Source organism: Triticum aestivum, chromosome 5A (genome assembly GCF_018294505.1).
Source record: "Triticum aestivum cultivar Chinese Spring chromosome 5A, IWGSC CS RefSeq v2.1, whole genome shotgun sequence".
Lineage (NCBI taxonomy): Eukaryota > Viridiplantae > Streptophyta > Magnoliopsida > Poales > Poaceae > Triticum > Triticum aestivum.
In genome coordinates this window covers 355,511,850-355,583,938 of record NC_057806.1, presented here as the reverse complement: position 1 = coordinate 355,583,938, position 72,089 = coordinate 355,511,850, and the positions used below count along the sequence as shown (strand labels likewise).

The window sequence follows — 72,089 nt, the reverse complement described above, 5'->3', positions numbered from 1 at the left end:
TCTTATCAACTCTTTGCCCTAGAACAGCACCTACAGCATAATCACTAGCATCACACATAATTTCAAAGGGTAAACTCCAATCAGGTGGCTGAACAATAGGTGCAGAGATCAATGCTTTCTTAAGTATTTCAAATGCCTCTACATAATCATCATCAAAGACAAATTGTATATCTTTTTGTAATAAATTAGTCAGAGGCCGAGAAATTTTTGAGATGTCCTTAATGAACCTCCTATAAAATCCTACGTGACCAAGTAAACTTCTTGTACCTTTGATGTCCTTGGGGCATGGCATCTTTTCAATAGCATCAACCTTGGCTTTATCAACTTCAATACCTCTTTCAGGAACTTTATGCCCCAAGACAATACCTTCATTAACCATAAAATGGCACTTTTCCCAATTTAAGACAAGATTAGTTTCTTCACATCTCTGCAAAACTCGATCAAGGTTGCTCAAGCAATCATGAAAAGAAGATCCATAGACGGAGAAATTGACCATGAAAACCTCACAAATCTTTTCACAAAAGTCAGAGAATATAGCCATCATGCATCTTTGAAAGGTAGCAGGTGCATTACATAGACCAAAAGGCATACGTCTATAAGCAAAAGTACCAAAAGGGCAAGTAAAAGTAGTCTTTGATTGATCCTTGGCTGACACAGGTATTTGAGAGAAACCAGAATAACCATCTAGAAAGCAAAAATGTGTATGTTTGGATAATCTTTCTAGCATTTGATCGATAAAAGGTAAGGGGTAATGATCCTTTTTAGTGGCCTTATTTAATTTGCAGAAATCAATTACCATCCTATAACCTGTAATAATTCTTTGAGGAATCAATTCATCTTTATCATTAGGAACGACAATAATACCTCCCTTCTTAGGGACACAATGGACAGGACTTACCCATTGACTATCAGCAACGGGATAGATTATACCTGCCTCAAGGAGCTTTAGTATTTCCTTTCTTACCACTTCTTTCATTTTAGGATTCAGCCGTCGTTGATGATCACGAACTGGTTTAGAATCTTCTTCCAAATTTATTTTATGTTGACATAGAGTGGGACTAATGCCCTTAAGATCATCAAGAGTATACCCAATAGCAGCACGGTGCTTCTTCAGAGTTTTCAATAATCTCTCTTCCTCATGCTCTGAAAGGTTAGCACTAATAATAACAGGATATATCTTTTTCTCAACAAGATAAGCATATTTAAGAGTATTAGGCAACGGTTTAAGCTCAAACACGGGATCACCCTTGGGTGGAGGAGGATCCCCTAGGATTTCAACATGCAAATTGTGTTTCAGAATAGGTTCCTGTTTAAAGAATACTTCATCTATTTCCCTTCTTTCATTCATAAACATATCATTTTCATGGTCTAGCAAATATTGTTCTAAAGGATCACTAGGAGGTACGGCAATAGAAGCAAGACCAATAATTTCATCCTTACTAGGTAATTCTTCTTCACGGTGTTGTCTACTAAATTTATAGAAATTAAATTCATGAGACATATCATCTAAACCGATAGTAACAACATCTTTTTTGCAATCTATCAAATATAATGGGACAAAAGCTATCTTGTGGGGAACCAAGAACAAGAAAATCAGCAGGATATTTAGTTTTCCCACACAAGACTTCAACATCTCTAACAATTCCCATTGGTGAAATAGTATCTCTATTGGCAAGTTTAATTGTGACATCAATATCTTCTATCTCAGCAGGTGCAATAGCATGCATAATTTCTTTGTATAAGTCGTAAGGTATTGCACTAGCACTAGCACCCATATCACATAAGCCATGATAACAATGACCTCCTATTTTAACAGAAATAACAGGCATGCCTACCATAGGTCTGTTTTTATCTTTAACACAAGGTTTAGCAATTCTAGCAGTCTCATCAAGGAAATGAATAACATGCCCATCAATATTATCAGACAAGAGATCTTTAACAATAGCAATATCAGGTTCAACTTTAATTTGCTCAGGAGGTGTATAAGTTTTAATATTTCTTTTACGAACCACAGTTGAAACTTTAGCATGATCCTTTATCCTAACAGGGAAAGGTGGTTTCTCAACATAAGAAGTAGGAACAATAGGATCATCATAAGTGATAGTCTTTTCTTCAACTTTAATAGGTGCAGCTACTTTTACTTCTATGGGAGGATGATATTTAAACCACTTCTCCTTGGGGAGATCAACATAAGTAGCAAAAGATTCACAGAAAGAAGCTACTATCTCAGAGTCAAGTCCATATTCAGTGCTAAATTTACGGAAAACACTGGTATCCATAAAAGATATAACACAATCAAACTTAGGTGTCATACCTGACTCCTTACCTTTGTCTAGGTCCCAATCTTCAGAGTTGCGTTTAATTCTTTCCAATAAATCCCATTTGAATTCAATAGTCTTCGTCATAAAAGAGCTAGCACAAGAAGTATTGAGCATGGTGCGATTGTTATCAGAAAGCCGAGCATATAAATTTTGAATAATCATCTCTCTTGAGAGCTCATGATTGGGGCATGAATATAACATTGACTTAAGCCTCCCCCAAGCTTGAGCGATGCTTTCTCCTTCACGAGGCCAAAAATTATATATATAATTGCGATCACGATGAACAAGATGCATAGGATAAAACTTCTGATGAAATTCCAATTTCAATCGTTTGTAGTTCCATGACCCCGTATCATCACATAGCCTATACCATGTCAATGCATCTTCCTTCAAAGATAAATGGAAGACCTTCTTCTTAATAACATCTCTGGGTACACCTGCAAGCTTAAATAATCCACAAACTTCATCCACATATATTAGGTGCTCATCAGGATGCATTGTTCCATCTCCTGCAAAAGGATTAGCTAGCAGTTTTTCTATCATACCCGAAGGAATTTCAAAGCAGACATTTTCATTTTCATTTTCATTTTCAGTAGGTTCAGTAGGTTGAGGAGCAACCCTTTGCTCTACTGGTCGGGGTGAAGATACCCCAAACAACCCCCTTAGAGGATTACTTTCCATAGTAACAAGTGACAGTAAATTTCAGCACACTATATAAATTTTCCTTACCAAATTCCACCTACCAAAGGCGCTTCACTCCCCGGCAATGGTGCCCGAAAAGAGTCTTGATGACCCACAAGTATAGGGGATCTACCGTAGTCCTTTCGATAAGTAAGAGTGTCGAACCCAACGAGGAGCAGAAGGAAATGATAAGCGGTTTCCAGCAAGGTATTCTCTGCAAGTACTGAAATAAGTGGTAAAAGATAGTTTTGTGATAGGATAATTTGTAACAAGCAACAAGTAACAAAAGTAAATAAAGTGCAGCAAGGTGGCCCAATCCTTTTTGTAGCAAAGGACAAGCTTGGACAAACTCTTATATAGAGAAAATTCTCCCGAGGACACGTGGGAATATCGTCAAGCTAGTTTTCATCACATTCATATGATTCGCGTTCGGTACTTTGATAATTTGGTATGTGGGTGGACCGGTGCTTGGGTACTGTCCTTACTTGTACAAGCATCCCACTTATGATTAACCTCTATTGCAAGCATCCGCAACTACAACAAAAGTAGTAAGGTAAACCTAACCATAGCATGAAACATATGGATCCAAATCAGCCCCTTACGAAGCAACGCATAAACTAGGGTTTAAGCTTCTGTCACTCTAGCAACCCATCATCTACTTATTACTTTCCAATGCCTTCCTATAGGCCCAAATAATGGTGAAGTGTTATGTAGTCGGCGTTCACATAACACCACTAGAGGAGAGACAACATACATCTCATCAAAATATCGAACGAATACAAAATTCACATGACTACTAATAGCAAGACTTCTCCCATGTCCTCAGGAACAAACGTAACTACTCACAAAGCATAATCATGTTCATAATCAGAGGGGTATTAATATGCATATAGGATCTAAACATATGATCTTCCACCAAATAAACGAACTAGCATCAACTACAAGGAGTAATTAACACTACTAGCAACCTACTAGTACCAATCTCGGACTTGGAGACAAGAATTGGATACAAGAGATGAACTAGGGTTTTGAGAGGAGATGGTGCTGGTGAAGATGTTGATGGAGATTGCCCTCTCCCGATGAGAGGAGCGTTGGTGATGACGATGGTGATGATTTCCCCCTCCCGGAGGGAAGTTTCCCCGGCAGAACAGCTCTGCCGGAGCCCTAGATTGGTTCCACCAAGGTTCCGCCTCGTGGCGGCGGAGTTTCGTCCGAGGAGATGGCTTCTGATTTTTTCCTCATCGAAAGACTCCATATATCATAAGATGGCCACCGGAGGGCCACCAGGGGCCCACGAGGTAGGGGCACACCCAGGGGGGTAGGGCGCGCCCCCACCCTCGTGGGCAGGGTGTGGCCCCCTGGTGAACTTCTTGCGCTCAGTATTTTTATATATTCTGAGATTGACTTCCGTGAAGTTTCAGGACTTTTGGCACTGTGCAGAATAGGTCTCTAATATTTGCTCCTTTTCCATCTCAGAATCCCAGCTGTCGGCATTCTCCCTCTTTATGTAAACCTTGTAAAATAAGAGAGAATAGGCATAAGTATTGTGACATAATGTGTAATAACAGCCCATAATGCAATAAATATCGATATAAAAGCATGATGCAAAATGGACGTATCACCGCTCCAAGACACGCTACAGCAAAGACAGCAACACCGGCACAAGAGAAGATAACACTTCAGAAGGCGCCGAAGACAACAAAGACCCCATTGATAAAACTGCCGAACAGGATGAATGGGAGGATGGGCAAATTAGACCTGGTAAACAGGCCAGGCATGAATACTCGGAGGACAGTAATTATCTTCCGCTCTCCGAGGACGAGGCGAGCCTCGGCACTGAGGATTTTATCGTGCCTGAGGAACCTCTTGAGCAGGAGCGCTTCAAGCGCCAGCTAATAGTCACTGCAAGGAGCCTAAAAAAGAAGCAACAGCAGCTTCAAGCTGACCAAGATCTGCTCAATGATAAATGGACCGATGTCCTAGCAGCCGAAGAATACGGCCTTAAGCGCCCAGCCAAAAGCTACCCAAAGCGCAAATTGCTACCTTAGTTCGACGAGGAGGCGCCGAAGCACATACCCCCATCACGCAATGCGGCTGACCGAACACCACGTGGTCGGGATAAAACGGCAACTCAAGCCGAACACCAGCCCACCCCACCTCATTGCAAAGGCAGAGGTACAACATCTCTCGATCATACAAATGACCTTAGGCAGGACCTGAACAATAGAGCAGGACATACCAGATTGATCTACGGATCGCGAGGACGTGCCTCGACACATGATGACGGCCATCTATTTGGACGTGACAGACCTAGTCATGCGCAGGCCGAAAGTCGTAGACGGACTCCATCAGAGCTACATCGTGATGCGGCCTGATATAGAGGCGCCGCACACCCTCTTTGATTCACTGACGAAGTCATGGAACATGAGTTCCCAGAAGGGTTCAAACCCGTAAATATGGAATCATACGATGGAACCACAGACCCTGCGATATGGATCGAAGACTTCATTCCCCATATTCATATGGCCCGCGGCGATGACCTTCACGCCATTAAATACCTCCCCCTAAAACTCAAAGGGCCAGCCCGACACTGCTGAACAGCCTGCCCCAAAATTTCATCGGGAGCTGGGAGGACTTGGAAAAAGCCTTCCTTGACAACTTCCAAGGCACATATGTTCGACCTCCAGACGCGGATGACTTAAGCCATATAGTTCAACAGCCCAGAGAGTCTGCTAGAAAATTCTGGACTAGGTTCTTAACTAAAAAGAACAAGATTGTCGACTATCCGGATGCCGAAGCCCTAGCGGCCTTCAAACACAGCATCCGCGACGAATGGCTCGCTCGCCACCTCGGCCAAGAGAAGCCAAAGTCCATGGCATCCCTCACGGCACTCATGACCCGCTTTTGTGCGGGCGAGGATAGTTGGCTGGCCCGTAGCAAAAACAATACAAACGACGCCGGCACCCCTAAGGCCAAAACTAGCAACGACAAGTCTCGATGCAACAGATACAAGCGTCGAAACAACAATGACAGCACCGATAACACGGCGGTCAATGCCGGATTCAGTGGATCTAAGCTCGGTCAGCGGAAGAAGCCATTCAAAAAGAACAATTTGGGCTCATCTAGCTTGGACCGCATACTCGATCGTCCGTGCCAGATTCATGGCACCCCAGACAAACCACCCAATCATACCAACAGAGATTGTTGGGTTTTTAAATAGGCCGGCAAGTTAAACGCCAAAAGCAAGGAGCAGGGATCGCAAAGCGAAGACGACGACGAAGAGCCCCGACTACCGAACACAGGGGGACAGAAGAAGTTTACCCCTCAGGTCAAAACGGTGAACATGATATATGCTACCCACATCCCCAAGAGGGAGCGCAAGCGCGCTCTCAGGGACGTCTACGCGATAGAGCCAGTCGCCCCAAAATTTAATCCATGGTCGTCATGCCCGATCACTTTCGATCGCCAGGATCATCCGACCAGTATCCGTCACGGCGGTTCAGCTGCAATGTACTTGGACCCAATAATCGACGGGTTCCACCTAATGCGAGTCCTGATGGACGGTGGCAGCAGCCTCAACTTGCTTTATCAGTATACGGTGCGCAAAATGGGCATCAATCCATCACGGATCAAGCCCACAAAAACTACCTTTAAAGGAGTCATACCAGGCATAGAGGCCCGCTGTACGGGCTCAATCACACTGGTGGTTATCTCCGGATCTCCGGGAAATTTCCGAAGTGAGGAGTTAATCTTCGATATCGTCCCCTTTCACAGTGGCTACCATGCACTGCTCGGACGAACCGCATTTGCTCGATTCAATGCGGTGCCACACTACGCTTATCTTAAGCTCAAGATGCCCAGACCACGAGGCGTCATAATAGTTAATGGAAACACGGAACGCTCCCTCCGTACTGAGAAGCACACCACTGCCTTAGCGGCAGAAGTACAGAGCGACCTTTTTAAGCAGAACCTTAATTCGGCGGCCAATTCCCTAGACACTGTCAAGAGAGTCCGGACCATTCTGCAGTAGGACAGCTCGGCTCGTCAAGAGCTCCACTAGCAATTCGGCCTCCGTCCTAGTCCTGACCAAGTGGCGGCAATTGTACCGCATGTACATAACTACGCACTAAAAATACCATGGGCACGAATGGAGGCATAACCAGCTTGTGATCTGCAATACGGCTCGACCGCCTCAGACACACACACTTTCACTGTTTCTTTTTTCCCTTTTTTCAGGTTTCTTTTTCACAGGCCTTTCCCGACGGCTCGACCATCGATTCTTTTCCAAGGATAAAAACACCAAGACGACAAGAAGCATGGACATACTGGGGAATTTTTAGGTTGTTTCTTTAATGATCCCTTTACATGTTTTCAGGACCCACACACAACTCTCCCTTGGTTAAGACATAGTACATAGCCTTCTGCTTTTTGCACTACTTGTATAAATGTGCTTCAACGCACTAATGAAATTATAATGGAAATAGTTTGCGACCAAAATTTTACGGCTCTAGCTTACTACCTTTTCTCCTTTTTTCTTTTTGATAACTTTATCAAATAGCACACGTACACTCTGGTACGTTTCAATTTTCCAGGGGCTTCATAGCACCCCACAACACGGCAACAAAAGTCCGAACACTTCTGCAGTATAGTTCAGCACCCCGAATTTAGCACTATATGCATTGGCTCCAAATCATGTCTTTGGTCAATAGTTGGGTTGCCCGGCTCCTGTGCTTACTACCTTACGTTTCGCTGTATTAGCTAGGGTAGTAAAGGGAGAACTACTGTGATTGTGCCCTGGTTTACCCGGATGAGCACCTCAGTAGAGAAAGCCGAAAACTGACTGTCATGATGCGGCGAGAGCCGGTCAGCTCTTCGGAGGTCTCAAATCCTTAGAGATTTTTTCTGCATCACGAGAGGGATTGGTACTTACCCGATAAGTGTTTACAGCATCCTAGTTTGGATACTAGGGGCTGCGCCTATATTTCTATTGTCAAACTCCTATGGCTAAGTGAGGGTGCTAACGCCGCATAGTCCGATTGCCTAGTTCATCGCGCTAAACACCTCCTTCAAGGACCAAACAATTGGATAAAGAGTGTTTAGATTACATCCCGAACACCCCCGTATTTCCTACGTGGGGGCAGAAGCCGACGACTGGCCAACTCTCAGATTTCACATAACACGGCCGCACAGGGGGATAAATTCTTTAAATAGCAAAACATTATATTACATAACTATTTTGTTTCATAATACAAGGCAAAGACAACATGAATGTATTCATTCGAAAATAACATCTTGCGCACATTGCGTTGCTACAATGCGAGACCCCTCCAGGACATCTGCAAAATACCGCTCGGGCATGCAGTGCTCCTTGCCCTCTGGCGGCCCCTCGGTCGTCAGCTTGACGACGTCCATCTTCGCCCACCACACCTTGACGCGGGCGAAGGCCATGCGCGCACCTTCAATGCAGGCCGATCACTTGATGATGTCTAGCCGAGGACAGGCGTTCACCAGCCGCTTCACGAGCCCGAAGTAGCTGCCGGGCATAGCTTTGATAGGCCACAGCTGGATTATCAAATCCTTCATGGCCAGTTCGGCCACCCTATGCAGCTCGACCAGCTGTTTCAGCTGATCGGTGAAGGGCACTAGATGCTCTGGGGCAAGGTATTGCGACCAGAACAGTTTCTCCATTGAGCTCCCTTCTTCGGCTCAGAAGAACTCCACAGCATTGGACACACTGTGTGGCAGATCTGCAAACGCCCCTGGAGAACTCCGAATCCAGGTTAGGAAGAAATACTTCTTCTTCACATACTTGCTTTGCATACTAAACGCCTTACCCGCCGCGATCTTCTTGGCCTCCCGGATCTCCTGGAGGGCACCCTGGGCCTCAACCCGGGCCGCTTCCGTGCTTTGACGAGCCTTTGCGAGTTCGGCCTCTCGAGCCGAAACATCGCCCTCCAAGGTCTCATACTTCTTCACAGCGTCCTGGAGCTCTTGCTGGACCTCGTTCAGCCGGGCCTTAAGCTTCTTACGAACGGCCTGCTCCTTGACAGCTCTCCCCTCGGCCTCGGCCAGGGCCTTTTTAAGGGCCTCGACCTTGGTCGTCGCTCCTACACATATCATGACACTATGGTCAATATACGTCATTTCTTCTTTTAGAATATATAGCGAGTCATTACATACCTTGTTGGTCTTCCAGTTGCTTCCTCGCTTGGTCGAGCTCCTCCTCGGCCCGCTCCAGTCTCTGCTTCAGTCCGGAGACTTCGGCAGTATCTGAGGTTGCGACCAGCAACGACGCCTGCTTATTCACATCAGACACATTTTAGTTAGTTTCTTGCGAAGTTTAATTGATCCCCTATCCATCTTTTCTTTCCGAACACCGGACAGTATCTCAGGGGCTATTGTCTATATTGGGATTTTCCCTATTACACCGCTTACCTCAAAACCTGTCAGCAGGCCGCTGCAGGCTTCGGTCAGTCCGCTCTTGATGAACTGAACCTTCTCAATCACCGTACCCATAAGGATACGGTGTTCTTCCACAATGGAAGCACCTCGTAGTGCTTCCAATAGATTATCCGGCGCCTTTGGTTGGACAGAGGTCACCGGTGGGATGGGCACGCCTCCTTCTCTTGAAGGAGGCTGCTTGTAGGACTCTGAGGCCGTATGGGTCTCCGGATCCATGCTCGGATGGGGGCCGAATTAAGCATGGCCCCATCGTCAGTCTCCATGGGGGTCTGTTCCCCCATGTGTCCGGCGGCTGAGGTTTTGCCCTCCGGCGCCACCATGACGGCCTCCTGAACCTCTCCCTGGCCTGGGAAGGTCCTTTGGGACAGCACCTCGTCGTCTCCCTTGGCCTTGGGAGAGTAAGCGGCCCGCGGTGTCTTGCTGGCCATTGCCTTTGAATCCAACGAGCCTCTTGACGAGGATTGTTGGGAGCTGTCGTGTGCCGGACTGCAATAACATGATTAACCATATTAATACCATAAAGTGGAGAGGCCGGATAAATAGACAAGTGCGGGATCTTAGTACTCACGATGCGGTCAGGGGCTTGGTCCGGGGGCTTCGCTCTGGGATGCTATCGACGTCCCATGCGGAGTTATCCACAAGGGGGGCTTTCCCCCTCTTGGGCGCCTCTGCCTCCAGATTTGTGGAGGCCGCCCTCTTCTTCCTCCCCCCATCAGGGGGAGAGTCGCTCTCCTCCTCCTCCTCCTGCTCCTCCTCCTCCTCCTCCTCGTCTTTGGTGGCGAAGGAGCGGGTCTTGTCTTCGAACGTCACGTCCGAAGTGCCCTTGCGGCAGGGGCCGCTCCGGACCCCCTTGGCCTTCTTCTTGGCCTTCTTCTCCAACGCCGTATAGGGCGCCGGTACCAGCATATTCGCCAGGCGCGGGATGATTGGTTCCTTGAGTAGCGGAGCCGGACACCGAATCCGCTTCGCCCTCTCCGTCCATTCTTGAAAAAGCAATGATAATAAAAGTTCATATATCCTCCTTGAAATAAGCAAGTAGAGGATGTGTTAAAGGATTACCTCATTGGCGGGGTGGGTAATGTCGTGCCCGCGGTCTGAATCTATGGCTGGCAGCATCTCGTTGCCTTTGAAGAGCAACTTCCAGGCATCTTCGTGGGTGGTTCCGAAGAGCCTTTCCAGAGTTTGGTGCTTCTTCGAATTGAATTCCCATAAAGGGTGGCTTTGGCTTTGGCATGGGAGGATCCCGCGAACTAGCATCACTTGGATTATGTCAACGAGCTTGATGTTTTTATCCACCATGCTTTGAATGCGCATTTGCAGCACTATCAGCTCATATGAAGAAGACCAATTCGGGCTCTTCTCAATCCAGGAGCTGAGCCGCATTGGAGCTCCAGAGTTGAATTCGGCAGCCGCGGCCCAGGTGGCACCGCGGGGTTCTGTGATGTAGAACCACAGTTTCTACCACTCCTTGATAGTCTCCACGAAAGTACCTTTTGGCCAGGAGACGTTGGTCAGCTTGCTCACCATGGCGCCTCTGCACTCCGCGTGCTAGCCATCCACCACCTTCGGCTTCATGTTGAAGACCTTGAGCCACAGCCCGAAGTGGGGTTGGATGCGGAGGAAGACCTCACACATGACATTGAATGCCGAGATGTTGAGGAAAGATTTCGGGGCTAGATCATGGAAGTCTAGCTTGTAATAGAACATCAGCCCGCGGATGAAAGGGTGGAGTGGAAACCCTAGCCCGCGGATGAAATGAGGGATGAATACCACCCTCTCGTTGGGCTTCGGTGTAGGGACGACTTGCCCCTTGGCTGGAAGACGGTGGGCGATTTCCTTCGCCAGATACCCGGCCGCCCGAAGCTCAGTAATATCCTTCTCCTTGACGGAGGAGGCCATCCACTTGCCTTGACCTCCGGATCCGGACATGGTTGAGAGCTTGCTTGAGTGGGGGAAGATGAGAACTTGGGCGCTGGAGCTCACGAATGGAAGGGCATAGGAAGATAGAAGGCGTGGGTGAAGAAAGGGAGTTCTCGAGTGGGGGAAGATGAGAACTTGGGCGCTGGAGCTCACGAATGGAAGGGCATAGGAAGATAGAAGGCGTGGGTGAAGAAAGGGAGTCCTTATCTCCTTATAAAGGCAGTGAATATCGAACGCCTCCCCACTCGCCCTAGAACTCACCTATTCCCAAGGGATGTGCAAACGGCACGGTTGGATTACCCACGCCCATATTGATGAGAATCCCGCGATAAGGGGACACGATCTCTGCTTTGACAAGACATGCCAATGGAAAACGCATCTCGAAACGTGGAATGGCAGACAAAAACGGTTCGATATAATGATCGGACAGACATGATGTCATCTTGCAAAAAGTTGTCAGTAGATGGGACTCGTGAAATATTATATTCTCTACAGCTGTGTGTGTGGTACTTGTGTTGCAGATCCGAACACGTTCGTTTCATCCGAAGACTATCTTGAAGTATTAGGAAAGGGGAACCCGCCTTGCAATGCCAAAGACAATTTGCGCAACGGATACCTCATCATTGAAGTCTGGTTCAGGGGCTACTGAAGGAGTCCTGGACTAAGGGGTCCTCGGACGTCCGATCTATTGGATATGGGACAGACTGATGGGTCGTGAAGATACAAAGGCCGAAGACTCTGCCCGTGTCCGGATGGGACTCTCCTTAGCGTGGAAGGCAAGCTTGGCGATCAAATATGAAGATTCCTTTATCTGTAACTGACCTTATGTAACCCTAGATCCCTCCTGTGTCTATATAAACTGAAGGGCTAGCTCCATAGACATATCCTCATAATCATAGTCAGGCTAGACTTTTAGGGTTTAGCCATTATGATCTCGTGGTACATCAACTCTTGTAACACTCATATTCATCAAGATCAATCAAGCAGGAAGTAGGGTATTACCTCCATAGAGAGGGCCCAAACCTGGGTAAACATTGTATCCCCCGTCTCCTGTTACCATCGGCCTTAGATGCACAGTTTGGGACCCCCTACCCGAGATCCACAGGTTTTGACACCGATAGCGTGTGCAATGCAGGGCATACGGTTCAATTCAATTAACTGTTTGCGACGAGGAGGAACAAAAGAAACGGGCAGCTAGATGGAGGTGTGTGTGATATACAACATACGGTTCACTCGGATGAACTGTTTGTGATTAGGCAACACAAAAGAAACGGTCAGCCAGATCAAGGTGTGTGCGATATACGGCATGCGGTTCACTCGGATGAACTATTTGTGTTGAGACAAGAGAACAGAAATTGTTCAATATAACAAGATGTGTGTGATACGCGGCAAACAGGTCTGTAATCAGAAATGTGTGCGAAGACCGATAAGAACACAGACGGTTGCTGCTAATAAGACGTGTGTGTTGTGCGATGGGATTGCATACAGAACAAAAACACATATATTATATACACACTTATAAGGACATGGTTGCATAACCAAATTAAACATCCACTTACATAGCTGGCTACTACAACCATGGCATTTGCACACACCAAAGTAAACTATTACATGCATAATTACATGGGTAGCTACTACACACATGACATTTCCACACACACCAATTAAGTAAACTATATATTACATGCATGATTAACTAGCATAAATGATCATCTGGTCATCATATACTTCTTGTGACGCTTGCTCTGCTTGTGGCTCGATCCGGGCTCGTCGATTTGGGTAACGAGGCACTTCCTCATGTCAACGATCCGCCTGTGAATCTCATAGCATGTGTACACGCTCTTGGCCGCGAACCTGAGGTGAGCTTCATCCGGTTGCCACATCCAGGCCCTGTGCCAGGATAGGGGACTTGTTCTCTGGGCATCCTGCTTCATCTTCTCGTAGTAGGGGTCGATGATGGCCGAGGCGAGTTCGACCAGGGAGTCCTTCTTCATGGTGCCCCAGACCTTGTAGTGGTCATGGATTTCGACAAGGTTCTTGCAGGCCAAGCCCGTAACACTGAGCGCTTTTACATCATCGGTGGTTTCCACCATGGCGAACTTGTAGTCGGTGCTGTTGACAAACCTGTTGAAATGGTCGCAAGGCTCTGTGGCCAATGCAGTAGTGGTAGATGAGGACATGATGGCGCACGCACAATTGGGCGACGGCAACCTTATGATCTATGTCGGGACTACCGACGGTGTACTGGAGGTCGATGTCGACCACCTTGTACTTGTCTCGAGCAAGCAACTGTTCAACGTTGTTGAAGTAATCGTCCACCACGGCCGGGTCAATGGTGTACACCATTGAGAGATCTATCTCCCTCGCGTGGGTCTCCACTCTATGCTCTCCAAACTCCATTGGAGCGCCGCTAGACACCCCCTCTCTATGTGTCATCATGGGTGTGCTTGTTGTGTTGTGGGGCACGATCGAAAGCTTGAAGAGACTAAGGTTATAATGGCTGCGGTAATTAAAGGGGAAGCCGGACGGCCAGGAATATCGGTAGGCCCTGATGGTAGTTCTAATTTGCAGCGCGTAATTCCATCATGTCGCATGTAACTGCATCGTGTGGCAACGCACGCGGCGCAACCGCATGCATATGGGGGCCCCAACGTGATCGTGCGCACGCCCAACCGCTGGCAGAGTGCGCATAGAGGGACGCGAGCAGAGCGCTCCGCTGTTGCCTCAACGGCGAGCAACCATATATATATGCATATATAAATTGAACACGCAAGGAAAAGTTGTCCACAAGCTGAGCGCGCCGACGGACACGAGCAGAGCGCGCCAACGGACGCAAGCAGAGCACGCCGCGGCACCTAACAGCGAGCACAGTGCTCTGCGGCGCCTAACGGCGAGCAGAGCTTGCCGAGGGACGTGAGCAGAGGCCGGCACAGTGATATGTGGAAAATAAGACGAACTGTGTGAGTGATGTCAGAGACATCAAGCATGAATCAGATTAGAGTTGCATGTGTGATACGTGGCATACAGTTGATCCATCCAAGCTGTTTGTGATGGAATAAGTGAAAGCACAAGTGCTCCCTGGGTGATTTTGGTAATTAATGTCAACATATCTCTTGTTGGACTAATACTTCTACCTAGTATATTTCAGATGAGTTCAATAGTGGAGTGGCATGGACAAGAGGATGTGGAACCCTTTCAAGAAGCTAAGGACAAAGACTGGCAAAAGCTCAAGACTCTTCATTTTCATTTTAGTGATCCAAGATCACATTGAGTCCATAAGAAAAGCCAATACTATTAAAAGGGGGTGAGGTGTTGCTTAATGGCTTGCTTGCTCAAAGTGCTTAGTGATATGCTCCAAAGCCCTCAACCACTTTTTCATTTCCACATATGTTCCAAACCAAAAGTCAAACTCGGTCCCACTGATTTGATCTATTCAGCACCACCGAGTTCACTTGACATAGCCACTGCCAGAAACCCTAATCGGTTCGGTCTCACCGATGGGATCTTAGTCTTACCGAGATGGGCTTTCAAACTCTTTGTTGCTTGTTGCAATTATTTTGGTCTCACCGAGATATGCAATTGGTCCCACTGAGTTTGCTTGACCAACTCTCTGTTTTGCTTATTACCAAAATCGGTCCCACCGAGTTTGTGTAACCGGTCAAACCGAGTTGAGGTTTTACCCTAACCCTAGCACACCGGTCCCACTGAGTTGATCATATCAGTCCCACCGAAAACTCTAACGTTCACATTTTGAACCATACCGGTCTGACCGAGTTTCTCGATTTAGTCCCACCGAGTTTGGTGAATTGTGTGTAACGGCTAGTTTTTGTGTGGAGGCTATATATACCCCTCCACCCATCCTCCATTCGTGGAGAGAGCCATCAGAACGTGCCTACACTTCCACCATTCATTTTATGTGAGAGAACTACCTACTCTTGTGTTGAGACCAAGATATTCCAATCCAACCACAAGAATCTTGATCTCTAGCCTTCCCCAAGTTGCTTTCCACTCAAATCATCTTTTCACCAAATCCAAATCTATGAGAGAGAGTTGAGTGTTGGGGAGACTATCATTTGAAGCACAGGAGCAAGGAGTTCATCATCAACACACCATTTATTACCTTTTGGAGAGTGGTGTCTCCTAGATTGGTTAGGTGTCACTTGGGAGCCTCCGTCAAGATTGTGGAGTTGAACCAAGGAGTTTGTAAGGGCAAGGAGATCGCCTACTTCGTGAAGATCTACCCAAGTGAGGCAAGTCCTTTGTAGGCGATGGCCATGGTGGGATAGACAAGGTTGCTTCTTCATGGACCCTTCGTGGGTGGAGCCCTCCGTGGACTCGTGCAACCGTTACCCTTCGTGGGTTGAAATCTCCATCATTGTGGATGTACGATAGCCCCACCTATCAGAACCACGCCAAAAATTCCTGTGTCTCCAATTGTGTTTGCACACTCCAATCCCATCCCCTTACTTTCTTGCAAGTTGCATGCTTTACTTTCCACTGCTCATATACTCTTGCCATGCTTGATTGAAATGTATCATGAATGTTTAAACTTGTGCTAAAACTCCACCTTAACTTAAAGAAATTAAAAACTGCTACTTTTCTTTGTTGAGGGTCTAATCACCCCCCTCTAGACACCTCTTCTCGATCCTACAATAATCCGTGTGTGTTGCGGGCAAACGCTTGCTGGTATATAACCTTAAATTTAACCAAAAAGTGTTAATGCATGTTACGAAAATTGTATAACTGGAAACTATGTTCAAATATGAATCCAACGATATAATCTTTGGCGACATGCATTCGTATTTTATTAGTTAAATCCTACATATAAACCGGGACGGGGGTATAGTAGGTAATTAAATCGAAAATGTTTTTTGTATTAATTGTATGTGTATGTGTCCTTTCATCCTCCTCTCGCACGTCTTGTTACCCCGCTGCCGCAGATGGCTTACAGCGCAAGCTTGCGCAGCGTGAGGGGGCATTCTTTTGGCCAAACGGTCCAATGAATTGTCGGTGAGCCCGTTCCGCGCAACCTCGCAGGTTCCCGCGCAAGCTTCCCGCCTGACTTGGTGAAATCCCCCAAAATCCCAATGCTTACCGGCCTGCTATATAAACCCTCATGGCCGGTGAGTCCTGCGTCCCATTTCCCCCTCCCTCCATGTAGCTTATCTCGTTTGCTTCTCCCACAATCGCCAATGGCACCGGTCCGTCGTCATCGCTCAACCACTCCACCGTCATCAGAGGATAGCTCCAGCTAGGAGTCTACACTGCGGCGGGGGTTCAGTCCTCGGCGTAGTGTAGTGCGCGTGGCGTCCCTGTTGGGTATGCGCAAAACACCCACCACACGCTCCGCCGCCACTGCCCGTCGGTAGCTGTTGCCGGCCGCCGTTGCCGCCACACCACCGTCGAAAGCCAGGGCCATCGCCCGCTCCACCGCCGCGGACTATAGGCGGGAGGTGGCCGTCGTGGCCGCCACCCCACTGTCGTCCATCACCCGCTCCGCCACCGTGGCCCGAAGGTGGGATGTGGCCGTCGTGGCAGCCAGCCCACCGTCGACCGCCGGGATCATCACCCGCTCCGCCACCACCGCCCAAAGGAGGAAGGTGGAGGTGGAGGCCCGCACGTGCGTTAGCGACCTTGCGTGCTACATCGAGTTCCTGTGGGAAGAGCCTTACTGCAGCCGTGGCCACAACACACACCGACGCGGAGGCGAAGAATCGGGAGATCTACGAGCAGTCCGACCGCTTCGAGAGGGGTCATCTGTAGCGGTAGTGTGCGTTCGAGCTAGCGAGCATCACTGAACATGCAGCAGCGGCAGGCACCGTATTGCATTTGTCCAGCTCGTCGGCCTCCTCCTCCTCTGCCTCTTACTGAGCGCGCTCGGCAGAGGAGATGCTGCCGGAAGTAGCACAAAGCCCCTCCGTAGTAGTAGTATTTAGGGGCTATTTTGTTCAGTTCATCTGACTATAGATGTGTGGTGGAACTGTACAACATACTTAAAATTAGCTAGTATATATAGTTGAATAAGCTATTTCAGTACGTGGTTGGCAATAGTTGGGGAAAAGTTTGGTCGGTTCAGCTGTCGAGTTGAACTGTTTGTATAAATTAAGAACGACTACTTAATCTATGAATGAAATCTATGCTTAATTACTGAATTTTAGTTGCAAAAATTAGATAGTGCTAGTGATTTCTAGCTGCATATGTTGACAAATCGTAGTGTTACAAGGATTGACAAATGGCAATGTTACTAGATCAACAAATGTCAATCTTTCCAGTTTGACAAATGGCAACATACCCAATATGACAGATGCAAATCTTACCAAATTGTTTGTACGTGGTTGGGAAGTTGTCGGTTTGTATACGGGTGTTCTAACTAAAACGTTTGCGATCAAGAGCTGCACAAATCCTGCTAGGCACATTTTCCCTTGGTTTCTTGGGGAAGTTATCGGTTTTGCATACGGGTGTTCTAACTAAAATGTTTGTGGTGAGTGTTTTATATTTAAAAACTGTATTAAACTGCGGCTTGGGCGCCATTAATGTAGAGTATGCGATCAAGGCGGGCGGCCATGGAAGACAAAGGGCTCGCTTCCCGGTGAGCCTGCGCGGCGTACAACTTGCATGCTTCCCAGTGAGCCTCCGTATTGGAGTACAGCTCGCATGCCTCCCGTTTAGTCAAGAACTCAAGCACATGTCCGCACGGCACCTCCTAGCCATTAAAAGAGTGAGGCATGGCGTCATGTGAATGGTTACCAGAAAGCACACAATTCAAATTATACAAAACGTTTGAGATGTTAGAGTGGCAGCTATTTGTTTCAAAATGCCTTTGTTGGCTATTACTCGACTGCGCCTTCTCTCAAAATGGACACCAAAAATACCACAGCATGTCGGGTGCCATTCCATTATAACATTCCAAGTTTCATGAATTTCAGACGAGTTTTGGATTTACTAGAATTTAAAAGCAAAGTAACTCAACGTTTTGCCGGCAATCAACAATGCCGTGGTGTTTGAACTTCATTCCCATTTCTTGCATGGGACCTAAGCATGCACCGAAGGACAAAGATTTGATTTTTCTACAAATTTATATGCACTGGAGCACGTGCATGTAGTTCAAATTTGAATTATGCATATAAAATGCCTAGAAAACCCAATTAATGTATAAAAATGTCCAAACGAACCCCGAAAAATTCCAAAATTGAACACAACACTCCTGTTGTTCTATATTGACACTAGAAAATTTTTGAAAGCAATAAGAGGCAAAAGATATCGTTTCATCCCCAAAGGTGGCATGTTCCTACCGAAACCATCATGCTTGTTGTGAGAAGCTCTGGTTTGTGAGCAACTTATACCCAAACCTGCCCCAAATGGGATAATTTTTTTACCACGGCATGTTGATACTGCTCCATGATAGCATGCAAAGTTTCATGAATTTCAGACGAGTTTTGGATTTACTAGAATTTAAAAAACCAAGTATGTTAATGTTTGCGGCTAAGTGACGGTGGCAGGGTATTTAAAATTCATTCTCATTTCTTGCATGGGACCTAAGCATGCAACCAAGGACACAGATTTGATTTTTCAACCAATTTATATGCACTGGAGCATGTCCATGTAGTTCAAATTTGAATTACGCACATAAAATGCCTACAAAACCAAGTTAATGTATAAAAATGTCCAAACGAACCCCGAAAAATTCCAAAATTAAAGACAACACTCCTGTTGTTCTATGTTGACACTAGAAATTTTTTGAAATCAATAAATGCGCAACGGATATTGTTTCGTCCCCAAAGGTGGCACGTTCCCCACCGAAACCATCACACTTGTTATGAGAAGATCTAGTTTGTGAGAAACTTATACCCAAACCTGCCCCAAATGGGACAAAAATTTTACCACGGCATGTTGATGCTGCTCCATGATAGCATGCCAAGTTTTATGAATTTCACACGAGTTTTGGATTTACTAGAATTTAAAAACCAAGTATCTCAATGTTTGCGGCCGAATGACGATGGCAGGGTGTTTGAAATTCATTCTCATTTCTTGCATGGGACCTAAGCATGCACCGAAGGACACATATTTGATTTTTCAACCAATTTATATGCACTGGAGCATGTGCATGTAGTTCAAATTTGAATTATGCACATAAAATGCCTAGAAAACCCAGTTAATGTATAAAAATGTCCAAACCCCAAGAAATTCCAAAATTAAACACAACACTCCTGTTATTCTATGTTGACACTCGAATTTTTTTGAAAGCAATAAGAGGCAACGGATATCGTTTTGTCCCCAAAGGTGGCATGTTCCCTACCGAAACCATCACGCTTGTTGTGAGAAGCTTATACCCAAACCAGCCCCAAATGGGAATTTTTTTACCATGGCATGTTGATGCCGCTCCATGATAGCATGCCAAGTTTCATGAATTTCACACGAGTTTTGGATTTACTAGAATTTAAAAACCAGGTATCTCAATGTTTGCGGCCGAGTGACGGTGCCAGGATGTTTGAAATTCATTCTCAATTCTTGCATGGGACCTAAGCATGCAACCAAGGACACAGATTTGATTTTTCAACTAGTTTATATGCATTGGAGCATGTGCATGTAGTTCAAATTTGAGTTATGCATATAAAATTCCCGGAAAACCCAGTTAATGTACAAAAATGTCCAAATGAACCCTGTAAAATTCCAAAATTAAAGGCAACACTCTTGTTGTTCTATGTTGACACTCGAAATTTTTTGAAAGCAATAAGAGGCAACAGATATCGTTTCGTCCCCAAAGGTGGCACGTTCCCTACCAAAACTATCACGCTTGTTGTGAGAAGCTCTGGTTTGTGAGAAGCTTATACCCAAACCTGCCCCAAATGGGACAAAAATTTTACCACGGCATGTTGATGCTGCTCCATGATAGCATGCCAAGTTTTATGAATTTCAGACGAGTTTTGGATTTACTAGAATTAAAAACCAAGTATCTCAATGTTTGCGGCCGAATGATGGTGGCAGGGTGTTTGATATTCATTCACATTTCTTGCATGGGACCTAAGCATGCACCGAAGGACACACATTTCATTTTTTTATATGCACTGGAGCATGTGCATGTAGTTCAAATTTGAATTATGCACATAAAATGCCTGGAAAACCCAGTTAATGTATAAAATGTCCAAACAAACCCCGACAAATTCCAAAATTAAACACAACACTCCTGTTATTCTATGTTGACACTCGAAATTTTTTGAAAGCAATAAGAGGCAACAGATATCGTTTTGTCCCCAAAGGTGGCATGTTCCCTACTGAAACCATCACGCTTGTTGTGAGAAGCTTATACCCAAACCTGCCCCAAATGGGAAAAATTACCATGGCATGTTGATGCCGCTCCATGATAGCATGCCAAGTTTCATGAATTTCAGACGAGTTTTGGATTTACTAGAATTTAAAAACCAGGTATCTCAATGTTTGCGGCCGAGTGACGGTGCCAAGGTGTTTGAAATTCATTCTCAATTCTTGCATGGGACCTAAGCATGCAACCAAGGACACAGATTTGATTTTTCAACTAGTTTATATGCATTGGAGAATGTGCATGTAGTTCAAATTTGAATTATGCATATAAAATGCCCGGAAAACCCAGTTAATGTACAAAAATGTCCAAAAGAACCCCGAAAAATTCCAAAAGTAAATGCAACACTCTTGTTGTTCTATGTTGACACTCAAAAAAATTTGAAAGCAATAAGAGGCGACAGATATCGTTTCGTCCCCAAAGGTGGCATGTTCCCTACCGAAACGATCACGCTTGTTGTGAGAAGCTCTAGTTTGTGAGAAGCTTATACCCAAACCTGCCCCAAATGGGGCAAAATTTGTACCACAACACGTTGATGCCGCTCCATGATAGCATGCCAGGTTTCATGAATTTCAGACGAGTTTTGGATTACTAGAATTTAAAAACTAGGTATCTCAATGTTTGCGGTCGAGTGAAGGTGGTAGGGCGCTTGAAATTCATTCCCATTTCTTGCATGGGACCTAAGCATGCAACCAAGGACACATATTTGATTTTTCAACCAGTTTATATGCACTTGCGAATGTGCATGTAGTTCAAATTTGAATTATGCACATAAAATGCCTGGAAAACCCAGTTAATGTATAAAAATGTCCAAATGAACCCCGAGAAATTCCAAAATTAAACACAACACTCATATTGTTCTATGTTGACACTCGAAATTTTTTGAAAGCAATAAGAGGCAACAGATATTGTTTCGTCCCCAAAGGTGGCACATTCCCTACCGAAACCATCACGCTTGTTGTGAGAAGCTCTGGTTTGTGAGAAGCTTATACCCAAACCTGCCCCAAATGGGACAAATTTTTTACCATGACATGTTGATGCCGCTCCATGATAGCATGCCAAGTTTCATGAATTTCAGACGAGTTTTGGATTTACTAGAATTTAAAAACCAAGTACCTCAAAGTTTGCGGTCGAATGACGGTGGCAGGGTGTTTGAAATTCATTCCCATTTCTTGCATGGGACCTAAGCATGCACCGAAGGACACAAATTTGATTTTTCAACCAATTTATATTCACTGGAGCATGTGCATGTTGTTAAAATTTGAATTATGCACATAAAATGCCTGGAAAACCTAGTTAATGTATAAAAATGTCCAAACGAACCCCGAGAAATTCCGAAATTAAACACAACACTCCTGTTGTTCTATCTTGACACTCGAATTTTTTTGAAAGCAATAAGAGGCAACGGATATCGTTTCGTCCCAAAGGTGGCATGGTCCCTACCGAAACCATCACGCTTGTTGTCAGAAGCTCTGGTTTGTGAGAAGCTTATACCCAACCTGCCCCAAATGGGAAAAAATTACCATGGCATGTTGATGCCGCTCCATGATAGCATGCCGAGTTTCATGAATTTCAGACGAGTTTTGGATTTACTAGAATTTAAAAATCAGGTATCTCAATGTTTGCAGCCGAGTGACGGTGGCAGGGTGTTTGAAATTCATTCTCAATTCTTGCATGGGACCTAAGCATGCAACCAAGGACACAGATTTGATTTTTCAACTAGTTTATATGCATTGGAGCATGTGCATGTAGTTCAAATTTTAATTATGTACATAAAATACCTGAAAAACCCAGTTAATGTACAAAAATGTCCAAATGAACCCCAAAAATTCCAAAATTAAAGACAACACTCCTGTTGTTCTATGTTGACACTCGAAAAAAAATAAAGCAATAAGAGGCAACAGATATCGTTTCGTCCCCAAAGGTGGCACGTTCCCTACCGAAACCATCACGCTTGTTGTGAGAACCTCTCGTTTGCGAGAAGCTTATATCCAAACCTGCCCCAAATGGGACAAAAAATTTAACACAACATGTTGATGCCGCTCCATGATAGCATGCCAAGTTTCATGAATTTCAGACGAGTTTTGGATTCACTAGAATTTAAAAACCAGGTATCTCAATGTTTGCGGTCGAGTGATGGTGGTAGAGTGTTTGAAATTCATTTTCATTTCTTGCATGGGACCTAAGCATGCAACCAAGGACACAGATTTGATTTTTCAACCAGTTTATATGCACTCGAGAATGTGCATGTAGTTCAAATTTGAATTATGCACATAAAATGCCTGGAAAACCCAGCTAATGTATAAAAATGTCCAAACGAACCTTGAAAATTTTCAAAATTAAACACAACACTCCTGTTGTTCTATGTTGACACTCGAAATTTTTTGAAAGCAGTAAGAGGCAACGGATATCGTTTTGTCCCCAAAGGTGGCACGTTCCCTACCGAAACCATCACGCTTGTTGTGAGAAGCTCTGGTTTGTGAGAAGCTTATACCCAAACCTGCCCCAAATGGGAAAAAATTACCATGGCATGTTGATGCCGCTCCATGATAGCATGCCAAGTTTCATGAATTTCAGACGAGTTTTGAATTTACTAGAATTTAAAAACCAGGTATCTCAATGATTGCGGTCGAGTGACGGTGGCAGGGTGTTTGAAATTCATTCTCAATTCTTGCATGGGACCTAAGCATGCAACCAAGGACACGGATTTGATTTTTCAACTAGTTTATATGCATTGGAGCATGTGCATGTAGTTAAAATTTGAATTATGTACATAAAATGCCTGGAAAACCCATTTAATGTACAAAAATGTCCAAACGAACCCCGAAAAATTCCAAAATTAAAGACAACACTCCTGTTGTTCTATGTTGACACTAGAAAAAAATTTAAAGCAATAAGAGGCAACAGATATCGTTTCGTCCCCAAAGGTGGCACGTTCCCTACCAAAACCATCACGCTTGTTGTGAGAAGCTCTGGTTTGCGAGAAGCTTCTATCCAAACATGCCCCAAATGGGACACAAATTTTACCACAGCATGCCAAGTTTCATGAATTTCAGACGAGTTTTGAATTCACTAGAATTTAAAAACCAGGTATCTCAATGTTTGCGGTCGAGTGACGATGGTAGCGCGTTTGAAATTCATTTCCAGTTCTTGCATGGGACCTAAGCATGCAACCAAGGACACAGATTTGATTTTTCAACCAGTTTATATGCACTCGAGAATGTGCATGTAGTTCAAATTTGAATTGTGCACATAAAATGCCTGGAAAACCCAGTTAATGTATAAAAATGTCCAAACGAACCTTGAAAATTTTCAAAATTAAACACAACACTACTGTTGTTCTATGTTGACACTCGAAATTTTTTGAAAGCAGTAAGAGGCAACGGATATCGTTTTGTCCCCAAAGGTGGCACGTTCCCTACCGAAACCATCACGCTTGTTGTGAGAAGCTCTGGTTTGTGAGAAGCTTATACCCAAACCTGCCCCAAATGGGAAAAAATTACCATGGCATGTTGATGCCGCTCCATGATAGCATGCCAAGTTTCATGAATTTCAGACGAGTTTTGAATTTACTAGAATTTAAAAACCATGTATCTCAATGTTTGCGGCCGAGTGACGGTGGCAGGGTGTTTGAAATTCATTCTCAATTCTTGCATGGGACCTAAGCATGCAACCAAGGACACGGATTTGATTTTTCAACTAGTTTATATGCATTGGAGCATGTGCATGTAGTTCAAATTTGAATTATGTACATAAAATGCCTGGAAAACCCATTTAATGTACAAAAATGTCCAAACGAACCCCGAAAAATTCCAAAATTAAAGACAACACTCCTGTTGTTCTATGTTGACACTAGAAAAAAAATTAAAGCAATAAGAGGCAACAGATATCGTTTCATCCCCAAAGGTGGCACGTTCCCTACCGAAACCATCACGCTTGTTGTGAGAAGCTCTGGTTTGCGAGAAGTTTATATCCAAACATGCCCCAAATGGGACACAAATTTTACCACAGCATGCCAAGTTTCATGAATTTCAGACGAGTTTTGAATTCACTAGAATTTAAAAACCAGGTATCTCAATGTTTGCGGTCGAGTGACGATGGTAGCACGTTTGAAATTCATTTCCAGTTCTTGCATGGGACCTAAGCATGCAAGCAAGGACACAGATTTGATTTTTCAACCAGTTTATATGCACTGGAGAATGTGTATGTAGTTCAAATTTGAATTATGCACATAAAGTGCGTGGAAAACCCAGTTAATGTATAAAAATGTCCAAACGAACCTCGAAAAATTTCAAAATTAAACACAACACTCCTGTTGTTCTATGTTGACACTCGAATTTTTTTGAAAGCAATAAGAGGCAACAGATATCGTTTCGTCCCAAAGGTGGCACGTTCCCTACCGAAACCATCACGTTTGTTGTAGAAGCTCTGGTTTGTGAGAAGCTTATACCCAAACCTGTCCCAAATGGGACAAAATTTCTACCACGACATGTTGATGCCGCTCCATGATAGCATGTCAAGTTTCATGAATTTCAGACGGTTTTTGGATTTACTAAAATTTAAAAACCAGGTATCTCAATGTTTGCGGCCGAGTGACGGTGGCAGGGTGTTTGACATTCATTCTCATTTCTTGAATAGGACCTAAGCATGCAACTAAGGACACAGATTTGATTTTTCAACCCGTTTATATGCACTGGAGCATGTGCATGTAGTTCAAATTTGAATTATGCACCTGAAATGCCTACAAAACCAAGTTAATGTATAAAAACGTCCAAACGAACCCTGAATAATTCCAATTTTTTTGACGACACACCTATAGTTGCATGTTCACTGCAGATAAAAGTTCTAGCAATTCAAACACCATCCTTTGCGGTTGTGACCTCATTACGTAATTCAAATCAAGACGATAAATCAAGTAGATCGCACACAATTTATTATCACCAACCGTGTGAGATGCAATACAAAATATCATGGAGCATCGTCGGTGTATAGTACGCCTATGGCTTACGCGAGAAGGTGCGTCGGCTATAGTCCACAGCTGGCGTGTCAAGCACACTAGCTCACTCTCCAAATATCATTTCACTGTTCATTCGTCGCCGATGAAAGATGGGGACGTGGACCCGCGTCGTGTGGGCAACTTCGGCGGCCCATTCCGGCGAGAGCGCGACCGCGGCCGCCAGGCGCATGCTAACAAGCTTCGTGAGGGCAACCGCAGTCTGCGTCCGGGGGGCCAAGGCAGCCCAAACGGCCGTTGTTGCTTCTCAGGCGGCAGCGGCAGCGGCAGCATCTGCCTCGGGGATAGCAACTGGCGAGAGCAGCACAGCAACTATCCGTTCCACAGTGGTGGCCTTAGCCCTGATGGAGGCCGCCCACTACCATGTCGAGGTCGTTCACACACAGCTCATGGCGGTCACCGCACAAATTGAACGAAGCTTCTCCGACAACGGTCGGCAACCCACGACCGAGGAGTTGGCAATTGCCGAGAGAGTTCGAGCAACCGTCCATTCCTGCGCGGCATAACTTGCCATGACGGAGCTCGCCAAAGCCTAGATCGCGGCCGCCCACGCCCAGCTCGTGGCGTCCTATTCCAAAGATATGGTGGATGCGGATGGCGAGATGCTTGTCAAGTATGGTGCAATTGAGGCCATGGAGCCCCTTCCCTAGGAGACTGTTGGGCGCGAGCTGGACATGGAGGTGGCGGCGGAGATCGACGAGCACCAGCCGTAGTAGTACTCTTTGTTTTTTTAATTAAGAGTGTTGGTCTTTAATTTGTTAGAGTAATGTTTAGGTCAGCTAGCTCTGTTTAATTGATGAACTTGCTTGACTAAGAAGTGTGAGTGTGCTATAGTCTCCTTTGTGTACCCAAATTATGCAATGTGTGGATGACCACTGTAACCAGGGAAATTCAGACCAAAATTTTTGACGTTCAAACTCATCACACACGGGTTAAGCTATCTGAATCGTTTGTGATGTTCACATATCGTACATAGTTTTAAATAAGGGACCGTGTCTGATGACACTTTGCGCGCTAGTTTTTTCGCTGAAGCGATTCCAAATTTTCGGCTTCCGCGGAAATATCTACCTCCCTGCCCCTCCCCCTTACCAAAAGCCACATTTTCCCTATTTCCACCTTCCTTTTCAAGTTGAAACCTTAACTCCTTGCTTGCAGCGCCGCCTCCTCACCGACGACCCTCCTCCACGCTGCTCGGCCTCGTCTATCCAGGCAGGTAATCCACACCCAACCCCCATCATCCTCCTCCTTCCACATCCCACATGCCCCGACCGTCGGCGCGACACCTTCCATCCAAATCACCGACGCCTCCACCAAATAATCGCCGCCCTAAGCCATGGTGCGCGTAGTATAGGCATGATCTCAAGGAGCATTTGGCTGCGGAGAAGCAAATTACGGCCGCACGCGCGGATGAGGTCGCGATGGCTGCCATTTGTGTCGACCCCCAGATCTTGGAGGAGCACCTTGCCATTTGCTAACTACGTCGGTTAAGCATGCTCGGTTTACCCGTTGTGTGTGCTGCTCCTGCCTTTCCTTCACAAATTATAGTGAATTGTGCTATCTAATTTTACCATGCAATCTGTTGCTCTAATGTATATGTTCTATATGTCGTGTAGTGTGGTGCTCACTTATTAACTGTTTTGTTAATTATTTGTCATCTTAAGTTAACTGTTTGGTTCAATTCTGCAAATGTGATGTTCAATTCTTCAGGCAGCAATTTTGTATTGTCTTCCATGTGAGAAATAAATCGAATTTATCTTTACGAAATACATGAGAAACGAATACAATTGCTATATTCCCAAGTTGTTAAGCATGTTTGGTTTGGTTATACATTGTGTAATGTGCTGCTCAGTTAACGTTTGATTCATTTGTGTTGTAGTGTTTAGTTAACCGTTTGGTTCAATTCCGCAATGCGATGTTCAATAGTTGTGGGTGCATTCTATTATTGTATATCATGTGAGGAATAAATTAAATTTGGTTGTAGTACATACATGAGAAACAAATACAATTGCTATATTTCCAAGTTGTTAAGCATGCTTGGTCTGGTTAACTATCTGATCTTCTATTAGGAGTATGTTATATTGTGCAATGTGGTGCTCAATTAATGTTTGGTTCACTTGTTGTGGTGTTTAGTTAACTGCTTGGTTCAATTCTGCAATGCAATGTCCAATTGTCATGGGTAGAATCTTGTGTTGTTGTGCATGTGATGAATAAATTGAATTTGGCTGCACTTAATACATGAGAAACATATACAAGTGCTATATTTTCTAATTCTTAATCATGCTTGGTTCGGATAAATGGATTTTCCATGTAGTTTGAATTAATCTGATGAATCTGCAATGTGCTTATTTTTCATCAACATATTTTACTAATAGCATGTGAACCCTTACTTAACCTGATGACTAACTACCTTATATGTGTTGCAGGGAAACAATGGGAAGCACTGAGGTTTACAATCGAGGTTAGCACGTGCATGGTCCATTGTCTAACAGCACATTATTGTGCAATTGCAGGAACCATTCTAATATTTAGGTATTTAACAATTTGGTCTTGCACATGTAGGTCCTGCTGTCAAAGGTTTTGACCCACTGTTTGACCCTTTTTGCATATTGGGAAATGAGTTGTCCATCAATATCAATCAAGTCAAGAAACTCAGAAAGATTGTTAGGATAAAGAAATTAGCGACAAAAAACAACAAGATTTTTGTCTGCACAATGAAAAAGACATCAGTTCACTACAAGATGGTACTAACTATTATGCCTTGCTTTTTTTATTCCTTTGCCCCATTTCCAATATAGAGAAGATGTTTATGCACATCCTTGTTTCCAGGCCTTTCCAAAGTAGTTCACTGATGATTACCTCTCAAACCACCTCTATGGTCAGGAGGCGAGGAAGGTTTTCATACAACACCCACGGTTTAATATTGAAATATTCCTGAAGAGGATGAAGGACGGACGGTCAATCATCCACAGGCACTGGCCTAAAGTTGTAAAGACCTTAAACATGAATGAAGGCTCAATATCCGCCTTCTGCTTCAGCAGTTTTCCAGATGAGATGCATCTGTCTATATACCGTCTATGATGCTAATTTCAAAAGGTTCTACATGTTCCATGTGAAACTTGGTGTTGGTGCAGTTGTGTAATGGGGTAGCTGAGTGCTGAAGCTATATCATGTTGTACTTAGATGTATTTAAATTATGAAATCCTGCTTCCTTAATATGGAAATGAAATATATTATGTGCTCAATATGAATGTCAGTTAGATTAATAAATAGATTATTAATAATAGGGCAATTAGCCTGCTAATGGCGAATTAGCCTGCTAATTGGGTTTTGCTATTGCAAACGGTTATTCAGAAAATACCATGGGCCATGATCTCAGACAACGCACACAGTTTCTAGGAATAAACTGTGTTGGATCAATGAAAAATCGCACACGACCTTCTCTTGAAAACTGTTTGCGTTAGGCCACCTTGCGCAAACGTTTACCACATAAAAACTGTGTGCGATGGACAGTCTTTGCCACACAATTTCTTCTACGCACCGTGTGTGATGTATTCAATAACGCAAACGATAAAATTGTTAATATCGTGTGCAATGGCAACGCTATCACAATTTAACGGGAAAAATTGTGTGTGATATACCTGTGAACGGAAATATTTTCCTTGCAGCGACTGTGTGGGATGTACATACGAACGGAAACGTTTAGCGGGGACTGACTGTGTGGGATGTACTTGCGACCGGAAACAATTTCGCCTGTATAATTGTATTTTTTTTAGCTCTACTTTACATATTTCCGTATTTGAGCGCTCGCCGGTCGCACACGAACTCATTTTGCCAAGCGTGTGTGCCAGGAGGGCATATCCCTGACGGTTTCTGGGTCGTGTGGGAAGGACCCCCTATCACCATCACTCACTAGGCGACGGTTCCAAATGCCATCGCGGAAAAGGGTTAAAAACCGTTTATATAGCACCGACGCGTACCAGTGTTGGGTTAAATTAATTTAGGGCTAAGTAAGCTTTTAGATGTTAGTGAGTCAAATTATCCTATCTTAAGTTAAGTGAACTGCTGAAGTTATGTTGTCTGCCTATCTGAAGTTTGTCAGTCATTATTTTGTCTCATGTGCATCATCCAGATTTGGAACATTGCTACTTCTAGATTTGGAACAAGCAATGTTTGCTACTTCCATTTCTACCCAAATAAGGAAGTATCAAAACAAGATTGCTATCTACTAAAGATATTTAATATAGTGTCTCAGTAAACAATCTATAAGATGGATTGTTCTTCTGATGACAAGAACAATCTATGCTTTGAAGATAATAATTTCAAATGGCAAAATGTTGGCAGAAGAAGCAATGATACTATAGTCTTCATATTACTTGATAGATCATCCATTACAACCATAAAAAAATAAATTCATTACAACCATACTAACAGGAGCAACTATGCCACTTGATCATGCAGCCAAACCAAAATAAAGCCATTACAACCTTACCAAACAAAGGCTTTTGGTCTGCTTAACTAAGGGCTACTTCACCTAAAACACCTATTCATCTATCAACACTTCAGTTGTTCATAATTAAGATGAAACACGGCACATAAAGCACCATAACACTAGCCATCACCAGCTCCAGCACTAGAAGGATCTCTCTACCCAATCCAAGCAGCACAGTAGCTTGCTGCTTGGTAGAAACGTTCTGCTCACTAGGGCTGCCAAAATTAACTCTGCTTGCAATGCCTCTTCCAGCTATGCCTCTTCCACTTATGCTTCTTCCTTCCATTGATTCACTCCTCTTCCTCTCAAGTTCTCCCCCCTGTCCTCTGCTGCACCTATTGCATCAATAGCAGCATCACCAATAAGAACCCTAGTTGCAACCAGATGCTCCACATATTCTAGCTCCTAGCACCAGAAATCACATCTGACCTAGGAATGAAAAAAATGCATCTTTACTTTATAGAGCAAACAAATCGGCCAAAGCAAGGCCATGTCTTGTTAAATAGGCCAAAATTAAACTACTGAACAACTTAACAGGGCATGAATCATAGCAAGCAGTAGCTAGAACCATATGTGATTGAAACTATACTAGGCATGGTCATCATCGGAGCAAACAAATCAAGCACACATCATCGTCAATCAGGACACACCTACAAACCAAATAGAATGGCAAACAAAATGACCATGCCACACTTACAGAGTGCTTGCTGCACTTGTAGAAAACCCAACCATCGTGCTCATCGGTGCTAGAGCGGTAGAATTTCACGGCGTCGCCACAATCGGGGAAATCGGTCAAAGGCACAGAAACTAAGCGGCCAAACAGTCTAGAGCGGATGGAGCTCGAAGATGACATGAGGATGATGTCGCCGGCGGCGGGAGTGGCTGCATGCGGCGACAATCGTTGTGGCGGCAGTGCCTAGCTACGGCGACGGATTTGGGAACTAGGGTTGGTGGAGAGGAGAGTGAGGGGGGAGCGAGGGGATGTGGTCTGGTCCAACCAGGGGTGGGTGGGGTTTTAGTTCTCACGATTTTGCAAAAAAAAAAACCTCGGCTCCCCGCGTATTCTAGCTGTTGCGACTACGTGGCCAGTCAGCGCCCAAGTGGATCTAGTGGACCAATGCCAAATCAGTAGATATGTACACAAAACCATATTTGGGACTGTAGGTGAACCCCTTTGATAAATCGAGACACCATATTTCGGGTATTTTGAAGTACGGGTACTAAAAGTGAGCTCTAGCTCAAGTTTGGGGACCATGGGTGAATTTTTCTTAATTGTAAAACATGCTCCGACATCAGCTGCCCAAGTTATCTATCTCTTCTCAACATAAAACAAAGGTTAACTTTATTTCACGAGCTCCAGCGTACTCTGATTGTTCAGTTAGAGTATGTTTGGTAGGGTGCATGAGCTCAAACGTTCCCTATAGAACCCACTTTTGACTGTTTGGCAGGGTGTATGGCTCACCTTGACTATGCCATCTCATGCAAAAATGCCTCTCGACCATGCTGAGTCGAGCACGCTCAGATAGGGTGCATGGAGGTAGCCATGCTCGCCCCAACCCTCAAAAAATGTTCGGAATTTCAAATTTTGTTTCAATTCTCAAAAAATGTCCAGAATTTTAAAATCAGTTTACATTTTCAAAAAAATAATTCTTAAAAAAGTTTGGATTTTCAAATTTTGTTTAAATTTGTAAAAAAAATGTTTAGAATTTCAAATATTGTTTAAATTTTCAAAAAAGGCTAAAAAATTAAAATAAATTTTAAATTCTTAAAAAATGTTCAAAGTATCAAATTTTGTATAAATTTTCAAAAAAGGAATTCCAAAATGTTTTAGATTTTTTAAAAAATGTTCAGAATTTAAAATTTTGTTTAAATTTCAGAAAAATGTTCAGAATTTTAAAATTTGTTTGAATTTTTGAAAAATCGGGGTCTAAACACATGCAAGCTACCAAATAAAGTCTCACCTGAATATCTCAGCACATACATCGCTACCAAATAACAACAAATGCATATACTCAACATGTCTACAGTTAGTATGTCTCAAAGGTGAACAACAATGCTATTGTAGGAACTGCTACCAAACACACCCTTAGACCCTGATTGGATTGGCGTTTCACGGCGCAATACCCCTGTAAATTATACAGACCTTCGTCGGTCATTTTCTTTCGAACTCAAAATCAAGTGTGACCGGTATTATACACCTGTAAAATAAATACAGATGTATAAAAATACTCTCATGCCAAGCGCGGCCTTAGGAATCCCAAACCTGCGAGGGATATGGAGGGGATATGGACAGGAATCGACCACAGAACTGAAACAGCAGCAGCATATACATTCATCATTTTTTTCTCTTGCAAGAATCTCAAATTTTCACGGTAGCCAGATCGCTACCCCGTGGAGTTGTGATACAGATTACATTGTTATTATACAGATAACTGGTGACTCGACAAGAGATGCTACTGACGTATCTACACTGTATTTTTACAACACAGTCCTAAATTCCCACTCTATTAACAACAAAACAAGGGAGGACTGACTAATTACATCCTTAATTTTTTTTCCTGAACAGTCTATATGCATACACAACAACACAAATACAATTGGCTACACAAGGTTTTGGCGCAGCAACGACTGGGCCTCGTCACCGGCGCTCCCATTCCCGTCTTGTGCTTGCCAGAGGTTCCTCAGGAAGCCATACCGCTGCTGCGCCTTGGGAGACTCAGTCAAGTTCCCAGACGCCTGTGGGGATAACTTGATGGCATTCGACGATGAGCTCTGCACATGCTGGAGGCATACTTGCACCGCGTCGTGCACTCGGACGAAACACCACCCTGCGCCAATCATGTCGATGATGCCCGCTCTTGACAGCAGTAGATGCACCTGCCGGTTAGGGTTCGCTATAGCAATCTGCAATCAATCAAAAAGCCTCCAAGGGTTTGAAATGCTAGCTCCACACAGGCATCTTTACTATTTCTTTTCATGGAGTACTGAACTAGCGAATAGAAGAACTGCTGAGAGTAAGAACCTGGATGTCGCGTGCTTTGTATTCTTGGTGCAGGTCCTTGAGAGCTTGAACAGCGCTCGAGTCGATGTACGTAACAGCTGCATGCCAATAAAATTCCATCATTTTAGTCCATTCATCTAGGTAGTTTGACAAGTACAATTGAGATTCTTTTTATGAGATAATTAGTTGCAGGCAGCAGTGTTGTCTGCGCCATGTAAACATTGCAACAGAAAATAAAGGGCTTACGAGACATTTCGAGGATCACAAAATACACCCTTCCAACATCAGGTCCCCGGTTTGAATTTGGGAGTTTGAGCTCATACTCACGCAACCTGATAAAGGATTTTGGTTAAACTTGCATCTTTTTTTTTTGGAAAGGTTAAACTGGCAACAGGCTAACAAAGAATCTTAATGAGACAAACTGCTTAAACAGATGAAGAGATTGACCTGTCTTTTATGTAACTTATATTAGCAAAGTAGATTGGCGCATCAACACGGACAACAACAATCCCGCTGTATGTATAAGCCTCAGGGTATTGCAATGTATTCCTGTACACAGTGGTGCCAGGCAAACGGCCCAAAACAGCTGTAGATGGGCCATAAAACCTATTAAATATATACTGCAGACCAGACTCAAAGTCAAACCAAGCAATAAAAACCCTTGACAAAAAAACAATTGAAAACAATGGCAAAGATCATTCAAACTCTCCAGTGAAGAAATACTAGTAGATCAAAGGTCCAATAGAAGAGCATGGTGAGACACAAGGGTGGTTGCTGACTTTGAGAAATAATGATGTGTTGTTATCAAGCAGATTGTAAGTGCTCATCATGTCTAGTTTAGTACAATTACTTACCTATATGCGGATTTGCCGATTCATGGATTACAAATGCCAGCGAGAACCCGACCTACAAAGGAAAGTGCTACCATCAAATAAATGATTCTTCTCCATACTAAATCTGAAAATTTTCCATGTACTTACCCCAACAAGGACACCAATCTCAATGCCAAAAGTTAAGGTTGTAACAAACGTCATCGCCCACAGAAAGAAATCCTTCTTATCAATACCCCACAGGAAGATGGCCTCTTCATAATCTACCTAAATACAGTCCCAATATCCATGAGAAATTAGGTGCGAAATGATTTAAATCAATACAAAAATGAACCGTTAGAAGAAAGAGAGCTCAATAAAGAACTGAGATGGCAAATTAGAGCAGAAACCGTACGCTGTAATTTGGAAAGAAATAAACATAGCTTTATTTATTGGGAAAAGGTACTACATTGCCAGCGCAGCAGGCAACCAGAAGTTAATGATTGCCTGCTGACAATGTAGTACAAATAATTAAAAACAGTGGTTCACAGTATGTACAAATATGAGCATTTAGATGTCCTTACCAGGCCAGTGACAGCAGAAATCACAATGGCAGCCAATGCACACTGGGAAAAATGAGATGAAAACGTAAGTAAGCATATAGCACTTAGATCTCGTTAAGCACAGGTATACTATGACGCAGATATACATTTTATTTGGAAAGAAATTGAAGACATGTTTGCCAATAAACTTTGTTAGTCCATTTTAAAAAAGTGGACCTTAACAAATTCTATTTCTGCATAGTGGTACATTCTAACAAACAAGATTGTGCAATTAATTTGTCTCTTAAGAGTTTCAACTTAAACATGATAAATTGCAAATATTTGTTTGTAACCTTTTTATACACCTGATGTATATAAATTTGATCTAGTAAATCTGCAAATGCCTTAAACTTGATCTCTTCTTTTTTGCAAGAAAAGTAAAACTGTGAAATAATATACACCACAGATACAAGGCTTATGATGCATGCTTAATTCTACCAGAATTTTACAAGAACAGTTCATTTCCAGCAGGAAATTTTGGAAAATATGAGCATTCCAAATAGGTTCTAAAGGTATACTAATCAAGGGCCTTTAGGTATAGTGATTAGTGATATGATGGATCATATCTAATCTATATTGTTCATATCATTAATAGTTTAAAAACAAAAAAATGCAAATGTTAAACTCAAACATGACTCTTGTTTTTGCGAGGAAATTCACACTTGGAACTCAAATTGTGAAATAAATATACACCACCGATATAAGGCTTGTATTGTGAAAGCTTAATTTTGCCTAAATTTACAATAACAGTTTGATTCCAGCAGGAAATTTTAGAAAAATTTACCATTAAATAGGTTCTACAAGATACAGTTAGCAAGGGCCTTAAGATATAGTGAAATTATGCATCACATTTAATCTATACTGATGTATATCATCAATGGAAGAAAGGCGTACAGAACAGCAACATGCAAAGAAGGTGCCCAGATGGAGAACTCCATTGAGCAATCCAACAATAGTTACTTAGTGAGTATTATCATGCCAAAATAAACTGAAGGAGTGCTACCAAACAAACAACACACTGGTAATCTTGCCTGAGGTATATCAGTAAATAATGGTGTCATAAACAAGAGAGCACTGCAAATTATTATGCCCATTATGATTCCTGACAATCCAGTCTTTGCCCCACTTTCATGATTCACAGCAGACCTAGAAAAGGAGCCTGCATGGACATCCATTGATAATCATCAGCTTTCTAAAGCCTAGCGAGTAACTAAGCATCGTGATTTTCACGTAAAGAATAGAGTAGAAATGAAGATAAATGAAGTAGCACAGATATTTTCCATTAAATATGATTAATATTCTACCTGTAGCAGGATATGCAGAGAAGAATGAACCGCATATATTTGATAGGCCAAGGCCAAATAACTGTAACAAAGGAAAACTTCATCAGAAGAGTTGATTTTTAACAATGAGAGTATTAGTTAGAAATAATGAAAACTGCTACATGCAATGCATAAATTATTTTGTATATTCCTGTAAACAAAAAATGTTCTGCAACGATGCTACACTAGTGATCTAAACGGTCTTATATTTGTTTACAGAGGGAGTACATTCCAAGATACATGAGGTCCTAGAAAAATATGCAGTCAACTTTTCCATATTTGACAACTAATTTTGTTAGGTAGAAATTGTACCATTAGGCTTGTGATGAAAAATCAAACCGTGGTGTATCATTCCCACATCACTTCAGAGTTGTTTAATACCTGACCGAGACATCCATCCTCTGGAAACAATAATCACTAGTTAAAACTCCCAGTGTTACCATCTAGAACAGGCATCTTGATCACCACGGAACATTATCATTTAGCGGGGGGCGTGTGTGGTGGTGTGTGTTTAGTGGTAGGGGGTGTTTTTTGCCCCTTCCTTTTTTTCTCTCTAAATGAAATGAAGCGCACCTCTCCTGCGTTTTTGAGAGAGAAAAAATCCCAAATTTGAAAGTGTGAGGTAACTGGAATAGAAACTAGGAAGAAAGGGACCTAAATCATCTTGTTTGATTCTTCGCAAATGACATCATCACTAAAATTTTATGATAAGTAGGAGCTTCCAAAAAAAATACTTATAGGCTTTAGCTATGCATGCAAAAGAATTACAGTCTACTACTAGCAAGGACAAGATTATTTGCTTCATTGAATTGAGGTGCTGCTCCTTGTATCTGCAAAATTCATGTTAAGATTTTTTTTTTGGCAAGACAGAGTTTGGTAGGTGATCTGGTGGTGCATAATCCCATCACAGTTTAGAGGTGGCAGCAGATCAGATGGTTGGTGTGACCCCAAGGTGAACATCTTATATTATTACAATATCTCTATAATTGGTAGGATATGATTTGTTATCTCGTCTTGCCGATCTCTAGGCCCTCAAGTCTCACACCTCTGTTTATACTTGCCCTTGAGGCTCAATACACCCTCCATTACGCAATATTCACAATCTTACAGAATAAAATATCATCACCAACTAGTTTCTATGAGCAAATATATTACATGTACAGAGATGTTGTGCATGGAACCCATTATTTAATTACACAAGATGACAAAAAAAATAGGACTGCATTTGACGAACAAATGTGAACAGCTTGTACCAACAAAAACTAATTATTAGTCAGTGGTTTATGGCAGCATATATACCTCTTTATTGGAGTCCAACTCATAACCATTCTTCGCAGCTAACGCTTTAGCGATCCCAACAGACTCCTAAAATTATATACTGCATATTTAGTGGTCACTAACAAAAGTAAAAAAAAAATAGAACATGCTTTACCAAAATGGCAACACCAGTGATAAGTATTGCTGTTGGCATTAGGGACATCAGATGTTCAAATCCTCGAGGAATGGAGAAACTGGGAAGGCCTTGCGGTATTTCACCTACCTAGGCACTCAAGAAACAGAGGATAACTTGTGATGTAGTTTTCCATCATAATGTGTTATAAAAGTAAATTTAACTTGATAAAATAAAAATACTCCCTCCGTCCAGAAATACTTGTCATCAAAATGAATAAAAGAGGATGTATCTAGGTGTATTTTAGTTCTAGATACATCCCTTTTTGTTCATTTTGATGACAGGTATTTTCGGACGGAGGGTGTATCTACCAGATGTGTGCTTTGCCAAAGTGACAATCAGGTAATCAACATAAGGGTTGATTGTGGCAGTCTGTCACCAGTGACTCGATGAGAACTTATAATGAATGAAAAAAAAAACATTTATCGTAGGCGCACATTTGAATTACAAAATGAAAAAAAAAACAGAAATAACGCACCTCATATACTATTTTCATGGACTTACACAGAAAACCTTGTATTGCAAAAATATCTGAAGAGTCATCCATAATCATAACATTTAATGATACACACATGCACACAAAAACTCTCCAAAGCCTCAAAGGACACATACGAGTCATCAGAACAAATGTCAAATGAAAAAAATTGCATACCAAGGTACAGGTTTCACAGCTATTTTACTGTTTATGCATAACATCATATAATTCAGGACAACACAATAGAAGGAGCTTACTCACCACTGATATGGCAGGTGGACGGAATATTTTCACAAACAATGTTCCAAGAACAACAGCTGTTAGTGGACCAGAAGCTCTCAGGAAACGTAAATTTTTATTCGTTTTTCCCTGCAAGAATTTAAGATGCCATTAAAAACAATAAACCTAAGAAACATTTTGCAAATGAATAAATGTAATCAATATAGAAATATAAACTTACTAGTTTTTTCATTATTAGAAGAATAACAAGAAACGCTGATCCCATTACAAATGGAGGCCAGGAGAACTGCAAAGCAGCACTGCTTTATTAATATAATGACCATGTAAGCATAAAATACCAGAAATTCGTTATCTGAAAGAGAAATACAAACAGCTTTAATGTATGCACTATGTAGTGTGCCTAATAGAGGTTGATTTATGGAGCCTAATCTGTATAAATGGCAGACCTTGAAACTTAATGTTCACTAGTAAAAAAGAAAGCGATCTTATTTTAAATGTTCAAAGAATCTGGTTTCCGTTATTAAGTCGGTAATTAGAGGTTTAATAGGAAGATAGGTCAAGCAAGAATAGTGAAACATAAAAAAATGAGACGTGATAACTGTATGAAGGTGCTTGTAGGAAGTTATAAACTTCTAACTATCCATGATTTCATCTCAGTGACCCAGTTTACAGTCAACATAGCAGCAGATAGATAGTGTTACATACAGAAACAGATCCAAGTTTTGATGTGGTCAGGTAGGAGAAAAGCTAGATACTTTACAGAACAAGACGCGAATATTATGCCAAAGTTGTACAAATCACAAGCAAATAAAATTGTATGTCTATCTTCGCTTCACCATCAACATTATCTAACTAACTGATGCTCACACATGAACACCCAGGCTATCAAACGATTATCTAGCCACTGCCAATTTAACATGCTTTGTCTAAGCAGTGTGCATCTAAAGGAAGGCAGGAAAAAGAAGGTTGACAAGGAGGTAACAATAAGTTTACACGGACAAAGAAATTCCACCTGATCTATTCCAGCAATTATACTCTCAACAAGTGGTATAATTTTGCTGCTTCTTGTAACGCTATAACCCAAGAAATACTTGATTTGGGACAAACCAATTACGATGGCCGAAGCTGTAGTGAATCCAGATATTACAGAATGGCTAATGAAACGAATAAGCCAGCCGAGTCTGTAAAGAAGAAAATAATGAACAGGTTACACAACATCAATGAGAATCAGGCTTATGCCGCTGAGATCTCCCCAGAATCAGGAAGATAGTTAAGCCTGAAGAGACAGGCAAACATGCAGTTAGTCCATCTACTTTGAGAAAAGGAGCATTTTAGTCTGATAAAAGTAGGACTTAAGTGACCATTGTGCAGAATGAGCAATTTAGGCTTCTTCTACCAAAACCAGGATGTGTTCCCTTTCTATTAAAAGGATTATGTCTCTGTACAGAACTACTAGAAGAATACACACTTAGATCACTGGTTGGGTACTTTCGTAAGTCTTAACAAAATAAGTGGGAATCTGATACAACCCATGCACTATCCCAAAAAGATACAAAACAAGTTCAATCTCTGAAGGTCTGATTGTCTGTTTTAGTGTTTTTCCATAAAACTAGTAAAAGTGAGCACTACATGTGAATAGTCCATGATGCAGCACTTGTCTGTTTTTATACCGTGTGCTGACGTTAGTATAAGCACATGTTGCTTTGCTTGCTTTTGTACGGGGATTGATAGCTTTTTTGTTTTTTCAGGGCTTGTTGAGCTGTGCCCTCAGCATTAACCCTTTGACTACCTGTCTGTGCTAGACCTTCGTGTGTTTGTATGTTTGAACCTTGTTGGATGTTTGGCTTGGGCAGTTGCTTTATAATATAAAGCGGGGCGAAAGCCTTTTTCGGTACAGGGATTGATATGTCCCTTTTTGCAAAATGACATGACTTCATGTGGACTTGTGCCAAAAAGACAATATAAGGGATATAAACCTAGGGTGTGTTTGCTTTTAGCCCAAGATTTCCATGCAAAATTTTGGCCAAGCTTTTGCTTGCCCATGAGTTGGGTCAACATTGGCAAGAAAAATAAACTAGAGTCGGCAAAGGGACATTGGTAACTATCCAAACAAACACCAAAATTTTGGCCATGACCAAAAATTGGTAGGCTAAACTTTCACCACCATCCAAACATAGACTTAGCGCTTAGGTAAAAACACTGCCAAAAGATATAGTTCAGAAGACAAAGATAATGCAGCTAGCAGGTTAACGTTTGAGCTATGCACATTGTTATGTTACTAATACAATAAGGAAGAGTATAACAGAAAATCTGTATACATGTTTGCATATTTTCTTCTCTACAGGAGGATGTTTAATGCTTCAATATTTCAATTTCTCCTAAATTGATAAACAGGAACACCAACTTTTCTCAGTAAACAGAATTACCTTAGCAATCCCATCAAGCATTCCAATATTCCAACCATGAATGCCAATAATATGGCTAACTCCGTGTAGAACTCACTAGATGAATTAACTATACCCCCAAGAACATTGGACACTAGCAGAGAAACAAGTGCCACTGGGCCTACTGCTAATTGTCGTGAGGACCCAAAAATCGCGTAGACAAATAGTGGGACAAAGCCTGTGTCTGTTCATCACAATGCAAATAAAAAGAGATGATTTGGATTAACTAGCCGCTCATTTGAAAAGAAAAAAAGGGAAAACAGAGGGGCACTGTTAGACGTAAACACTTACAGAGCCCATAAATTGGGTGAAGCCCAGCGAGCTTTGCATATGACATTGCCTACAACACAGTACAAAGTTGATTATGCTCTAATTTAAGACAAATAAGCAAAGCAGGCGGAGGGTACGAACTCGAAAACAGTTCACATGTCTACAGGATTTTTGTTGCTAATTTGTAAGAAACTAGGGAAAACAACAAGCTATGTGAATAAGTTGAGATGACGTGCTCACTTGTTCTATGAAAATTAGTATGGAGAACCAGTAGGTTCAGCTAATCTAGAAATCTCTGCAACATACCACCATTTTTTTAATAGATCAGTTCAAATAAAATATACAGATACTTACCAAATACAAATCAAAATTTGCAGAGAACACATCAAATAAAATTATAGCACTTTTTCCCTGGTACACTGGAAAATCATGAACACGGGAGTGACTGCCTAATATTTTCCCCATGCACAGGCTGCTATGATCTCATTCGTCCCAACTTAACAAGCCAAACTTTCATGAAGGATCGCACGCGAAAGAGGACGTGAAAATACTGTGTTCTCTAGCAGGCAAATCAACCTAATTGCTCCAAATACAATTCTGCAACGTGCTAACAGTGGGTGTAGGTGACTAGCCAGTCCAACCAAGTTACACAAATGAAAACTCTGTAATGTTCTAGCACAATGGGTGTGAGCAACTAGCAATTTAAGTAAGCTCCATAGTGGTTAACCTCCCCATCTCACTGAATGCATTACAGATTACAACTCCATTGAGTAACAGTGTTGTTTGAAAACAACTCATATATGAAATCTACAAATTGCTTATAGTAACACTCCCTTGTGCTCAATTAAGCCGTATTTACAACTTCAGATCTCTGAATGAACAGTAACCAAGCTTCAACAGAATACAGTAGCATTTTAGAAGGAGAAAAAATGTAGTAATAGTTTTTGCATGAACTGTCACCAAGCATATTTCAAGGCAAGCAAGAGAGCAACCAATAGGTTTTTTTTCCTGAACTCAAACAACCAATGCGTCAATAAGCTCGATCGGGGGCCAAAGGAATTTTTTAAGTAATATAATCTCAACTGACTTGGTCACTGAGGCATTTTCTGAATAATACTAGTCGATACTGTCAAAGAAATACAGATCTACTACCACAAATGGTCAGAGTAACAGGGTACCTGAGGCACAAGCATGACGCCGACAGTGATGCCGGCGGCGAGGTCGGCCTGGAAGTCCTTCCATCTGTAGCTCCGCATCCACGCCAAGCACGGGAGAGCCGCCTCCGCCCACTCCCACGGCCCCATCGCCCGCGCCCTCTCCATCGCCGCCGACAACGGTGACGGGGAGGAGGAGGCGGCCGCCTCCCGCACAGCCGCATCCAGTGGGTGGCGCAGCGGTATCACCCTCACCGGCCTCCCTGCTCCGTAAACGGCGGCGGTGAGCTCGCCCGAGCTCGCCGACGCGAACGACGACTTCTCCATTGGATTCGAGGATACCTTACAATTGATCAGTTGGTCCTTCAGAACAATCATAGAGACATGGACACAAGGGAATCAATGGTAGCGATTTTGAGCTGAGTAGCTCACCGCTGCGCGGGGCAAATCAGGCGAACATCGGCCAGTGGCCACAGCTGCGAAGGCAGGTGGCAGGTGGGAGACCACGGTTGCGCGGCACGCGGTGGAAATGGCTGGGCAGCTGAGGCTGGGAGCTGGATCGGGGAAGGCGCCGCTGCCGGAGTCCGGCGGGAGAGGAGCAGGAGGAGCCGAAGCGGAGGCGGAGGCCGGTGGGGACGCGCGACGAGCCGACGAGGATGTGGGGAGCAAGCGGGGAGTGGCTGTACGCTTCTCCGCGGTATCGACGACCGGATTCGGGAGGGGCGATCGGACGGTCCTACTCAAGCGATGGTTATTCTCTGCGGTCGACCGCCCGTTGATGTAGCCGGACGGGATAGCGGGGCGCGGCGATGTACCTGGACAGCATGTCGGCATGTGTGCATCGCATCGCATTCACTGATTGCTTGTTGCGTGTAGGACAAAAGGGGCCAAGTAAACGGGCGCATTTGGGGTAAGTTTAGTTGACGTGTCTCGATGTAGTATGAAAAACGTGGGAATAATAAATAGTCTAAATTTAGACTACTCGTGATGAAATGTTACATGTCTATGTTACCACATCTATAGCGGAAAGTAACGTATATGGTGTCATGATACAACACTTTATTTATTACTCCCTTCGTCCTGTAATAATGTCAAAAACGCTCTTATATTATGGGATAGAGGGAGTAGATTATAGATTCATCTTATCTTAGTATGAGTGATGTTAACCATGGTATGAGTAACTAGCTATGTTACTCAATTCGTCTCTTTCTTCATGAAGTCATTGCCGCATAAGCAAATTTATTGAGTTGGGTCCTATGTTACTGCTGAAATTACTCCCACTGTAGACAGTCTTAGGGCATCTCCAATGCTAAATCTCAAAATGGACATGATATCCATTCGCGGGCTGGTTTGGACCAGTCTGCGGATAATGGTGTAAGAGTCGGCCATCCAACCCTGTTCTCTAAAATTCCCGCCTATTTTTTTATGTCTGCAAGCTCAAAATAATAGCATATCAAATTTAGATGATTGAAAATATTGAAATGCAACAATAGTTCTAATTTAAATATTCCCTCCATCTAGAATTTGGGACGGAGGTAATATTACAAGCCAACTAAGTTTACAAATTAAATAGTTCAAGCTTGAATTCAACTAGCACATATGTTTCCTCGCAAAAAAATCGAGCACATATATATTCTAGTTATCCCCTTTAACCGCCAATAGATGCTCAATCAAATCTTATTTGAGTTGCTCGATGTCAAATTTGTTTATGCATTGGAACAAACTCATCAAATATGGCCGGATTCTGATACAAAAGTTGAATATGATTACCCATGTTCTCAAATTCCAGACCTACACATCATCTTCACTCTCATCCTCAACAATCATGGTGTGCATAATCACACAACATGTCATCACCTTCCACAAGGTCTTTCAGTCCCATTATTTAGTAGGTCCACAAATAACTGCAAGACGGGCCTGGAGCGCTCGAAATGATCTCTCAACATCATTTCTAGTTCCTTCTTGTCTTTGGGTAAAGTGAGACTTTTCTAACCACGCCCTAAAGGGCAAGCTCCTCCTTTCTAACTCATTCTTAATGAATGTACTCCATGGAGGATAGATACCATCAACCAGATAGTAGCCCATGTTCTACGGATGCCCATTGACAGTATAGTTGCAAGGAGGGGCTTGCCCTTCAGTCAGCCTAGCAAACAATGGAGACCGATGCAAGACATTGATGCCATTACGAGACACACACATATCAAAGAAAATATGCCAAATTCAGTGGTCCTCTGATGCAACTGCTTCAAGAATGATGGTGAGTTTCTTAGCATGGCCCTGATATTGCCCTTGTAGAGCATTTGGACAGTTTTTCCATCTCTAGTGCAAAGAGATCTGAGCAAACTTGGCCACCCTCTTACTACAAACATTGCCAAGAGCCTATGGGTGTCTACGATAGCTGGTTCCCTCAAGTACTGAGGTCCAAAACACTTCTCAAGAGCCTCTTGGTGTTTGCGACAGTTGGTTCTCTCAAGTATGTACTCCATGTCCAGATCCTTTGCTACAAAGAAGGGACAAAAAAATTAATAAGGATGGTGACCACATAAGGGCGGATAGTACCTGGCAGTGGACGAACGAGAGGTGTGGACCGGTGGTGGAGGACAAGCAGTGGCGCGACCGGGTGTAGCGGTGGAGGTCGTGGAGGTCCGAGAAGGGCTTGGAGGGCGGCAGGGGTTGTAGAGCGGCAGCGGCGACGAGTGAGGAAGCAAATGCAAAGAAAGATAGAAGGATGGAGACGTGGGGTCCAGGTGGAATTTTGGGTGGGTCGTGGGGTGTCGAATTCCTACGTGAAGGAGGTCCGGACTCCCACAAATCCCCTTGGTTTACGGGAAAGCGAACATCCAGACTGGTCCACGGACTGATGCGGGACGACGTTGGATGACAAACAGTGTCTGAACAACTGGGTCCAGACGCTTGGAGGTTTCAGGGTCCGCGTTGAAGATGTCCTTATGACCCAAAGACCACAAGCACTTGCGAGAGAAAGGTAAAAAAGTTGGCTTAATTGCTACGCCATTTATAGCCAATCTATTAGTTCTTCTTTTTCTGAGTCGAATGGTTCACTCATATACTCTCTATGTTCACAAATATAAGACATTTAACTTTTTCTTGAACTAAATGTATATAGGCACATTTTAGTATGTTTGTATATTTATTCTTGTCTCTATACAATCTATATTAAAAATATTTTGTTAGGGGTGTATATTAAAATATTTAAAACATTGTATTTGTGTAAACGGGGGAGGGAAACATTTGATAAGGGATGGTCCAACGAACGATCATTGCGTAATCAGGCGAATGATTTCGTTGGCCGGAAGGAATACCCCCAACGCGGTCCCTGATGAAGATAGACTAGTGGCTGGGGCGTGCCCTTGGCGCGCCTCCTCTGCCGTCCTGTGCCCAGAAATCATGTGGATGTACGTATGCATATGCTTTTGCAGCCCAGATGAGCACCATATGTTAAAAACAAGTGCACTTAACTGAAATAGATCATTGCAGTGTTCACTCATACTCCCTCCGTTCCAAAATAGATGACTCAACTTTATACCACCAGAAGGTCTAAGGTCACTCCAGACCACAACGGTCGGACATCGCCTCATAGCTTTAATGGTTATTATGTCTCTTTATTTACTAGCATTACCAGTAACGTCTCCCCTTTAATGTACCTTAAACCCTTTGTAACGTGGGCCGACTGGGGTCCTGGCGCACTCTATATAAGCCACCCCCTCCACAGGCACAAGGGTTCGCATCTTTTGTAAACACACACACACATATAATTCAGTCGACCGCCTCCGGGCACCGAGACGTAGGGTTGTTACTTCTTCCGAGAAGGGCCTGAACTCGTAAAACTCGTGTGTACAACTACTCCATAGCTAGGATCTTGCCTCCTCATACCTACCCCCCATTCTACTGTCAGTCTTAGAACCACGATAGTCCCTGCATGACATTTTTTTATAAAAGGAGTATATTAATATCGTGAAGATACCAATTACACCCAACGTCTACACTGATAAGATATCGAAAGGCATTAAGGATGCACACAACTAAGAACGAAATAAAAAAGAGAGAAGTATAAAAACAAAGACCAGTCGCAGTGACGAAACACTCACAACAGCAGCACTCTAACCACCACCAAAGACAATACCCGGACCGCAAAAGAGGTTCTCCAAAAATGACACCTCAAAAAAAGAAATAATGTACAAGCGTTGCCATCTTCCGATCAAGGATATGAGTTTTCACCTTGGAGAAAGTCTAAGATCCCAAAAGCAATGCCTTCAGCAAGGCCATTAGCAGGCACAACCAATGAAGGCCACCATGAGTTTTCACTCTGGAAATCGCGGCTGGCACTCGAGAAGCACCACTAGAAAATGTTGTCCACGTGTGTTGTCGCCCCCTGCTGCCAAGGCTGCCGCTACAAGCCCTCAACACCCGACACACATGAAAAACATGTGTTGCCATTCTTCATCGCAACCAAAACTGCCCTCCGACATTACCAGATTCCGATCGCAGCCACCATGACTTTATTCACCACTACCAACACCGTGAAAAACTATACTTAGACATGTCCCATGGCACCGACAAGGCAGCAAAGCTATGCGCCACGCCCTCATGTAGCCTCTCTGGCCGAAGATGAGGGCACGCCTGACCGGATCAATTCCGATCTAGATATCCAGTGGCGCCAAGTGCCAAAAGCTGAGATCTCCGAGGGGAAGACTGGAACCCATCGGTGTCTAGATCGATGTTTTGGAGCTTGAGGAACAGCAAGGCCAACCACCTCTTTTCCAGCCAAGCACACCCACCGACCATCCACTGGATAACCGGACTCCAACAGCCGCTACTGCGCCACCATCACCAACAGCCACACCAGGGGGACGCCCGCAGCTCACGCCGCCCTTGGCCCTCGCCGCCTGCGGCCAGATCTGGTCGTGCCGTCCGTCGCCGTCCCTGGCGCCTAGGTGCATGCCACCAGCTGCAGAGGAGCAGCGATGTTGCATCCTCTTGCACCTCCACCATAGCGCCCAGCCCGCGCCACGCCCTGGCCCGAAGCGTCGGCCGTGCCGACCCCTAGCAGGCGAGAGAACCCCGAGGCCCCACTGCTGCTGGTAACGGCTGGGCTTCGCCTCGGGTGCACCTTCTGGCGGCGGCGAGGGAGGAGTAGGGAGGAGAAGGGGGCCTAGCAAAGGAGATCGGTGAGCCCTCCCCGGCCACCTCGTGGGTGGCGGTGCGGGAGGGTTAGGGCGGGGGAGATGGGAGCAAGATGGGATAATCTCACGACAAAATCTACCGGCTAATATCGCCTTAGTCTCAAATTACTTGTCTTAGATTTATCTAGATACAAATGTATCTAGACAGAGACAGAGAGAGTAAATAATAGGATGTGCCAAGTAAAACGAAATGGCCCCAAAGAAGTGTTTAAAAATGTCCAAAAAGTTTAATTTGAGCACCATAAGATACCGGGCTTTTAAAAAAACTACTTCCTCCCAATTCATATTACTTGTCGCTCAAATAGATGTATTTAAACATATTTTAGTGCTAGATACATCATTTTGAGCGACAACTAATATGGACCGAAGGGAATAATATTTTACACCCGAGTTATTTAGCTAAAAACATACAAAGGCCGCCATCCTTTAAAAAAACTACCACAACATAGCCATGGATTCAAAAAAAAATCAGGACAATTCACATATATAGGCAGTTAACATGCCTATAGGATTAAAAACGGACACAAATGTAAAAAACAAAAGTTGCCATGCTTCTAAGTAATAAATTGCCACATATCCATGGTTTCATATGTACATGCATGCATAGTTAGAAAAAACAAGAGAGTTTGTCGTATTGTTTAAATTTGCCATTGCTTTTAAAAAATTGTTGTGTGAGCAGCAAACAAACTGACATGTCTCTAATTTTTTTTACCATGGAGCTGAAATTTGCAATGGATGTAAAACTATCGATGGGCCGGGAAAGTAATTTGCCATGGATGTAAAACTAGCCTTGCTTCTGCAATGCAAATTTGTCATGGCTTAGAAATTAAAGCTAGAAAAGAATATCTCATTGAACATGGCAAGTATATATATTTGTACAAAAATAGGTCATGTGGCAACTTAAAAAAATTGAAGCATGGTCACATTGTAAATTAAGAAAAAAAAGCTATTGTGATAATAGAAATTGTAGAATAATTTGTACTGGACACATGGCAATATAGCAAAATTTTGTTGTTTTCCTAATAAAAAATCATGGCAAATTTGATATGGGAACACATGTGAACTTGCCATCATAAAAAGTTACCATGAGAGCAACCAAAAAACTACCATGCAATAAAATTTTGAAATGTTTGTAAAATTTCTTCTCAAAGCACACACGACAATTACAAAAAGAAATGTACTTAGTTTTTTTGAGAACAAAATTATTCCTATATCACCTATACGTGCATTGCAGAATTTATTACTCTCATAATATAAGATGTTATTACAACCGGTATATTCACATATTGGTTGTAATAACGGGAGATGATTCTCGGGTGCACCACCCCTATATGAGTATTAAATCCGAAAAACAAATCGGGGAATTTTTTTAAAAAGGGAATTTGGGGATATCAAACATGGATGCCCAATTACTCATGTGTGAAGTTTCGTAAAAAATACCAGGAAGCGCATTCTCAGTAAAAAGACAAAAAAATCATGTGTAGAAAAAAGAACTGTTTGGATGTATCGTAGGTCAGCCTATATTTTCTTCACCATGGATACATTTCCTGGTATTTTTTCACGAAACTTCACACAGAAGTAGATCAGACACCCATGTTTGATATCCCCAATTTCCAAGTTTTTTGAAATTTAGTGATATTTTTTTGAAATTAATATTCATATAGGGGAGTGGAGCACCAAGAGCTCCTCTGTATTTTCCTTGTAATAACATCTTATAATATGAGACGGAGGGAGTATGTTTCTCTGCCATGGCACATATACATACAATATAGTAATAACTCATATTTTGTTTTCACCAGAAGATAAAGAGCCAATGGCGGTGAGGATGGTTCAACAAGAGAATGTATCTGGTGAAACGAGCGAACTGGTGCGCCGAGTGCACCAGCGACATATGGGCCATTGGATGCAAAAGACAGGGACAGGATCGGTTAGAAGATGGGCCTGCTGGTACATTTTCAAAACAGTCCTTACAGCATAGGTAAATCAAGCAAATTGACCTCCGCCCGCACTCAAGGTCGTCTCCCTCCCCTTCCATCTCCTGTACCAGCACAGCCGCCGCCGCGAGCTAGGGTTATGGCCCAGCGAGCTCAAGAACCAATCTCCCTCCCTTGAGACAAATTTGTGCGAGTTGCCTCCCTCTCTCCCTCCCCCCTCTCTCTCTGACATCAAGCGCGAGCGCCCCAAATCACACGGTCCGTCTGCGGCTCGCCGCGATTGCGGCTACCTAGCGACACGGCACTGCATCTCTGGGGATATCAATGCCGCGGTTGATCAGGAGCCAGCCATCGTCTTTTTATTGCTAAAGGATCCACGGTATGAGCACCAAATGTTGTTCTTCTGTTATGCACATGCTGTCTATTTTTTCAATCCTCAAGCTTCACCGATTTGTTTGAATCTAGTGGCATTTGGGAAACTGAATATTATGAGCACTAAATTGATGCCTGACGTGCAGTTATAATGGGGAAAAATGCCACTAATTAAACCCGACAGTGGAAAATAGATGAAGGGACCCGTTCTGGTTTGTGTATAATTTTCATGTACGCTTGCTAATTTTATAAAAAGGTTTGTGGATGAAGAGACTTGATATGTGATCAAACTATTACCTGGGAGCCTTCATACATGGCAAGATTGTATTAATTACTAGTTGCTCATGTGATGTTCTAGACATGTATTTCACGAAATCAACGAGGGGATCTGTTCTGAAGCGACTAAAGATGTTCTTGGTATCCATTTAAATTTTTTCATGTTAAATGGAAAGGCCTTAACAATGTTTGATTGAACCTTCTCTGGCATTACTACTTAAAAGTGCTCCCCAATTTGTCTTTCCGCAATCACATTGTTGCTTTTCTCTGACTTAAAATATTGATAAGTGTTGCTTTCTTGTAGGTTACTCCAGTTCTGTACTTTTGGACATGTATGTGATGTTTTGTCATTTTTTTGCATGAAAACAGGTAACCATGGAGTCAATGGCAAGTGCTGCTCTAAGTATTGGGTCAACTACGGCAATGGGAGTTGAAGATGATGCCAGCAGCTCTGCCGTGGTAATTAACGTGTTGCATTGGTTATGTATGGCACATTATTTTGTGACTTGATTGATTTTTTACCTCAAATTGGTAGGGCATGATCCAGTTGGTGGGAAATGATGAAAATACCTACAACATGCCAAAAAGAACTACCAGTCTTCCGTTTTGTGTAAGTGTTTTTTTCACGTCGATTGCACGAGCTTTAGTTCATGAACTAAACCGCTGTTATATTGCATTTTAAGGGGTCAACATATGAGCCTGAGTGTGATGATAACTTAAAGCCCGTAATTGGCATGAAGTTTGACACCTGGAAAGAGGGCATGGCACTATACAAAATGTATGCTCATGAGGTTGGGTTCTTGGTCCGCACATGGACAACACACAAAGATGATCAGGGTGTACCAGTGTGGAAGAGGTTTGTTTGTGCAAGGGAAGGTTGGCGAAAGGTGGCCACAGATGAGGAAAGGATAAAGCCTAAACGGAACTTCAAGTTAAGCAGGTGTGGTTGTGAGGCTATGATCGGATTCAAAAGGCAAGATGACGGCAAATACGAGGTTGCCCGATTTGTCCAATCGCATACGCATCAACTTATTTCGCCAAGTAAGAGACATCTCATTAAGTCAAAGAGAGAAGTAAGTAGTGAGTTGAGGACAAAATTACTTACATGTCATAAGGCATTGGTTGGCACATCTGCAGCATATCGCTTGCTTAGTGTAGAGAAGGGGGGCCAAGCAAATGTAGGTTGCACAAAGCGTGATTTACAAAACTGCCACCGTGATTTTAAAAGAGCAATTAAGGGAGCAGATGGACAGATAATAGTAGATATCATGAAGAATAAGCAAGCTGCCAATCCAGCCTTCTACTTTGATTACCAACTCGATGAGAATGATAAACTTACAAATATTTTCTGGGCCGATAGTATATGCAGAAAAAACTACTCATTGTTTGGTGAAGTGGTGTCTTTCGACTCCACATACCGCTTTAATAGGTATGACTTGGTGTTTGCCCCTTTCACTGGAGTTAACAACCACAAATCTTGTGTTACATTTGGTGCTGCTTTTTTATGGAATGAGAAGCAAGAATCTTATATATGGTTGTTCAAGACTTTCTTAAAAGCAATGTGTGGGGTTGCACCTAAGCTAATCATTACCGATGATCAAAGCATGAGAATAGGGATAGAACATGTTTTCCCGAACACTATACATAGACTTTGCATGTGGCACATCCTCATGAAGCTTACGGAAAAAGTTGGTGCGACCCTAAAAAATAGTCCAGATTTCCATGAACAGTTTATGTCATGTGTTTGGGGATCAGAGACACCAAACGAGTTCGAGTCAAAATGGTGTTCAATAATTAATGATTTCGGGCTAGATGATAATACATGGTTGTAGAAGAAGTATGAGTTACGACGATCATGGATTCCGGCATATTTTACTGATTTCCACCTTGGCGGAATCTTGCGTACCACATCAAGATCTGAGAGTGAGAATACATTCTTCAGACACTTTACTAACCGGAACCTTGCCTTGATTGAATTTTGGGTCAGATTTGAAACAGCTTTGGAGGAACAACGGCAAAAAGAATTACAAGAAGATAATGCTAGCCTTCATACACTGCCTATACTCAAGACTTGTTGGAGTATCGAGAGTCATGGTAGAGAAGTGTATACTCATGAGGTTTTTGCTGAATTTCAGAGTCAGGTGCTAGCAGCGAGGGATTATTGTCATGTCAAAACAATCACGCAGATTGGTGAGCTCCGCACCATCAGCATTAGCAGCAACAGTGGCAAGGTTAGACAAGTTAGTTTCAACACTAGCACTAAGGAAACACACTGTTCTTGTAGGATGTTTGAATCCTTGGGTATCATTTGCCGTCGCATCATTGTTGTCCTAAAGAATGAGGGCTGTAATGAAATTCCTAGTCAATATGTGCTACATAGGTGGACTAAAATGGCTGCGCGACACCTTGCCTATGATGCCAACGACCATGAGCTACAAGGGTCATCTACATGTCTTCCACCTGTCATAAAGAAGTTGTACGCGGAAACATGTTCAAATTTCAGCCTGGCATTTCATGTCGCAAAACATAGTGAGGAGAAGATGAGATATCTTCACAAGGCTATTGGTGATGCCTACACACAATTGGGGCAGGAGGGAACAGTTAGTGAGCAAAGTAAAGTTCAAGAATTTGAATCCTTCGTTGGAACATCATTCCCAACTGTGATCAACATTCACCCACCAGATGTAGCAAAAACAAAAGGGAGTGGTAAGAGATTGAAAAGGGGCTCGAAGCAGACCGTGACCCAAAAGAAAAAGAGGTAAAGTGACGAACCATGAAAATTTTGTTCATGCCCTTTCTGAAGTTGTACTAACATGGTTTTGTTACTCTTTACAGGGCCAAAGAGCATCACAAAAATAAGTAGTTGTGGTGGTCTCACTGATGCGATGTTGGAATAATTATTTTTAGTCATTTTGTGTAGACTTGGTATAGTGGAAATCAATCCATTCAAGTCTGTGCTTCTCTGTCATTTACGCACTTTGATTGTTCCAGTGCAAAATGGCCGTATGTAAGAAGTGAATTTGCCATGCCAAATATATGCAACAAGTTATGTAATCCTATTATGGTACCCGTTACCATGATCTGTGTATAAGTGTACAATTTATGTTTGGTGATGCGATGCAAAAATGGAGATGCAATTTGCAAAAGTTGACTGAGATTGCCTGTTTTGGCATGGAACGCCTACTTTTTGCCATAATTATACAAGATATGGTCGATAATACCATGTCTTATTTTCAGGAATATTTCTAGATGACGGTTCTACAACAATGAATTGATCAAAACTCTGACACCAGGCCTAAAGTTTGAGAAATCTCAAAATGTGCAATGCAGTAGAATATGTAACATTCTAGATGTATAAAAAGCTGTACTGCTTTCCAAGTAGCAGCATTAATCTGTTGTAGATTGTACATGAAGGCATGTCTCATCTTCATTTATATATTTATTTGACCGAGCTTTTGTTTTAAATTGTGCATAGCACCTGATAAAATTGGTAGATGTGCGGTTGTAGTAGCTTATGTAACTGTTGCGTGATCGCTCATTGCTGACTTTGGAAAACAATCCAAAATTTCCATGTAATATTTTCTTTGTACAATAAGAAAGCTGAAGCAACTTTATAAATAATTGTTTCTGTTGAGTTGTTTCGTAAGTGAACCAAAGAGATTTTATTTTGCAACATTTTTTACGGAATTCGAGTGATTTTGAGCTTCCTGTGGTGATTCTGGAGAAGCCTGCCTAGGATCAGATTAGTTCATCTCTAAAAGCTACAAGGTGTATTTTCTGGAAGTATACCATCATCTAGTCTAATTATATAATTTTGCTGACCATCTTGGGAATTACTTTTCATCACGTCTTTCATGCAAGAACAATAGCTATCAAGAGATCTCTGAACACATTTTCTTTAGATTCTTCCATGCATCACAAGCATCCACATAAATTGTATGACAACCACACATCTAAAGTACAAAAAGCTTGCCATATTTTTTCTAACAAATGTACATTCTCGCTGATTACATGGTGCCAAAGAAAACAAAGCCTGGATAACCAGATCGGAACTAGCACAAGAGGTGAAATTATCAGTTTCATCATCTGTCATCTTGGGAGACATGAAGATAACTCCTACGAAGATTACCCAACCATAATTCATCAGCATTGGCTGATTCTTTGACCTCCTAGTTCATGCCTCCAGCTAATCGGTTTGAAGCCTGGTGAAGATGCGAAGGAAGGCGATGCTTGCATTTTTTCCATGCTTATCAAAGGCAAAAATATTGTTGGAGCGGGCAAGATGGCCCTGAATCTGAATAGTAGCGAATAGTCTGCTCTGGAACAACCATAAAACCATGATATAGAAAATAACGATGGATTATCCTCTATAAAGGGGTTGCTACATATAAAACATGGATTCCAAAGTATCAGATTTTTAGAATATAAAGGACAGTTCACTACTAGAGGAAAAAGTGATGCAACATTGGAGATACATATTTGTTTTGGCTCGGCGGTAGTCAGATAAAGAAGTTTTTGTTAAGTACTGAACGTGCAATGCTGATCAGTCCTTTTAGAACAACCATCAGTCAGTCGTACAATACAAGAAACAAAATGGCAGCTACTACTTATAGCTAGTGACCAATTATAGGAACGTTCAATCTATGAGGTTTTGCAGATATATTATAAGGAACACCGACATTTTGCAAGCCATGGGTTACTAACCTGCATGAAAATAGGGAGTACATCCCTTGTAATTGACATGAAGATTGTACAAATATACTGCTCGTATGTTAATTTGGTACCCACAACACACTATTTCAATTCTGAATCAACAAAAGTATGCCTTTTCAGTCAACTAGAACAACATTGCTCATGCTTATCTCTCTGCCACTGGTTTAAGCAGAATGGGGGAAAGGCGTGGACGAAATTGTAATAGCAAAAATACCCTTAACAAATGGATAAAGGAAGAAGCAAACATACCAAGATCCTTGAGCTGCTGCAGATGGTCAGTGCTGCTGACGGCGGTGGCGGTGGTAGGTTGAGTCGCCGATGCGCTCACAACGAGCGACCACTGCCAAAGGCGAAATCAGGGCACTCTTCAGATGTTCCGGTGGTAGGCTGCTGCTAGAAATTTCAAAAACGCAGATATTTGAGTGAGACGTCGCTCGATTGGTACAGGATTGAGAGAGATTGAGTGAAATTTACTAACCCAAAATCGCCTGGCGGCTGGCGCATTGGTACAAAAGAGGGAGAGAGCGGCGATTGGATTCAGTGAAGATCTTGAGGGAGGGAGATTGGTTCTTGAGCTCGCTGGGCCGTAACCCTAGCTCGCGGCGGTGGCTGTGCTGGTACAGGAGATGGAAGGAGAGGGAGACGACCTTGAGTGCAGGCGGAGGTCAATTTACTTGATTTACCTATGCTGCAAGGACTGTTTTGAAAATGTACCAGCAGACCCATTTTCTAACCGATCTGGTCCCTGTCTTTTGCATCCAATGGCCCATATGTCGCTGGTGCACTCGGCGCATCAGTTCGCTCGTTTCACCAGATACATTCTCGGTTCAACAAATAAGCATGTTTCATGTGACTCTTGGGAGATAAAAAAGTTCATGCAAACAAGTTATGCTGTGTGTTGGGTGTGTACAAAAAATGTGGCATTCCTTACAAATACCCAACGTGTCACACTACTATGCGGTACAACTGCACGCTTCATGATCCATTCAACGGCAAAGCTGCTCTCTCCCAAAAGAAAGGAAAATGAAAGAAGAAGAAAGCTGCTACACACACGAGTAAACAAATTTTTTTGCCCCTTATTGTTTCTTTGCTCTTAAACGAGCGGAAGCTGGGCAACATGTCGAAGGGAGTAGCGGAGCAGTACGCATTATTTCTTCTGAGCGTTAGTCGTGACGAGTCTGCTAGCTAGAGAGTGTAGGCGACGATTGCTGGTATCGGTTAAGGTCATCCCAGACCAAGTGCTCGACCTCCTCCCACGACGTTGCAGCTCGCAGCTCTTTCCACAGCCCGAATATAGCTGCCAGCACGTTGTCCTCGTGCAGCATGCAGTAGCACCTGCAATGTAAGAGCACCGCGCATCAGAGCCAAACATGTTTCTCCCTCCCTTGGGAGACCGAGCGACTGACAAACCAACAAGGATCACTGATCATTCCGAGATAGAGCGCAGGGAAGGATAAAACACGGATAATGTGGGCTGCTCTGATTTATTTATGCATGTATGCACTTACATCGCGCGATATGACGCAGTGCTGAACTTCGAATTTCGCACCGACTTGTAGATATCATTGTTTGATTTCCCTCTCAGGAAAGGAAGCTGGTAGCTTCTTAGGTACTCCCTGAGAAGATCAATATCCCCACGGAAAACATCCAGGTGCAGCGGAATCAAGTCACATAGAGGATCCCCTGTTACGACAAACAGTTTTTGGTCGCAATCAAATTAAGATCAAATAAATATAAACTTTGATTTACAATCTAACAGAAGTTTTCACAGTGCAGACTGGTAGATATGAGCAGCTCAATTTAAGCATTTTTACAGATATATAGTTATCCCATCTTCGGTTTCAGATGCCAGTATTACGCAAACTATTTTGTTAAATGTTCAAATAAAGCAATGTCAGATTTCCAGGGAACAAAGTGAACTGGCCGCTTACCGATGGACAGATCACTGAAGTCAATTATATTAATTGCATCCAGTTTCTCCAGATCTCTCTCACAAGTGCTTTTGGCATCAGTGAGGGACCTCTGAGTAAGAATGTTATCGTCCATAATATCTGAATGTATCCAACAAGGGAATGTGTACACTGAGTCACCATCGTCATCCTGATTGTCCAATCATACCATTAAACACAAAGTTCGACCACAGATGCATATGAAGAAGATGAAATTGAAAAAGTACCTTAACAAACTTGATTAGAGAGCTCATATCAGCAGGGAGATATTCTTCAGCCTTCTCAATTAAAACTGTTGGGACAGTACCCCCCCTTCACAGATATGTAAACAATGTTGAGGTATAAAGCAGCGTATGGAATTCTATATAAATATAATATTATGGATTTATGGTAGGCTTGTAGCATTTTGGCTAAAACAACTCAATACCAAATCAATGCATAGTCATTGCTACTTATATATTGCTAATGTTGAAATGTTAAAATAATTTCGTCAAAGAATCATTTTAAAGAAATTCCGTAAAAAAAGAAATATTAAAACAATAAATAATGTAATGGTTATTTATTGGATGCCTGCCTCTACAATTTTTTTGTAACCCTAGTAGAGGATTTTAAGTTGCAAGTGAACCATTCTATAATTTGACAATATCTTCTTAATCACTTTACATCTGACTGTGGTCTGTGGACACAAAATTGACTTGCAGACCCACAGTTATTGGATAAAATAAAACTGAGCAACAAAATGTCCTGTTTTAGTAAAACTCATTAAAACTAGCCAAATAAACCTGCTTTAGAAGTTTTTCACTTACCAGTTAGCTAGGTGCTTCTTTATATTATTCCTTCTTCCGTTTAAAGTAGAAATTACTTGTTTCCATTCAGGTGGATCACTGTCTCTCACATTATTGTCTTCAGGTTTGGGTAATGGTTCCCCATGTGGAAGGGGTAATAAATGGATATTTCGCATTTGAACTCCCAAGGATGATGCCAGATTCAAAAGGTCAGCCTTGGACAATGTATCACGGCTAAGAAAAATGAAGAGAACAGTAAGCACGTATTTACATAATTAATTAAGTAATTACTCCCATTTTGACTTGAGAAATGAATAAAACTTACACACGAGCAAAGATATCCCCTTTGCATTTTCTCGTAACCATGTAAGGCCAAATAGGTTTGTTTGAACATTCAGTGGAACTATCCATTCCAAACTGCTGTTTGCTCCATAATCCAAGAGGAAAACAGCTGTTTGTGTAAGAAAGCTCCAGAGGATAGTATTTAGCCAAAACATCTGGCATTCCTTTTCCATCCCATGGGACTGTTCTGTAGACGCCATCTTCGTACACAAGAAATCCACTTGCAATGATCTCAGGGACGTGATTGATCAAAGGCGAGCCAACTTTTCGCAGAAGATTATAGAACTCAAGCTGCATCAGGAAAGTGATCAATATCGTGAGTGTTGCATTTAATTTTATTAAGTTGCAGAACCAATGCAACATTACCTCTGTGCCTAAACCATGGGCAGAATAACCCAGGCCTCCTTCAGCATAGATTTTAATCACATTGTCAGAAACAATGAAGACCTGAAAAATTGTGGTACAGGTTATATTCACATACCATGCAACAATGAGTGTATATGCAGCGCAATATGACACTAACTGGCATCATAGGAGTATCTTAGAATCTCAGATATGTTTAATGTCTTGGCATTGGCGCATAGCAGTGAGCAAGTATGTATATCTATAAATCTTCTAAAGTCGGAACCAACCTTGCAAGGCAGAAACCACAGATGCAGTAACAAGTAAACCAGGATATTCTACACGAATCAATTTCTGTGAGAAATAACCCTAACATGTTGAGTAAGTATTTCAAACCAACACGAATTACATGATACTAACACGACAGAATTATTTATTGACAGTTGTAAATCTGAGACAGCAAGTAAAAGTAATTGTATACTTACTGGGTTGCTACCTGTGCCAACAGGAAGCTTCTCATCCTCTGACGGTGGTGGTAAACTATGGCATGCACTTATTTCCTCTAAGCATGCATACCATTTGTCCACACTTATTGCTAGGCATGCACCCTACAGGAACAGACATATATGTTGGCACAAGGAACAAAACATTATCAAGAAACAGATATATAAACCACATGGTATTTCATATAAAAATTGACAAAGTAAAATTTATGTAAATGATGGAACAAAGATCACCTTCCATATTAGTCCTCTCAGTTCAGGCTTAAGAACCCATAGCCTTCGCAGCCATTCTCTTGCTTCTCTCTGGCCAATTGGATTAGTAGGACTCCAGACAGAAGTATAGTGATCTTTTTCCTTCTCAAGAAATTGGGATAAGAAACCTATATCATACGAGAAAACTTGGTTCTCCAAACTTTCATGGACATCTGAGAACTCAAATGAAGCACACTGATTTGCACTGTTTGAAGCTCTTCCGGACCCTGAACCTTTCAGTCTTTTTTCTGCACGAGTCATGTCATTGTGGTTCCATGCACTCATTGTTCCAGGCGGATGATTTTCAATATCTCTAATAGATTTTCCTGGAACAGCAAGTAAGCCAGCACGACAAACTCCTTTGTGACAGTGACCAGGTGCCATGTCTAGACATACATGCTCAAAATTTGATTGATTGACAAAGTTTTGTGTAACTGCGACAGTAGTCTCAAGGTTTAGAACACAATGCCACCATCCACTAGGAACAAATATGGTCTCTCCTGGTAATTGTGTGCATTCCAGTGGTTTCTCGTGTTCAGCAAGATGAGGATAGATATCAAGCCACCACTGCAAACGATCAAAATAATATGAAATGATATGGGGGCAAAGTTTGGAGAAAAGCAAAAACAGTAACAAGTTATTACCTGCAAAGACGTTGGAGTCTCAATGTCAACATCACCATCCTCATCACTTACATGTACCGTGACACCACCAGGCACTCTTCCTGGAGGGTACAGTGCCCATCTATGAAAAAAGGTGGATATCATTAATGGAAACACAAATTCTTGCCCCTTCCAAATTTTCAGCATTGTACAACATGGGACAATCAGCTTTAACAGGTCAAGAGGAGTACAAGTTTAGGTATAGCATATCCTCGCACCGTTCACAGTATAGGGTTACGATTTTTAAGTTTCAATTAAAATACAAAAGCATGCACTCAAGTTGAATCACATCTTTCTACTGCCCACGGCTATCTTCTGTCTCTGTTCAACATATATGAATATGCGTAGGATTCTCGCTTGATTCTCTCTCACTCCCAAGACATTAACTATGGACATCCTGACTAAATTTGTCTATCGTCAATTCAACACACCCAATTGGCTGATTATTTCTACACAACTGTTTTTTCACATCAGATTATAAAATAAGCAACACACAGAACAGCGACCACAAACTGCATCAAAATAGAAGCACTGCAATGACCTTAAAGAACCAATAGGCAAGAAATTTTGCACAAGATCTGTGAACATTTATTTAAGGATCCTGATAAGTGCCACATGTCAGGTACGAGCACATGGCAACTCCGAACGTTTTTGATGGGAAGTTTAGTGACGCGGGGATGGCAACTTTCGTGCTTCAGTTTATTTTTTGACAGAAACATGCCGTGTGTCACTGGAATTTGCCATCCTTGCGTGACTGTAATTGCCATCGAAAAACATCAGGGCCGGAGTGCCACGCACCTGACGTGTGGCACTTATCATTTGGGTTATTTAACTGCTACTAGTAGCTTTCAAATTTACAATCACATGGTGAATACCACAGCTTGAGTACACTATCGAGTAAATACGCACACACACATATATATAACACATGATCCAACCTTTTTCGGCCACAAAGAAGAGTATTCCACGCACTGGTTAACCCTGGATCAACATGCCAAGAGGCACCTGATCTTTCTGGTCCAATAATAAGCCATCTGAAAGCAGGTCTTTGTTCATAATCCAAGACACCAAAAAGATCTTCTTGAAATAAATGAGGTACTCTGTAATCTTCCAATAGTGCTGGTGTTGTTTCTCCAAACTGTAACAATTTCCTGAAATAAGTTTCTTTTTCTTTCATAACTTTAGTAGTAAATGGAATGAAGTGATGATTACCTTATCATCAAATATATAAAGAGGATCTTCATCATGCTGGAGTTCCATGTAAGAAACATAGTCTTTCAGTTTCATTATTATCTTCTTAGGGCTTCTTTGTGATATCCTAAATGTAACTTCACCATAATCATGCACCAGCTGCTGAATTGCCCATTTAGTCCTTGCTGGCCAGGTTTCAGCCAGCTTACCAAGCAAAACCTAGTTGTGCAATACCATCAGTATGATTTCAGAAAAACATCATTGCAAAACAATAATGTAGAAAATCCACATGTTGTAAATCTGAATTAAAAGCAAAAGATAATTCAATTCTTACTGGGCCTTTTCCATCATACTGAGAATGGAAATGATCCAAAGAAAGGTCATCCTTTCTTTCCACATGTCCATTGTCAAAGGAATAATTACTCAAAGTAGTAAAACATCTATACCATCTCCTGTATAAGAACAAGGAATTGAATCCTGCATGAAAATAAGTATGAATAGGGAGATAAACAAGGCAGATAGAACAAACATAAAGTAGATGTACCATACCATCAAAATGACGAGCCTTCTGCTCAAGCTCACTATTTCCGGAGCAAAGACTAAGCCTGAAAACGAAAGAATCAGTGTCTAACCTTTTCAGTCAGTTTAGGATTATTTTCAAATACAGAATGTAACACGACAATATAGAATGGTCATATACCTAGACAATGTTGTTTTCTTCCAAGAACCTTTGTACTCAAGATGACCACCAACAGAAAGATATTTACTCATCCAGAGAGGTTCCTCGTTGCAAAGTATGTACATGACACTGCAAAGTGAAAAAGATTTAAGGTACTGCTTCATCCTACCACCATTTTAAGGTAGAAACACAAACATGACAGATGGTCTTAGCTCATGATCTCTAGATAATGACAATGTCATAAATCAGGAACCACTTCCTCTGATACTCTAAAACCTGCCGTTTAGGACACATACATGGCCTTCAAAATACAATGTGGACCACTAGTTTCTTTAAAATCATCCATAAAATCTAAAAGAATTGTATATTATGGAAATACTTCTCGAGACAAATTCACTGATTTTCAGGTATCTAATATAAATGATCGTAAAGATAATACTGGTAGTCAAAATTTCAAAAAATTGGCTCTCCCTTTGTCTAAAATGACAGCTTTTACAGGACTGGGGGAGTATGCTTTTATACCTGTCCAGCCCAAAATAGGTGATTTTTTATTGCGGTGCACACAGAACATGAAAGAAACTAGTGCTTCATGATTTTTCTCTATTTAGCTGTATAGTTATTATGTTTTTACTTCTACTACGTACTAGTCTAGTACGACTACTAATACCAATAAGCATTTGTGGATTGTTGCATAAGAAAAAAAAGCATTGAGAAGCAAAACAACTCCATGAGGTCCAGGGAAGGGGAGCCTTGGCGCAGTGGTAAAGCTGCTGCCTTGTGACCATGAGGTCATGGGTTCAAGTCCTGGAAACAGCCTCTTACAGAAATGTAGGGAAAGGCTGCGTACTATAGACCCAAAGTGGTCGGACCCTTCCCTGGACCCTGCGCAAGCGGGAGCTACATGCACCAGGTTGCCCTTTTTTAAGCAAAACAACTCGCTAACATCTATTTCGGATCGGAGACAATACTCTGATAGTAACGTCAGTTTCCATGTCTTTTAATTCTCTGGAACAAATTGATTGTTATATTTTACTTAGAGAGTTATAATACCAAACACACGAAAGGATCGGCCCTAAATATGCAGGCTTGGCTTAGTTACAAATATGCCATGGAGCAGTCTAATTCTAGAGGATAAACATGAAGAACGGATCAAATATGTCTTCGGTCTTGGCAGCTAGGCAACTCTCTTCGTCCTAAATCTTAATTCATAGATTGAGGAAATATTTTTCTTGAGTTTATAAAAGAAACATATTAGTAAAGAGAGTCCAACATACAGAAATGAACACGGGCGGTTTTGAGTTTTGACCATTGAGCTGATCCAAATGTTCCACATGTAAGTTTCATTTAAATCCTCAGGAAACATATCGCTGGGTCTCATTTATGTGCATTATAAAACCTTCTGTCACTTTAAAGAAAAATCTGGCCGCCATATTTACTTGAAACAATTCCTTACTTAACACTATCTTAAATTTCGTTTCCTTATTTGACACTGAAAACCTTTTTCTTCCTTATGTAACAACGAGTCTAAATTTTATGCCTTTTATAACACTTTCGTCTATTTTGAGCCTAAATGACAACTGAAAAGATCCTTTTGCCCCTCATGTGGTGTGTGTGTGTGCGGGACAATAACACACGCACGCAACATCAGCGCGAGGGCAGTAGCACACACAACACACACACAGCAGCACGCACACACGCAGCACACACACACACACGCAACACACTCACAGGTAGCAGCACACACGCACGCATCAACAACACACACACACACGCAGCAACACACACAGCGAAGTAATATACATCCAGTATTGTAGTAAGTTCTTTCAAAATTATATCATACATGATTTTCTCCTTCATAAACTCCGCCACACCAGAAAAATATTCCTGCCTCCGCCACTGCACGCACCACGCATGCACACAACAGCATGCACGTACACACGCAGTAGCAAACTCACACACAGCAGCACACGCGCGCGTGCACACACACACACACACACACACACACATATGCAGCAGTAGCACATACATACGCGCACACAAACAGACGCTACATCACAGGCAAGCGCACACAAACATACCACATGAGGGCAAAATGGTCATTTCAAGTGTCATTTAGGCTTAAAATGGACATAAGTGTTATAAAAGACATAAAATTTAGACTCCTTGTTAGATAGGGAACAAATTATTTGTCAATGTCAAATAGGGCATAAATTTTAGACACGGTGTTAAATAAGGAATTCTCTCTATTTACTTTCCCATGGATGATCTTTTCTGTAGCGGTAGCTCATAGGACCATATATGACACAACAAACCTCCGTTCTTCCCAGTAGCTCATACCATCATACCGCCGCCATATGTGCCATTTGGCCCAAGCGACCATAACCAAACAAAATTCAGAATCACGCATGGCTAGCTGGTCCACTTGGGTTGGAGTGGTCACCATTAAAATCAAAGGGCAAACCTCAGAATCCACATTCTTAGCTAACACATGGAGGTAACTGCAAAGCAGAGGAGAAAAGAACAGAAGGGCGAGAGAGAGAGAGAGAAAGACGCGGCGACCTGCTGACGCATGCGAGGCGGCCGATGTCGGTGGGCTCGAGGAGGTCGACGATGGCGCAGAGCAGCTCGTCGGGGAGGACCGCCAGGCTCCCCAGCGCCGCGTCCCTCCGGTCGTTCCCCGCCGATTCCATCGCCGGCGACCGGGCCGGATCGGTGGGCTTGCTGGGTTTGGGTGCGTGCGGGGAGGGAAGGGGGAATTGCGCGTTGTTCGAGTTGAGCCGGGATGGACACGGACCGCGTGACCACGCGGTGGGCCGGAGGAATTTATTTATAGTGGCTAGCTTTTTTAAAAGCTTGGACGCGTATTGGATTCGTTGATGCGGCCTGTCGACTCCATCGTTCAGGAGGGGGGCACGCAACTATTCAGACTTGTACCCCTCGAAAAAAAATGTTCAGACTTGCCCGACATCTTGAGCTTGGGCAAATGCGGTTCGAAACGAGGAGGGCGTGATAGCCCCTTAAGGCATTATGTCAAAGCTTAAAGGTTCCAGATGATAGTTGTTCAAGGTACTCGGCCTTCATGCCTGAGATAATAAGCCTGGATTTTAACTTTAGGGCGTGTTCGGTAACCCTCCAGCTTCTTAACTCCTCAATTCCAAACCAGAAGTTCAGCCGAACAGTTTAAATCTTGGTTATGAGAGTGAGAAGTTGGCTATTTGTGTAGTGTAAAATTGAAGGAGTTGTGGAGTTGGAAAAGGCGAGCTCCCATGAATCGAAGGAGCGGGAGTTTGAGTGAAATTACTAGCAACTGCCACCGCCAAGTGAACGTCGTGCGTACCGATTCAATCCCATCCCACACGACCGCTCTATCCCCACGATCTCCTTTTCTCGTTCCTCTCACACAGCCGTCGAGCCCATCGGCCCACGTAGCGGCCGCCGCCCTCCTAGCTCGCCGTCTGCCCCGCTGGCCGCCCACCCCGCCGTCTCTATCGTCCTCCACTGCCGCCGTTTCAATCCGCATGAGCTGCCGAGGATGCGGGAGCGACGGCCGGCGCTCCCATCCCTGAGCTCCTCTCCCCATCAGTCGCTCATCGTCCATCTGCGGCAACTTTGGCTTCCGTGTGGCCGTCCACGGTGATAGGGTGGTGCAGGCATGCTGGTCCTCACCTCCATCCTTCAGTCACGTTGACGAGCGATGCAGGATGACTAGGGGGTCTGATTGTAATCTTGTTTTGTTTATTGAGGTGGTTTGTGCTAATGTGTATGACACCTGTGCTTGCCAAACTAGAATTTGATGTGTCGAACGGATGGTTAGCTCCCAGATTTTCAACGAGAAGCTGGCTGCTGGATGTTGGCTGAGGAGTTTGAGGCTGTAGAGGGTTTACCGAACACGCCCTTAGTTGGCTCGATGCGAGACTCGTCGAAGTGCATCTTTTTTAGCATCTCAGCGTAGATGAGGTTTAACCTGCTGTCATCATCCATCATGACCTCAATGAGGTGGAAACTGTCAACTATCGAGTCCAGGACGAGCGCAGTTGTTCTGCCATGGCAGACGCTGATCGGATGCTCACATTGATCAAAAGTGATCAGGATTTTTGGCCAGGGATTGTATTTTTCTTCTGCGGGCTTCACATCATATCCCTCGTGGAGGGCGCACTTTCCGATCCTTCTTGAAGGTGTGAGATGCATATATCATATTCACGTCCTTTATTTGTAGCGGGCAATGCGTTTGCCCGTCGTTCCCTTTGTCGGGCTCATCCTCGTCGTTATTGTTATGAGGGTTCGCCTTGTCCGCATTGCTGCTTCCGATCTGCAAGACTTTCTTGTGGACCCAACAATTCTGGTTAGTGTGGGTAGTTGGCCGATCTCCATCGCCAGGGTGGATGGCACAAAGCCGGTCTAAGAACTTATAAGCGGCGAGCTGGTCCCCTCCCTTCTTGCCTTGGAACTTCTTCCTTTTGCCACCGCCACCTTGGCGCTGATTGTTGAATCCGACGTTGACCTCGCCATCTTCGTTATTGTTGTTGTTCCGATGCTTCTTCCTATAGTTGCGTTGTGATTTCCTGCTTTCTCTGCAGCCATGTATCTTCACCAGAGAAAAATATGATCATCATCTCCCTAAGCTCGGGAATAGCCTTGGGTTTGAATTGACCGATGGCTTGAGGTATATCTCCATGTAAGCTAATTTCCTTGCAAATGTTCTTTACACATGGGCACGAAAAAAAGGCAATGTTGGATGTCTTCGACTCTTATTAGGCAGACTTGGCACTAACTTGTTGGTGAGACATGCCTACCAGCAAGTGCACCAAGGCAATGAAGCGTGCCATGGAGTACCTTCCAAACAAAGTGCTTAAGTTTTCCTGGAACTCGAAGATGCCAAAGGGCTAGGAATCCTAAAAGTGCAACTAATTCCTGGGTGATTTTTGGTAATTCTTAGCAACATATAGCTCATTGAACTAATACTCTTTCAAGATAATCATTTCAGAAAGTTCAATGATTAGCATGGCATGCACTAGAGATGTGGATCCCTCAAAATGCTAAGGACACATATTGGCTCAAGCTCAAGACTCTACATTTTCATTTTAGTGATCCAATATCACATTCAGTCCATAGGAAAAGCCAATACTATTAAAAGGGGATGAGGTGTTGCTTAATGGCTTGCTTGCTCAAAATGCTTAGTGATATGCTTCAAAAGCCCTCAACCACTTTCTCATATCCACATATGTCCCTAACCAAAAGTCAAACTCGGCACCACCGGTTTCATCTATCTGGCGCCACCGAGTTCATTTGACATAGCCACTGCTAGAAACCCTAATCGGTTCGGTCTCACCCAGATGGGATTGCAAACTCTCTGTTTCCCTTCGTAACATTTTGGTCTAACCGGGATGAGCGATCAGTCCCACCGAGTTCCCAATGCAAACTCTCTGTTTCCTTTTCGTAACGTTTCGGTCTCACCGAAATGAGCGATCGGTCCCACCGAGTTTGCCTGACCAACTCTCTATTTGTCTATTGCAGAAATCGGTCTCACCGAGTTCATGTGATCGGTCTCACCGAGATTACGTTATACCCTAACCCTAATGAAATCGGTCACACCGAGTTGACATGTCGGTCCCACCGAAAATCCTAACGTTCATATTTTGAACTAAATCGGTCTGACCGAGTTTAACTATTCGGTCCCACCGAGTTTGGTAAATTATGTGTAACGGTTAGATTTTGTGTGCAGGCTATATATACCCCTTCCAACATTCGTGGAGAGAGCCATCAGAACGTGCATACACTTCCAACATTCATTTTCTGAGAGAGAACCACCTACTCATGTGTTGAGACCAAGATATTCCAATCCAACCACAAGAATCTTGATCTCTAGCCTTCCCCAAGTTGCTTTCCACTCAAATCATCTTTCCACCAAATCCAAATCTGTGTGAGAGAGAGAGAGTTGAGTGTTGGGGAGACTATCATTTGAAGCACAAGAGCAAGGAGTTCATCATCAACACATCAGCTATTACCTTTTGGACAGTGGTGTCTCCTAGATTGGTTAGGTGTCACTTGGGAGCCTCCGTCAAGATTGTGGAGTTCAACCAAGGAGTTTGTAAGGGAAGGAGATCGCCTACTTTGTGAAGATCTACCTAAGTGAGGCAAGTCCTTCGTGGGCGATGGCCATGGTGGGATAGACAAGGTTTCTTCTTCATGGACCCTTCGCGGGTGGAGCCCTCCGTGGACTCGCGCAACCGTTACCCTTTGTGGGTTGAAGTCTCCATCAACGTGGATGTACGATAGCACCACCTATCGGAACCACGCCAAAAATCTCCGTGTCTAAATTGCGTTTGCTCCCTCCAAACTCATCCCCTTTACTTCATATGCAATGATTTACATTCCACTGCTATACTCTTAGATTTGCATGTGTAGGTTGATTGCTTGACTTGTAATAAGTTGCTAAAATTTGCCAAGACTTAAAATCAGGAAAAGGCTAGATTTTTATTTGGTCAAGTAGTCTAATCACCCCCCTCTAGACATACTTTCGATCCTACAAATCCGCTCCCCATCCATCTGCACAAGACTGTCGGTGGCTTTATTCATGCTCCCATTCCTTTCGGTAAGACGATCGAGCAGAGAATGTACCTGGTCTAGTGTATTTCCCTGCCACAAATTCATCGATCTCTTGGACATTCCGAGGGATCTGTTGTATTCGTTCAACATCCACCGAAATAATACGTCAAGTATAATCCCATGCACATGTATAGGAGTTTAACAACTTTTGAACATGAGATAGCATGATAGATCCCCTAGGCGTAACAACTTTAAAAGAGACATTGGATGGGATCCAAGGATCCTGTTAGATATTGATTTGAGATCCTGTGTCCAATGAGGGAGTCCTGGATTAGGGGGTATCCGAACAGCCGGATTATATCATTTGGCCGTACTGTTGGACTATGAAGATACAAGATTAAAGACTTCGTCCCGTGTCCGGATGGGACTCTCCTTGGCGTGGAAGGCAAGCTTGGCAATATGGATATGTAGATCTCCTTTCTTGTAACTGACTCTGTGTAACCCTAGCCCCCTCCCGTGTCTATATAAACCAGAGGGTTTTAGTCCGTAGGACAACAGACAATCATACCATAGGCTAGCTTCTAGGGTTTAGCCTCTCTGATCTCGTGGTAGATCAACTCTTGTACTACTCATATTATCAAGAATAATCAAGCAGGACGTAGGGTTTTACCTCCATCAAGAGGGCCCGAACCTGGGTAAAACATCATGTCCCCTGCCTCTTGTTACCATCCGCCTTAGACGCATAGTTCGGGACCCCCTACCCGAGATCCGCCGGTTTTGACACCGACATTGGTGCTTTCAGTGAGAGTTCCTCTGTGTCGTCATCATTAGGCTTGATGGCTCCTTCAATCATTGATAGCGATGCAGTCCATGGTGAGACTTTTCTCCCCGGACAGATCTTTGTATTCGGCGGCTCTGCACTGCGGGCCAACTCGCTTGGCCATCTGGAGCAGATCGAGAGCTACGCCCTTGGCTATCAGGTCAGATTTGGAAACTTGAACTACACAGCCGACATCCACGGAGACTTGATCTTCGACGGATTCGGGCCCTTGCCGAGTGCGCCACACGGTCACGATGAGCATGACTTAGCTCTACCATCGGATAGTGTTCGGGAGATCGCACCGGCGACCGCTCCGACCCTCAAATCGGAGCCAATTGCGCCAACCAGTGACGGGTGGATAGACCCCGCCGCGGAGGCCGCACTCTCAGCGGCGATCGAGCCGAGTATCGACCCTACCCTTCACGAGAGCCGTGATAACAAACTGCCAAATTCTTCCCCGGCCACGGACTCCGAACCGCCTGCGCCCGTTCCTATCGAATCCGACTGGGCACCGATCATGGAGTTCACCTTCGCGGATATCTTTCAGCACTCTCCCTTCGACGACTTACTGAACTCATTAAGATCTCTCTCTCTCTGTCAGGAGAGCCCTGGCCGAACCATGTTCGACAGAATTGGGGTGCGGATGACGAAGAAATTCGCCACCCACCCACCACCCACTTAGTAGCCACTGTCGACGATTTGACCGACATGCTCGACTTCAACTCTGAATACATCGACGGCATGGACGATGATGCAGGAGACGAACAGGAACCACTGCACACAGGTGAAGGAAATATGCCCTAGAAGCAATAATAAAGTTATTATTTATTTCCTTATATCATGATAAATGTTTATTATTCATGCTAGAATTGCATTAACTGGAAACATAATACATGTGTGAATACATAGACAAACAGTGTCACTAGTATGCCTCTACTTGACTAGCTCGTTAATCAAAGATGGTTATGTTTCCTAACCATGGACAAAGAGTTGTTATTTGATTAACGGGATCACATCATTAGATGAATGATCTGATTGACATGACCCATTCCATTAGCTTAGCACCCGATCATTTAGTATGTTGCTATTGCTTTCTTCATGACTTATACATGTTCCTATGACTATGAGATTATGCAACTCCCGTTTGCTGGAGGAACACTTTGTGTGCTACCAAACGTCACAACGTAACTGGGTGATTATAAAAGTGCTCTACAGGTGTCTCCAAAGGTACATGTTGGGTTGGCGTATTTCGAGATTAGGATTTGTCACTCCGATTGTCGGAGAGGTATCTCTGGGCCCTCTCGATAATGCACATCACATAAGCCTTGCAAGCATTGCAACTAATGAGTTAGTTGTGAGATGATGTATTACGGAACAAGTAAAGAGTCTTGCCGGTAACAAGATTGAACTAGGTATTGAGATACCGACGATCGAATCTCGGGCAAGTAACATACCGATGACAAAGGGAACAACGTATGTTGTTATGCGGTCTGACCGATAAAAGATCTTCGTAGAATATGTAGGAGCCAATATGAGCATCCAGGTTCCGCTATTGGTTATTGACCGGAGACATGTCTTGGTCATGTCTACATTGTTCTCGAACCCGTAGGGTCCGCACGCTTAAGGTTTCGATGACAGTTATATTATGAGTTTATGCATTTTGATGTACCGAAGTTTGTTCGGAGTCCCGGATGTGATCACGGACATGACGAGGAGTCTCGAAATGGTCGAGACATAAATATTGATATATTGGAAGCCTATATTTGGATATCGGAAGTGTTCCAGGTGAAATCGGGATTTTAACGGAGTAACGGGAGGTTACCGGAACCCCCCGGGAGGTATATGGGCCTTAGTGGGCTTTAGTGGAAGAGAGGAGAGGTGGCCAGGGCTGGGCCGCGCGCCCCTCCCCCCCTAGTCCGAATAGGACAAGGAGAGGGGGGCGGCGCCCCCCTTCCTTCTCTCTCTCCTCTTTCCCCCTTCCCAAATCCTATTCCAACTAGGAAAGGGGGGGAATCCTACTCCCGGTGGGAGTAGGACTCCTCCTGGCGCGCCCTCCTCCTGGCCGGCCGCACCCCCCTTCGATCCTTTATATACGGGGGCAAGGGGCACCCCTAGACACACAAGTTGATCCGGGTGATCATATTCTTAATCGTGTGCGGTGCCCCCTTCCACCATAGTACTCAATAATATTGTAGCGGTGCTTAGGCGAAGCCCTGCGACGGTAGTACATCAAGATCGTCACCACGCCATCGTGCTGACGGAACTCTTCCCCGACACTTTGTTGGATCGGAGTCCGGGGATCGTCATCGACCTGAACGTGTGCTAGAACTCGGAGGTGCCATAGTTTCGGTGCTTGATCGGTCGGGCCGTGAAGACGTACGACTACATCAACCGCGTTGTGCTAACGCTTCCGCTGTCGGTCTACAAGGGTACGTAGATCACACTCTCCCCTCTCGTTGCTATGCATCACCATGATCTTGTGTGTGCGTAGGAATTTTTTTGAAATTACCATGTTCCCCAACAGTGGCATCCGAGCCTAGGTTTTATGTGTTGATGTTATATGCACGAGTAGAACACAAGTGAGTTGTGGGCGATATAAGTCATACTTCTTACCAGCATGTCATACTTTGGTTCGGCGGTATTGTTGGACGAAGCGGCCCAGACCGACATTACGCGTACGCTTACGCGAGACCGGTTCTCCCGACGTGCTTTGCACAAAAGTGGCTAGCGGGTGACAGTTTCTCCAACTTTAGTTGAACCAAGTGTGGCTACGCCTGGTCCTTGCGAAGGTTAAAACAACACCAACTTGACAAACTATCATTGTGGTTTTGATGCGTAGGTAAGATTGGTTCTTGCTTAAGCGCGTAGCACCCACGTAAAACTTGCAACAACAAAGTAGAGGACGTCTAACTTGTTTTTGCAGGGCATGTTGTGATGTGATATGGTCAAGACATGATGCTAAATTTTATTGTATGAGATGATCATGTTTTGTAACCGAATTATCGGCAACCGGCAGGAGCCATATGGTTGTCGCTTTATTGTATGCAATGCAATCGCGCTGTAATGCTTTACTTTATCACTAAGCGGTAGCGATAGTCGTGGAAGCATAAGATTGGCGAGACGACAACGATGCTACGATGGAGATCAAGGTGTCGCGCCGGTGACGATGGCAATCACGATGGTGCTTCGAAGATGGAGATCACAAGCACAAGATGATGATGGCCATATCATATCACTTATATTGATTGCATGTGATGTTTATCTTTTATGCATCTTATCTTGCTTTGATTAACGGTAGCATTATAAGATGATCTCTCACTAATTATCAAGAAGTGTTCTCCCTGAGTATGCACCGTTGTGAAAGTTCTTCGTGCTGAGACACCACGTGATGATCGGGTGTGATAGGCTCTATGTTCAAATACAATGGGTGCAAAACAGTTGCACACACAGAATACTCAGGTTATACTTGACGAGCCAAGCATATACAGATATGGCCTCGGAACACGGAGACCAAAAGGTCGAGCGTGAATCATATAGTAGATATGATCAACA

At 43.2% G+C, this 72,089-nt stretch overlaps 3 protein-coding genes and 1 long non-coding RNA gene across 7 annotated transcripts; 1 reads left to right on the top strand and 3 right to left on the bottom strand.

Annotated features, from left to right (window-relative positions):
• Positions 1-30,048: 30,048 nt before the first annotated feature.
• LOC123106906 (uncharacterized) lies at positions 30,049-31,199 on the bottom strand. Its single transcript, XR_006451544.1, has 2 exons — positions 30,901-31,199; positions 30,049-30,538 (listed from the first exon to the last, which is right to left on the bottom strand). It is a non-coding gene; the product is annotated as an uncharacterized lncRNA (long non-coding RNA).
• A 1,309-nt stretch (positions 31,200-32,508) lies between these two features.
• Positions 32,509-42,716, bottom strand: LOC123103345 (sulfate transporter 4.1, chloroplastic). Its single transcript, XM_044524899.1, has 18 exons — positions 42,403-42,716; positions 41,995-42,312; positions 40,838-40,886; positions 40,529-40,730; positions 39,115-39,283; positions 38,323-38,388; positions 38,124-38,231; positions 37,370-37,477; positions 37,237-37,302; positions 35,920-35,980; positions 35,647-35,774; positions 34,598-34,639; positions 34,185-34,301; positions 34,059-34,110; positions 33,652-33,790; positions 33,451-33,536; positions 33,226-33,302; positions 32,509-33,107 (listed from the first exon to the last, which is right to left on the bottom strand). The coding sequence occupies exons 2-18, from the start codon at positions 42,295-42,297 to the stop codon at positions 32,805-32,807; spliced, it is 2,076 nt and encodes a 691-aa protein (XP_044380834.1). The 5' UTR covers positions 42,298-42,312; positions 42,403-42,716; the 3' UTR covers positions 32,509-32,804.
• Positions 42,717-49,228: 6,512 nt separating this feature from the next.
• LOC123106905 (protein FAR1-RELATED SEQUENCE 5-like) lies at positions 49,229-52,799 on the top strand. The gene is made up of 6 exons (XM_044528940.1): positions 49,229-49,484; positions 50,123-50,212; positions 50,289-50,363; positions 50,437-51,943; positions 52,038-52,511; positions 52,589-52,799. Exons 2-4 carry the CDS (start codon positions 50,129-50,131, stop codon positions 51,583-51,585), a joined length of 1,308 nt encoding a protein of 435 aa, XP_044384875.1. The 5' UTR covers positions 49,229-49,484; positions 50,123-50,128; the 3' UTR covers positions 51,586-51,943; positions 52,038-52,511; positions 52,589-52,799.
• A 2,517-nt stretch (positions 52,800-55,316) lies between these two features.
• LOC123103343 (F-box protein At1g78280) lies at positions 55,317-63,997 on the bottom strand. Of its 4 annotated transcripts, none has more exons than XR_006449750.1 (16): positions 63,731-63,997; positions 61,193-61,300; positions 61,042-61,097; positions 60,827-60,969; positions 60,514-60,711; positions 60,240-60,439; positions 59,284-59,383; positions 58,622-59,206; positions 58,370-58,492; positions 57,909-57,989; positions 57,526-57,833; positions 57,222-57,434; positions 56,643-56,727; positions 56,398-56,517; positions 55,975-56,149; positions 55,317-55,801 (listed from the first exon to the last, which is right to left on the bottom strand). XR_006449750.1 is itself a non-coding variant. In XM_044524897.1 (16 exons), the coding sequence occupies exons 1-16, from the start codon at positions 63,859-63,861 to the stop codon at positions 55,648-55,650; spliced, it is 2,829 nt and encodes a 942-aa protein (XP_044380832.1). In that variant the 5' UTR covers positions 63,862-63,997; the 3' UTR covers positions 55,317-55,647. The 4 variants fall into 4 exon arrangements, 3 of the variants coding, with proteins under 3 accessions (XP_044380832.1, XP_044380831.1, XP_044380833.1); XM_044524897.1 differs by having other exon boundaries at positions 56,398-56,566; XM_044524896.1 differs by having other exon boundaries at positions 56,398-56,566; positions 57,526-57,989.
• Positions 63,998-72,089: the final 8,092 nt, after the last annotated feature.

Bases quoted from the DNA above. Each gene is read 5' to 3' on its own strand.
- LOC123103345 (XM_044524899.1), bottom strand. From the start codon at position 42,297: ATGGAGAAGTCGTCGTTCGCGTCGGCGAGCTCGGGCGAGCTCACCGCC. The intron at 38,232-38,322 runs GTAAGTTTATAT...AAATTCTTGCAG, and splicing joins TTCTAATAATGAAAAAACTA to GGAAAAACGAATAAAAATTT. The intron at 35,981-37,236 runs GTATATATGCTG...CCTTTGTTACAG, and splicing joins AGTTGGACTCCAATAAAGAG to TTATTTGGCCTTGGCCTATC.
- LOC123106905 (XM_044528940.1), top strand. From the start codon at position 50,129: ATGGAGTCAATGGCAAGTGCTGCTCTAAGTATTGGGTCAACTACGGCA. The intron at 50,213-50,288 runs GTAATTAACGTG...TCAAATTGGTAG, and splicing joins ATGCCAGCAGCTCTGCCGTG to GGCATGATCCAGTTGGTGGG. The intron at 50,364-50,436 runs GTAAGTGTTTTT...TTGCATTTTAAG, and splicing joins CTACCAGTCTTCCGTTTTGT to GGGTCAACATATGAGCCTGA.
- LOC123103343 (XM_044524896.1), bottom strand. From the start codon at position 63,861: ATGGAATCGGCGGGGAACGACCGGAGGGACGCGGCGCTGGGGAGCCTG. The intron at 60,712-60,826 runs GTAAGAATTGAA...TTGCACAACTAG, and splicing joins AGTATGATGGAAAAGGCCCA to GTTTTGCTTGGTAAGCTGGC. The intron at 55,802-55,974 runs GTAAGTGCATAC...CTTACATTGCAG, and splicing joins ACTGCGTCATATCGCGCGAT to GTGCTACTGCATGCTGCACG.